Source organism: Zalophus californianus, chromosome 10, assembly GCF_009762305.2.
Source record: "Zalophus californianus isolate mZalCal1 chromosome 10, mZalCal1.pri.v2, whole genome shotgun sequence".
Classification (NCBI taxonomy): domain Eukaryota; kingdom Metazoa; phylum Chordata; class Mammalia; order Carnivora; family Otariidae; genus Zalophus; species Zalophus californianus.
This window is the reverse complement of record NC_045604.1, coordinates 7,412,116-7,484,204: the sequence shown is the minus strand read 5'-3', so window position 1 is coordinate 7,484,204 and position 72,089 is coordinate 7,412,116. Positions and strand designations below refer to the sequence as shown.

General features: G+C 40.6%; 1 protein-coding gene across 3 annotated transcripts; it reads left to right on the top strand.

Annotated features, from left to right (window-relative positions):
* The first annotated feature begins 15,137 nt into the window (after positions 1–15,137).
* Positions 15,138–63,922, top strand: RGS5 (regulator of G protein signaling 5). Of its 3 annotated transcripts, none has more exons than XM_027612427.1 (6): positions 15,138–15,316; positions 40,282–40,392; positions 47,095–47,156; positions 55,079–55,245; positions 58,777–58,967; positions 63,332–63,922. In XM_027612427.1, exons 1-5 carry the CDS (start codon positions 15,273–15,275, stop codon positions 58,936–58,938), a joined length of 546 nt encoding a protein of 181 aa, XP_027468228.1. In that variant the 5' UTR covers positions 15,138–15,272; the 3' UTR covers positions 58,939–58,967; positions 63,332–63,922. The 3 variants fall into 3 exon arrangements, with proteins under 3 accessions (XP_027468228.1, XP_027468227.1, XP_027468226.1); XM_027612426.1 differs by having other exon boundaries at positions 15,141–15,316; positions 63,329–63,922; XM_027612425.2 differs by having other exon boundaries at positions 15,146–15,316; positions 58,777–63,922.
* The last annotated feature ends 8,167 nt before the right edge of the window (positions 63,923–72,089 follow it).

Below are 72,089 nucleotides of genomic sequence, written 5' to 3'. Positions count from 1 at the left end.
AGACTCAAAATGATTGAAAGACCTCAGTGTGAGACAGGAGACCATCAAAATCCTAAAGGAGAAGACAGACAGCAACCTCTTCGCCCTCAGCTGCAGCAACTTCTTCCTAAAAACATTGCCAAAGGCAAGGGAAGCAAGGGCAAAAATGATCTATTGGGACCTCATTAAGATAAAGAGCTTTTGCACAGCAAAAGACAGTCAACAAAACTAAAAGACAACCGACAGAATGGGAGAAGATATTTGCAAATCACATATCAGATAAAGGGCTAGTATCCAAAATCTATAAAGATCTTCTTAATCTCAACACCCAAAGAACAAATCATCCAATCAAGAAATGGGCAGAAGACATGAACAGACATTTTTCCAAAGAAGACATGCAATTGGCCAACAGACACATGAAAAAGTGCTCAATATTGCTTGGCATCAGGGAAATCCAAATCAAAACCTCAAGGAGATATCACGTCACACCAGTCAGAACGGCTAAAATTAACAAGTCAGGAAACTACAGATGTTGGTGGGGATACGGAGAAAGGCGAACCATCCTACACTGTTGGTGGGAATACAAGGTGGTGCAGCCACTCTGGAAAACAGTATGGAGGTTCCTCAAAAAGTTGAAAATATAGCTGCCCTACCACCCAGCAATTGCACTACTGGGTATTTACCCCAAAGATACAAATGTAGGGATCCAAAGGGGTATGTTCACCCTGATGTTTATAGCAGCAATGTCCATAAGAGCCAAACTGTGGAAAGAGCCAAGATGTCCATTGACAGATGAATCTGTCCATGACAGATCCATTCATCTGGGTAAAGAAGAGGTGGTCTATATATACAATGGAATATTATGCAGCCATCAAAAAGAATGAAATCTTGCCATTTGCAATGAGGTGGATGGAACTGGAGGGTATTATGCTGAGCAAAATAAGTCAATCAGAGAAAGACATGTATCATATGACCTCACTGATAATGAGGAATTCTTAATCTCAGGAAACAAACAGGGTTGCTGGAGTGGTGAGGGGTGTGGGAGGGATGGGGTTGCTGGGTGATAGACATTGGGGAGGGTATGTGCTATGGTAGCGCTGTGAAGTGTGCAAGACTGTTGAATCACAGATCTGTACCTCTGAAGCAAATAATACATTATATGTTAAAAAGAAGAAGAAGAAGAAGAAGAAGAAGAAGAAGAAGAAGAAGATAGCAGGAGGGGAAGAATGAAGGGGGGAAATCGGAGGGGGAGATGAATCATGAGAATCTATGGACTCTGAAAAACAATCTGAGGGTTCTAGAGGGGAGGGGGGTGAGGATGGGTTAGCCTGGTGATGGTTATTAAAGAGGGCACGTTCTGCATGGAGCACTAGGTGTTATACGCAAACAATGAATCCTAGAACACTACATCAAAAACTAATGATGTAATGTATGGGATCAACATAACATAATAAAAAAAAAAGAATGAAACTGGATTATTTGTAACACCATACACAAAAATCAACTCAAATTGGATTAAGGACTCAAACATGAGACCTGAAACCCTAAAAATCCTAGAAGAGAACATAGGCATTAATTTCTCTGACATCAGCAATGCAACATTTTTCTAGCTATATCTCCTAAGGAGACAAAGTTTATCTCCACCATTCTTTCACTGGCCACATAGATAGAGAAGTAAGTTAAGAAGAAAGAATTGGAGTTTTGAAAGTTTTATCTACACAGATACATAGCAGAGAGGAAAGAACAGAAGGGAAGCAGCCAGGGGGGAGTCCTGAGGGGTCCATGTACCGTGAGGTCAGATAATGAAGGAGAGAGGAAGAGGAGGATTCGAGGGAAGGCTGTAGGGCAGAAAGAAATTTTCCTCCACCTTCTTAGGGTAGGTCTGAGAATTTAACTGACAAAAACAAATTAACAAGAGAAAAGCATGAATGTTTATTTGATACACATTTTATGTGACACAGGAGTCTTCCCAAGGAAATGAAGGCCTAAAGAAACAGTGAGGCCTGAGTGTTTTGATGCCAGGTTTGCTGAAGCATGGAAAGCCGTGGACAGATGTGATCAAACAATGAGCAAAGTGTGGTAAATGGGAGAGCCTGGCAAAACTTGTTCCTTCCGATTCTTTTGGGTTCCGCAATCTTGGAGAGAAGGATGCTCCCTTCCTCCAGGTTTAGGGAGGGCACCTCTCATGTGAGGGTCTTATAACCTGCTTCAGGGGAACGGGCAGGGGGACGGTCAGAGAGACTTTCCTCCCTCTGCCATTTTCTCCAATCCTTCAGCATAAGGTATTCAATATGCCCATCTGCTATAGTTTGGGATAGTGTGTCCTGAATCCCACCCGGAAGGGGGGATATGAGAGGAAACAAGAAGAGAAGAGAGAGGAAGACCAAAAAGAAGAGAAGGAAGAGAAGAGAAGAGAAGAGAAGAGAAGAGAAGAGAAGAGAAGAGAAGAGAAGAGAAGAGAAGAGAAGAGAAGAGAAGAGAGAGAAGAGAAGAGAAGAGAAGAGAAAAGGAAGTAAGAGGAGCCTCAGTCCTATAAGGGGCCCTGATTCCATACCCCTTGCACACAGGCCTGAGGTCAAGAAGAGAAGAGAGATGAAGATCAGCACACACTAAAAGACCACGTCTTGTTTCAGTCAGCTTACCACAGGAAGGCAGGCCACACACGAGATCCCCTGACCACTGGCTCTCATACTGATCCACACCTCAGAGCCTAGCCAGTCAGATTAAAATTTTCTCCTCCACTGAAGGATAAGCTAAAGGACGGAAAAGGAAGAAGTTGGGCCTAAGTACAGAGAGAAGGGACCTTACTTTATGCCGTTTTAAAGGTTATTTACATTTCTTTTGGTCAGATGATACAAATGGTATAATCCATCAGTTGTTTCTTTTTTAAAATTTGTCTAGGAAGAGTTTACAGTTCAAATGAATATAGAAGATGAGATGGCATTTTTGAGCATGCACTTTGAAGGACAGCTAACCCTGGACAACTCAGGTTTGAACTGCGTGGCTCCACTTACACGCAGATTTGTTTCAACAAATACAGTACAGTGCTATTTTCTCTTGCTTATGATTTTCTTTTTCTTTCTTTCTTTCTTTCTTTCTTTCTTTCTTTCTTTCTTTCTTTCTTTCTTTCTTTCTTTCTTTCTTTCTTTCTTTCTTTCTTTCTCCCTTTCTTTCTTTCTTTCTTTCTTTCTTTCTTTCTTTCTTTCTTTCTTTCTTTCTTTCTTTCTTTCTTTCTGAGAGAGAGAGAGAGCATGTATGTGGGGGGCGGGCACAAAGGGAAAGGAAGAGAGAGAATCTTAAGCAGGCTCCATGCCCAGCACAAAACTCAGGGTCCGATCTCACAACCCTGAGATTGAGACCTGAGCCAAAATCAAGAATCAGCTGCCTAACCGACTGAGCTACCCAGGCACACCCCACCTTATGATTTTCTTAATAACATTTTCTTTTCTCTAGTTCACTTTTTTGTAAGAATACAGGGTATAATACATACAACATGCCAAATATGTGTTACCCTACTATTTATGTTATCAGTAAGGCCTCCAGTCGACAGTAGGCTATTAGTACTTATGTTTGGAGGGAATCAAAAGTTATACATGAGTTTTTGACGGCATGGGGTGTCAGCATCCCAATCGCCACATAGTTCAAGGGTCAGTTGTATTTCCAATGATTTATTTGTTTCCTAATGACACATCTATTTTTGTTCTGGCCTAGGAGTAGGAACAGCTTCCTCTATCCCCTGCTGCATGGGTAACTGTCTTATTCTTTATGGTTTACCTATACTTTACCTACGCTTTTGTAGTTAATCCTTTTATAAGTAAACCCTCTTCCAGTTATCCTAATTTGAATGTGCCATCTGCTTTCCTACTGACACACTAGTATTGTGTGCTTGTTATAGGCCAGGAAGCTCTTAGGTGCTTCACATAGGTAAACTTGCTTAATCCTCACTTAATCCAACAACTAGCTACATTTATTAGCTACATCTCATAGATGAAGTAACTGATGCCAGAGAGTTTAAATAACTTGCCTGAAGTCACACAGCCAGTAAGTGACAGGTGTTTGCATTAAACCCAAGTAGCCTAGCTCCGGAGACCCTGCCCTTAGTCACCATACAATGCCACCTCTCAGGTAAATGATTTTGAATACAATGCAGCATTTACAATGAATGCCATAGATAAATATGAATCATCATGAGAAATCTCAAAAGTCTAAAGTTGAAGAAAAAAGAAAGTTTCAGAATTATTCCATTTTATGTAGGTTTTAAAATAAATATACAAAACCCTAGATTTAGACTGTGTATGGATATATATGTATAGATATAGATACATATTTATATATGGTAAAGTATATGACTTAAAAATGAAAAAAATGTATATTTATATGCAGCAAAACATAAAAAAAAATGATTTAGATACAAACTAAATCTATCATAATGATTTTCTCAGTAATGGAAGGGAATGTGTCTAAGGAAGAAAACAAAGGGAATTTCAAGTTTACCTGTGATGATTTATTTGTTTAAAACAACAAAACATTAAAGAATCTGAAAAAATTAGACAAAATATTAGCAAATTTTGATTCTAGGTCACGAGTAGATGAGTGTTTGCTAAGTTATCCATCACACTAAAACAAACATTTATAAAAGCCCAATTTCAAAAAGCAAACAGCAGCAATAAGAATATTATAGGAATACAACATGAATAGAAAATAGGAGGTGAAGGTATGGAGATTGAATGTGGAAAAAATTCTTTAAAGAATTTTGATCACAAGGGGAGGAGAGATAGAGGTGGCTCTGGGCAGGGAGTTGAGATCAAGGGTAGGTTCTTGAAGATGAGCGATGCTAGAGCAGGTAGAATGATAATGGAGAGTGAGTCATAGAAAATAAGAGATGGATAATGGAGAAGACAAGGGGTGATCATCCAAGGGAGAAAGGCCCCTGGTAGCTTCAAGGGAGGATGTAATTATTTGGTGATGGAAATATGAAGGAGTTCATTTCTGAAGGTTTCAAGTTCTATTTTTTTCTCCAATAAAATATGATGCAAGACTTTGAGGAGGTGGTGTCAGACAGGACCACAGTTATTTCAGCAAGTGGGAAATGAGCTTACTAGAACAACCTAGAATTTCTGGGGAGATCTGAGTACCATTAGAAGATGCAGATCACAACATGAACATGAAACCTGTCTCCCATGTGAAAACTTGTATAACTCTCAAGAATGTTTGAATGCTTCTTGAAACTGGACTTGGGTTTTTCCATATGAATAAAATGGAGGGAGCAGGTGTCAAAGGTGTGGACAGTGTTTGCCAAAGAGAGGTCATACTATAGTTTCATGAGGTCTTACCTGGGAGGGGAGGAAAGTAGAGGAGGGATTTCAGGGCTAGTGATGAAGTAGTATCCATTAGATGCATGATCAGAAGAGGTCAAAAGATGGGGTTGCCCATTAATCTTGTAGAACAGGAGGTGGTGTCAGAAAATGGAAGGTTTGGATTTGAGATTTTGGAGGTGCAGTTTCTGGTTATGACAAAATCCTGAGTGAGTCCTTGGTGGAGTGAGACAAAGCTAATTAGAAATGAGTTGAAAAAAAAACCTTTATGTGTAAATGTTGATTGGCCCCCACCTGGATACTGACATCACAGTGAAGGATGGCAAGAATCAAGGTACCATGCTCTAGAAGAAGGTCATGTCCCCACAGTCACAGTCCTTGGAGAATAAGGAAGATAAACCTGGAGAGAGGAGTTAATTGTCTGATTTAGCTTCAAACATGGGTTAAATAAATGAATTCTTTTTTTTTTTTGCATCACAAGAAGTCGGGATGTAGGCTCTCTAGGCTAATATCAAGAGGCTTCTTCTTTCTCTCCTCTAAACCATCTTTAGCTTGTGTCTTTTCCCTCAGGCTTGTTGCCTCGTGACTGCTAAGATGTCATAACAACTTAATGCTACACATGGCAACAAGGTGTCATTATAGTGAGAGAGAAGGGGAAGGGACAAAAGCAGAGAGCCAGCTAGCTCAGTGGGCCTGCTTTTCAATGAGTTCCTACAAATTCTATCCAGTGATTTCTGTTTCACCCCATTAGATAAAACCCTGTGACTTGGCTAAACTTAACTGCAAGGGAATTTTAATTTTAATTTTTTTAAAAGCTGGGAATATTGCTGCTCCAAACGAACTCATGGGTCTGCTCATGGATCTGCTGTGCATTCTATTCAGGGGGTGCCAATCTTAGAGGATAACTGGATCTTGTGAGGGCAAGGAGATCTGTGAAGTGATGATGTATAGCAAGAGAGAAAACGAAATTACCTCCTAATCCTCAGGATTAGGAGGTACAAATGTGAAGGAACAAAACAAAACAAAAACAGCAAAAAAAAAAAAAAAAATCGTCTAATCTGAGAAGTTCAATTTCAGTTAAGTCCAGGAAGTGGTGGGAATGATAAGAGAGGAAGCTAAAGATAAAGAAAGTAAGCTAATTTAAAAAGTGTGATGGAAGGGCCAGCCCTATGAACCTGAGAGAAAAAGAGGCCAAGTAGAAGAGGCTTAATAGTTGGTGAACAAGGGAGGCTTTACTTCTGGAGGTGCCCGAGGTCAAGAAGGATGTGAAACATCACGATGTTGATCCCTAATAGGATCTAAGATGAGGAGGTATGGTTTTCGTGGCTGTGTTCCAGGTGCTTAGGTTGGTGGCATGCTGGTTCCCAGGACAGCTGTCCCCTCAGGTCACATGCAGACCTTTGGGTGAGTTATGAGGACCCGCTATTCAGACTTCACAGGACGTCTGATGTATGGCAGCAGAAGGACCACCTAGTACGGCTGCTGGTGTTGCACACCGCACAAGAGCATATGACCAAGAAAGGAGGCTGGGGGTGAAATTCAGCCAGAGCCTCACTAATGAAGCCATGCAGTTAGGTATTTCCGCCACCTGGAATGGCCACTCTTTTCTAATCCTCATGAAGGTGCTAGCCCCAGGCAATGCTATAATATTTGGAGGTATTACCATTTATTTAATTAAATCATTTTATATTTTCAGTCACAGATACTTACTGATATAAGCAGTCTATCCTACATGCTTTGCGGAAGCCAAAGACAACACATGTTCCCTATTTAGCCTCAAGGCACTGACCCCCTGCTGTGGACCTAAGGCACAAATGGCTGTGAACTTCCAGATTCAGAGCCCCAGCATGTTAGGAACAGAAGAGAACACGGAGGCCATCTATCGAAATCCCTGTTTCAGATGTGGGAACCAAAACTAAAACAAAACAAAATTAAAATTTAAATAAAAAAAAAAAACACTTGCAAGGAAAATGGAGATGAAAGATTAGAAGACTTATCCTTCATCCAAAAGATCCTGCTTATTTAATGGAAAGGGAATGAAGTCCAAGACATTTTGACTCAGAAAGTTCAAGAAAGCCCTTTGTTTTTAAAATGTCCTCCAGTGCTAAGTTGGATAATATCTGTAGTGAGAACATGGACTTACAGAATGTTCTTCCAGCAGAAATTATTTGTCTGGGGAGGATGCTGTTCTCCAGGGAAAGGACAGCCTTTTTAACAGCTACTACTGACCTTGAGGATAAATACTACATTAGGGTAATTATACCAGAAAAGCAGCTCTCACAGAATTATGTTGGCTGTCTGTGCCCTTTAGAGACAGAGTAGGACTCCTTGTTTTCAACATCTTCTAGAGGAAAAAAAAGCATGGAGTCTGGACCCAACTTCATCTTCCTTCCGATTTAACATATGTAGTGAGAGACTCCTGGAGTTTCCGTGGGAATCATCTTGTTCTGCAGCTGAGTGGTGTTCAGATACAGTGAGGCCATCCCTCCTAGACAATCCCATCCATCAACATGTTTAATAATTTAACAAAACATGGCGTTTCCAATTGCAATTGTTCCGTGAACCAAATGGAAAGAGTGAATGAGAATCTTTCCAAAGTATCTATATCTTCACCTCCTCCTTAATTGAGAAGATTGGGGCTACCAGAGACACCTGCTCACCTTCTGTTCCCTTCACCATACATTTTCCTAGAATTATCATCCTTTCATTTTCCTATCCCTCCATCTCAGATAGATCTACCTCCTTTCTAAGCTTCAGCCTGTCCACCCTATTCACCCTGTAGAGATGCTCATATTTCATTCACCCTTTTAAAGATAATTCTTACCCTTAGCCAAAAAGCAACACAGCCAAAAAAAAAAAAAAAATCAATGTAATATGAGGATAAGCTTCCAGTAATGAATTAGGAAAAAAAATACCCAATAACTTGCTATTTCATGTTTTTTTCCCTTTATCTAGAAAATAATATAATAACAAGAGAGAAGGAGGTATCATACTCAAACTAAGGTTTTTATTTGGAGGGAGGAGTGAGATATTAAGTGATGTTTAGACTGTTAAAATTAATTTACTATTTATATTAAAAATCAATGGGTAGCCATTAAAATAATAGAACATGTAACTACCAAATGAGCAAAGCATAATAGAAAGGAATAAATAAACTTTGTCTCAAACAAAAGGTTAGAAAAAAGGAAAGTGTTAACATAGGATTAAAATAGGATTGTAAAAACACATCTAAATATATTATTGATCACAGCAAATGGAAAAAAACTATACTTACCAATTATTAAGGGACATAGATTATCAGATTTGAAACATATAGAGATACGCTATTTAATTTTTAAAAAAGTAATAAAGACCCAGAAATAGTGAACATCGGCAAGCAATAGCCAAATCAAAGGTGAGGTAGAAATGCTAATCGCAAACAATATAGATTTTAGAGCAAAATTAATTGAGACAATGATAGATATTATATATTTGAATAAAAAAGTATAGTGATCATGACCTTGTAGGCATTTAACAATATAGTTTCATAATATACAAAGCAAATAATGTCTCCATTACTAGAAGAAATTGAGCTCTCTTTCTCTCCTCTCTCTAAAATAAATAAATAAATCTTAAAAATAAAATGAAATAAAAATTTGTTCATCTTGATCAGTCTTTTCAGAAGTCTATTCTGTTAGTCTTTTCAACCAATTAATTTTTGTTAGTGGTGATCTTATCTTTTGTTCTACTTCTTACTTTTTTGCTTTGTGTTTGTATCTTTACTGTTTCTTATCTTCTATTTTTTAATGTTTATTCTTTTTTCTAAATTTATTTAAATTCAATTTAGTTAACATATAGTGTATTATTAATTTCAGTGATAGAATTTAGTAATTCATCAGTTGCATATAACACCAGTGCTAGAAAAAATTGAAAAATCCATGTTAAGTTGGGAGTAGTGAAAGACCTCCATCAGGACCTGGTAAACAGACATAGTGAATAAGCATGGAGAAGGTATGAATAAAATGGATAATTACAATAAAGATGTGTAGACCCTTGTGTATGCCCAACAAAAAGAACACATACATTTTTCCAAGTGTTTGCAGAATATTTACCAAAAATTAGCTAATAGACAAAAAAATTCAACAGAATTTAAAATCAAAGACCACAGTTTTGCAACTGCAATGCAATTGAAGTCCGTAATAAAAACTACCTTAGAAACTGTACTTTTAGAAAGTAAAATATAAAAACTAAGAACCCACACTTTTGTTAGTAATCATAGGTTAAAGATACATTATAATAAAAATTATAAAATACTTGGACTAAATAATAGGTCAACACATACAGTGCAGATGAAATAGTATTAAAAATAAGACTATTTATGCCTTTAAGTAGAATAAAAACTGAATATGCACTAGCCAAGTGTATAAATTATAAACCAATTTTTAAAATGCACATGATAGTGGCGCCTGGGTGGCTCAGTCGTTGAGCGTCTGCCTTCAGCTCAGGTCATGATCCCAGGGTCCTGGGATGGAGCCCCGCATTGGGCTCCCTGCTCAGTAGGGAGTCTGCTTCTCCCTCTCCCAGTCCCCCTGCTTGTGTTCCCTCTCTCGCTGTGTCTCTCTCTGTCAAATAAATTAAATCTTTAAAAAAAATTAAAAAATAAAATGCACATGATAGAATAAACACTACAGTTTATAACAGCAATGTCCCCACTAGCCAAACTATGGAAAAAACCCAGATGTCCATTGACAGATGGATGGATAAAGAAGATGTGGTGTATATATATATATATATATACAATGGAATATTACTCAGCCATCAGAAAGAATGAAGTCTTGCCTTTTGCAACAACGTGGATGGAACTAGATGGTATTATGCTGAGCGAAATAAGTCAATCAGAGAAAGACAAATATCCTATGACTTCACTCATATGTGGAATTTAAGAAACAAAACAGATGAACATAGGGGAAGGGAAGGAAAAATAAGATGAAAACATAGAGGGAGACAAATCATAAGAGATGATGAACTCTAGGAAACAAACTGAGGGTTGCAGGAGGGGAAGGGGTGGGGGGATGAGGTAACTGGGTGAAGGGCATTAAGGAGGGCACATGATGTAATGAGCACTGGGTGTTATATGCAACTGATGAATCACTAAATTCTACCACTGAAATTAATAATCCACTATATGTTAACTAAATAGAATTTAAATAAATTTAGTAAAAAGAATAAACATTAAAAAAATAGAAGATAAGAAACAGTAAAGATACAAACACAAAGCAATAAAGTAAGAAACAGAACAAAAGATAAGATCACCACTAACAAAAATTAGTTGTTTGCAAAGACTAACAGAATAAACTTCTGAAAAGACTGATCAAGGTGAACAAATTTTTATTTCATTTTTAAGATTTATTTATTTATTTTAGAGAGAGGAGAGAAAGAGAGCATGTGAGCTGAGGCAGGGGCAGAGGGAGAGGGAGAGAGAGTCTCAAGCAAATGCCCCACTGATTGTGGAGCTGACGTGAGGCTTGATCTCAGGATCCTAAGATCATGACCTGAGCCAAAACCAAGAGGTAGGCACTTAACGAACTGAGGAGCTCAGGTGCCCCCAAAACGAACAAAATTTTTTTTTAAGATTTTATTTATTTATTTGTCAGAGAGAGAAAGAGCACAAGCAGGGGGAGCAACAGATAGAGGGAGAAGGAAAAGCAGACTCCCCACTGAGCAGGGAGCCCAATATGGGACTTGATCCCAAGGATGCAGAACTCAGTCCCAGGACTCTGGGATGATGACCTGAGCAAAGGCAGACACTTAACTAACTGAACCACCCAGGCGTCTCAGCTTCATCTTCATTTAAAAGATCAGAATGTTCCCTCGTTTAAAAAATGACATTAGGGGCGCCTGGGTGGCTCAGTTGGCTAAGTGTCCAACACTTGTTTCAACTCAGGTCATGATTGCAGGGTTGTGAGATCGAGCCCCCCATCGGGCTCCTGGTGGAGTCTGCTTGAGATTCTCTCTCTCCCTCTTCCTCTGCCCCAACCGCCTCTCACGCTCTCTCTCTAAATAGATAAACAAACGAATAAACAAATAAATGAATAAATAAAATATTTTTAAAAATGATATTAGAGCACTTATTTCATGGGTTTTATTGTGACAAATAAATATGGAAATGAGTGAAAAGTGTTTTTAATATCCCTGGAACATAGAAAATGTTCTGTAAGTGTCAGTGTAATCTAAAAACAAAAAAATTCATAATTCTGAACAAAAAAGTGGGGTGGAGATTATATTACTATATATACAAGTAGAACATACATAAATGATTACCTTATAGTATTAATGAATCTAGTATAGGTGAAGAAATTTTTAAAAGATCTGGAAGACTACATTGTGGATCACGACATCAAAAACTAATGATGTATTGTATGGTGACTAACATAACATAATAAAATTAAATTAAATTAAAAAAAAAAAGATCTGGAAGAAAACCACATACCAAAATCTGAATAAGGGATTGTGCTTGCTGAAAGATGGGAGAAGAATGGAAATAGGAATGAGTATTTAAAAGGATTTTAGTTCTATCTATTGCCTCTTTATTTTAAAAAACTGTAGAAGCAGACATAACAACTCGTTGACAGTGTATATACTTCTGGGTGGCAGAATTATAAATTGAACTAATACATAGTTTTAAAAAAATTATCAGAAAAAAAGAAATCAAGCACCATGTAAGGTGAACATTCCACCTTATTTATTGCGTGTGCTCTTGGCTGGCCTTGGGGTGGAACTCTGAAGCATTAAGAGAGATTAAACAGTGGGTGGATGCCTGTTCACCATCGACCACATGGTCCCAGATGTCCCCAGATCAAAGGTTCTCCCCATGATGTGCCATCATTGGTTATAAGAGGCATCTCAATAAATGTGTTGTTAACAATAATTAGACTGATGCATGATTTAGCTAAGAAAATGAATTAGAAATGAATCATAGGAATTCTGTGGGGCAGGCAGGAGACCTTTCCATCAGAAAAAAACCTCAATTATCCCCACGACTGCCAGCTCCGTAGCTAATTCCTGCTTCTGTAGTATCTAGCACTTTGGGGTCTGCACCCCTGTGGCATCCTGCAAACATATGGATACCTCTTTGGTTTGTTCTCTGAATTCTAACACTGCTTCTTTAGTAACCACTCTTAACCACCCTTTTCCACCTTTTATAAAGAGATTGAAACCACTCCTAATATGACGGCCTATGTCCCTTTCTCTGTGTTATTATAGCTTTCTACATTTTTCATACATTTACTATCATTTTGAGGGATGTTCAGGAGGGCAAGGAGAAAAAAAATAGTTCAATTTATTTTAAAAAGAATTTCAAATTTATTTTTCATGAGTGCAATGGTTAATTTTGTGCCCAGGTATTTGGCTAAACATGATTCTGGGTGTGTCTGTGAGGGTGGTTTTGGATGAGATTAACCTTTGAACCAATAGACGAGTCAACCCCTTGCCCTCCCCAGTGTGGGTGGGTCTCATCCAATCCACTAATGGCCTGACTAGGACAAAAAGGCTGAGGAGGGAGAATTCATTCTCTCTTTCTGACTATCTTCACTGGGCCATAGGTCTTCTTCCGCCCTCAGTCTTGGATTCAGACTGGAACCTGTACCATGGGTTCTGCTTCTCAGGCCTTTGACTGGGACCGCATGCCATTGGCTCTCCTGGACCCTCAGCTTGCCGACCACAGATCTTGGGACTGCTCAGCCTCCACAATCACATGAGCCAATTCTTTATAATAAATCTCTCTTTATATACACGTAGATACCAGCTATGTTTCTCTGGAGAACCCTGCCTCAAACAATGAGCAGGCTCTTTTACATGCTCTCAGGCTATTCCATCCTTATGAAGGTTTTAAAAATAAACAGATGCTGGATTCATATTTATTTCCACTGCATTTTGCATTTTTTGCATGTTGGGTTCTAGCCCACCTTTTAGTACGATTGAGATAGTTTTGATTCTTGAATAGTCCATCCATGCATCTCACACTCTTCTGGATTGGTCAGAAACCTGCTTTGATGCTTTGACCTTCAGCCCTGGCCAAGACATCACCCTCCATAGTGCTACATTAATTTTTTTTTCCACTTTATTCTCTCCTCAAAGATCCTTAAATATCAAACCGTAATTTAGGCTCTTGGAGTAATTTAGGCCCAAGGAGTCTCCTCGGCTAGTTTTATATTCCCAATCTGAGACTCAGCGGCCAACAACAGTGTTTGTATCTCTATGAACATTAAGTGTCCATCACTCAGATGAGCTGATTTCCTGGTGTTTATGCAGCCGGCAAACAGTAGAACTTGAACAGTTGTATTTAGCTCAAGCACTATTTGTAAATGTTGACATGCTGACCTTGTGCTAAGTGCTGGGGTTGCAAAGATGAGTAAGAGAGGGTTCCTTGTGAATAAAATACATGGTAGACAGCTGTGGTCTTCAAACCTTTTTAATTATAAACTATAGTAAGAAATACAGTTTATCGGGGCGCCTGGGTGGCTCAGTCATTAAGTGTCTGCCTTTGGCTCAGGTCATGATCCCAGGGTCCTGGGATCAAGCCCTGCATCGGGCTCCCTGCTCCGCGGGAAGCCTGCTTCTCCCTCTTCCACTCCCCCTGCTTGTGTTCCCTCTCTCGCTGTGTCTCTCTCTGTCAAATAATAAATAAAATCTTAAATTTTTTATCTAATGACCTTGTTCACACAGCCATACTGATAATGAAAGCAAAAACTTCAGAAAACAATATTTAACTTTCTTCATGCAATGCACTTGCATGTATGTCTATTATAACCTATTTATTTAATTTAAAACATCACATCATAATACAGTATATTGACTTTACAAGCCAGTAACAGGCCCCAATCAACAGTTTAAAACAATTTCAGACAATGGGGAACATTATGAGAATCATCTTTAATTCTAAATTTAGAGCTTTTCTTACAGATGATGTGGTTGCTGTTTTAGTTTGGACTCATGCCTACTCCTCAGGCATCTGCATTTACATATTAATTTATTAACCCCTTGGGTCGTGATAGGATGAACCACAAATAAGGTCACTTTTGGTGGGAATAATCCTGGAGTGATCAAAGACAGGGCAAGGTTGAAGAGCCAGCCAGGCAAGACAAGCCCGACCAAGGATGGATGGCGGAGGCAGGGTCCAAGGAATTACCTGATGTCATTATCAAAGTAGAGAAATAATCACAAGACCAGTTATAAAATTAAGGGAACTTGGAGGCAATATGTAGTGAAGAGAATGCTGTAGGATATTTTGCCTCTTATATCACTAAGCTCAGGGCTTATTTCCTCCCCCAAATCTTCTCTGGTGGCCCTTGAAAGCTCACACATCCTGGGCCTGCCTCCATCACTCACTTATATGGTATTGATAGGATGTTTTGGGGTCTTGAGAACAGGCAGTGCCTTTCTTTGAATTCCTAGCATCACACCAAGTGCCTGGCAGCCTGGCACCCATAGATGCTCCATACACATCCCCTGGCCTTTTCTAAATCTCACCTCCTCCACTGTGACACCGAATTGGGATAAGAGATCTCTGGGGCTCTTGCCCTCCTAACAGGCTGTGATTTTGACAGATCTGGGGCAGCCCAAGGCACTCTGCTCTGTGGCTGGCTCACGTTTACACGTTAAAACATGAATGACCCAGGCAGGATGGAGAGCCCTGCCCTGCCCTGGCAGAATGAGTATCCTCTGAGGAGCAGCCGGAAGCCTAATGCTGCGGAGAGAGGATTCCAGCCTCCAGCTCCCACAACAGGATTCCAGCCTCCAGCTCCCACAACTGCAGCTGCGTCCCAGCCAGTGATTTCCTCTAAGGTCTGGATTGGTCCAGGGAGCAGTAGAGGGCTGGCAAAGAGCCTCTATATATTCCTCAGAGGGAGAGGCAGTCCCAGACAGTTGTGAAGTTTTCAAAGTCTCGCTCTGCTGTGCGGAATTTGTGCTCAAAACTGAGGAGCTAAGCCACTTGCCAAAATGTGCAAAGGACTTGCGGCTTTGCCCCATTCATGCCTAGAAAGGTGAGAACCAAGTTATTTTGGCTTAAGAGATAGAGATACGCAGAATCTTTGCTCAGGGGGAGGGGTATCCAGGGGCAATAGAGAGCTGTTGTTGTTTGTGCTGAAACAGGTGTGTGATTGTAGACTGGGGCTTGTCTCCTCTCTGCCAACAGCACTGATGCTTGTAGGACCTGAGCTGTAGGAGGCAGATTCAACATGAGGTATCTCATGAACCATTTCGTCGTATCCAGAACTTCATTTCCTCCAAGGAGATGCCTAGTCCATGGGTGCTTGGTCAGAGTCAAAAGTGCATGGTTAAGAGAATGGATTCCAACATAAAACTGCCTGCCTTTGAATCCTGGTTCCACTACTTACTATTTTGTGGGGTTGGGCGATTTATTTACTCTCTCTGTATTTCAGTTTCCTTCTCTGTGAAATGGAGATGCAAGGAGCATCTACCTCAGGGGCTGCTTATTAGGGCTGAATGAATTACTGGATATTAAACTCCCAGCACACAGTCTGGCACATATTAGAACTGTGTAAATGTTAGCCTTTATTACTTGATGTATGTGGACTGAGAGAGGGAGGCAGGTTTGCAGTGAGGAAGAGGGGATTTCTCATTGTTCTTTGTATCTTGATCCCATTAGATAAAAGTAGCTGGATTGCTGGAGAGAAGAAAGCCACTGGGACGCAGAGATTATTTATTGGCTAGTATTCTCTTTTAAGATACGTGGGAGAACACCTTTGAGGTCCTCTGGTTATCCTTAAGCAGGACAATATTCTGGAGGGAATCCTAAGCATCGAGGCTAACAACCCAACAGCCCTACCTGATGGAGAGAAGTAGGGGTGTTTATCCTCCTCTTATTTCTCAAGAATGAATTTGATTACATTTGGTTTGAGTTTTCATTATTTAAAGAAAATAAAGGTGACCCTTGTGCAATCCAACTCCATCCCTAAAGGCACTGGAAGTGTTTGCTTAAGAAGGTTGTGTTCAATGGACTATTTATGCTCTCTCCTGTCTCTCACAAGCTCAGGTCTGACGCCTATTACTGTTCTATACCTGATTCAGGATCAGCCTTAATATTGAATCACTTCTCGTATCTTTCAGTGCACAGTGAAATCTTATGCTCTACAATATAACTAATGTTCATGTGGGATCCTTTAGGTTGGCCAAGGAGCAAGCATTTTTTCCTAGATTGCCTGAACCTTTTAATTTACTGGCAGGTGGTATAATCTTGCAATTTTTGTTTCCTATTAATTTTTTTTCATGTTCTATTTCCATTGCAAATAGAATCCTATTTCCAGTTACAATGCTGCCTGAGAGGCGTATTTTGGAGAAATGGGATTGTGGAACTGTTAGCACACATTCATGGAAAAATCTGAGATTATCTATCCTGAGGGAAGCATGATGCTTGAATGAATGCATCGAAACCCACCTTCCCTGCTCTCCTCTCTGTCTCTCATCTCCCTCATCGCCAGAGGCTCCCCTCCCCACTTCTCTCCACACTACAAGAGGAACAAAGGTGGACCTCAATGCTTAGATAAAGATGTTTGAAGACTCATAGAATAAATGAGGACAACATATATGCTTACAAAACGAATCTGTTTATAATGGAAAGCTTTACCAAAGAGTTACATTGCACCTTTCAGTTTCATTGGAAATAAAATTCAGTTTACAAAAACCAGATTAACATGTTGTGATTGATTGTAGTGGAAAGAGAACTGGCAAAGGAGTAAGAAGCAGACTCAGTTTTGTCATTATCTAAATTTGCACCCATGAGCAAGTTCTTTCACTTCCCCAGGATTCTATGTTCTCATTTAATCAATGAGAGTTGGATTGACTGTCCTTTCACATTCTTTTCCATGCTGCCATTACTTAAATACGTTTAAAACATAGTTTAAGTCAGTGGCTAGCAAGAGATGGAATTAAAGGGAAATTTATCCTAATGAATTTCTCTCTAAAATTTGGGAGCAGAAAAGAGTCAATTAATGAAAATTCATCCAGAACCCAACCCTGTGCTGAAATCATGGCAGTGGCAGAAGCAACCTACTCAGGGATTCTAATTCTGATTTTCAAGAAAGGGAAATTTACTCCACGTGCCAGGAGATTTAATCCTAGAAAATATTCCTTGTTCAATGTGTAGGGAAGCATTAAGCCAGAGTCAATTTTGACATATTCATAGAAACTGTTCTTTGTTTCTTTACATCTTTAAGACTATTGCTTATAAAAACCCAGAGCTGACCTCACACATTTTTATATATTCAGAGAGACCAGTAATCCAAACATATGAGCAACAAATGGCCACCACCCCAAATTTCTGCCTCGTGGCATATTGAAACCAGTGCTATGTGGGTGGCAATGTGACAGACAGTGGAAAAATGAAAAAGTTGAGTCAATTCAAGTTCTTATTTTTCACCCACGATTTTCAACTTTGAATTTTAGGCTTATTTTGAAGGTTCATTTTATTTCTAGAGTCTCTTGAATTTCTCTGAACGAGCTTAAGTTTTAAAGTAAACATCGCTCTTCAGAAAAAGACAAAGATATTTTAAAATAAAAAGTGTTATTATGATGATTCCCCCAAAAATTGGTAGCATAATATAAGACAGTCAGTGTGATTATTATAATTGTTCTCCTTCAGTGCTGACTAGTCCTGTCACCAAGTTCACAGTCTCTACTAACCTAAAAAGGAGAGTAAGCTAGTAATGAAAACTTATCTTCTGACAGAGAGTTTTCCCTGGGATATTAATAAAGTGTTGCAAACCCCGTACCTCTGTCGATGTCTGCTGTAGCTCTGATTTCTATTTAAGATTATAAAGGCTGCTGGTGGTGAAGTTTTCAATCCACGGTTCACCCGGGAGCCTCTGGTCATCTCAAGTTTGTGGCAATGCTGAGAATTTCAGGAACTGTAGAAAGTTAACGAGGAAGGTGATGTTTTGGTTCTTTCAATTTATTATTATTTTTACTGAACATTCCATTTTTTCTCCTTTTCTGATTTATATATGGGTCTAAGTGTGGATAATTTAGAGTAGAAAGTCACCTAATAAGCAGGACCATTAATCAACTAATTATTTAAGGTCGTTAAGCCAAATGGAAGCACCTTGCTGAGTGGGCCAAGGCTCCTAGGTCTGCAGGATTAAGTAAATACTACTTTTTCAAAGGTATGAACACATCCTTGGGCCAACTGTGGAGAAAAATGTGGCAATGAACTTGAACAAGTCTCAGCTCATTCAGAATAGGTAAAAGATCATCAAAGAAGTCTACAGAGATAGTGGCAGTGCTTCTAGCTGACTTTAGGATCATGCTTTTGGGAATAAGTATTTATTTATTTATTTTATTATGTTATGTTACTCTCCATACATTACATCATTAGTTTTTGATGTAGTGTTCCATGATTCATTGTTTGCGTATAACACCCAGTGCTCCATGCAGAATGTGCCCTCTTAAATACCCATCCCCAGGCTAACCCATCCCCCCACCCCCTCCCCTCTAGAACCCTCAGTTTGTTTCTCAGAGTCCATAGTCTCTCATGGTTCGTCTCCCCCTCCGATTCCCGCCCCCCTTCATTTTTCCCTTCCTGCTATCTTCTTCTTCTTCTTCTTCTTCTTCTTCTTCTTCTTCTTCTTCTTCTTTTTGAACATATAATGTATTTGTTTCAGGGGTACAGATCTGTGATTCAGCAGTCTTACACAAGTCACAGCGCTCACCATAGCACATACCCTCCCCAATGTCTATCACTCAGCCACCCCATCCCTCCCACCCCCCACCACTCCTGCAACCCTCAGTTTGTTTCCTGAGATTAAGAATTCCTCATTATCAGTGAGGTCACATGATACATGTCTTTCTCTGATTGACTTATTTCTCTCAGCCTAATACCCTCCAATTCCATCCACGTCATTGCAAATGGCAAGATTTCATTCCTTTTGATGGCTGCATAATATGGGAATAAGTATTTAAAGCTTGCTGTAGTTCAGTCTTCTGATATAATTGCCAATATTCCAATGAAACTTTATTATGTTAAGAAAGTAAACGAACTATTCAATAAAACTGAGGGCTGGTGAGTTACTCAGAAAGACTTTGTTTTGTTTCTTACTGATGACACAATATTGTTCACTTCTCTGGATTGTCTTTCAAACCTCCATACTTGCCTTAGGCATAGGGATGAAAGACCTGGACCCTGCTCTCAAGGAAATTGCAGCCCCATTAGGGAGATAACAAACAAGAAATGAGTCCACAGTGTTGAGATCCACTATGAAGGAATAAATGCATGGAGTGCAAAGAAGCACGAGAGTGGGAGTCGTTGGGGGTGGGGGGCTCAGAGAGCTCTTGGTGGTCAGGGAAACTTTGCAAGAAGTTACAAGAAATGATACTTAACCCAAGCTCACGAATGAAGTCTCAGGAAGGAGAGTTAGCCAGGTCTCGCGGAGAAGAGCTGAGAGAAAGAAGGCATTCCAAGGCCAGCTCCCCAGCCAGCCTGTGCAGAGTCAAGGAAAAGAGAGGGCCCAGTGAGCTTGGCTGCTGTTAGGACATCTTTGTCCTATCAGCATTATCTCTCAGAGGCAAGCAAGGAGGGAACTTTGAATTTCTCATCAGTTAACCTCCCATGCAACACATCCTGTATATTGTTTCCTTGGGACTTGCCGAATTCCCTTTCCACTCCTGTCTGTGAAGATGGAAGAGATCTGCTCAGGGGAAAGATACTCCCCCCACCCCACCACCCCTTCGCCTAAAGAATGTATTTACTAAATAACAATCTGTACTTGGCACATACTAGGCACTTAATAAATATTTTGTCAGGAGAATGCACAAATAAATTTATAACGAGTGGAGAAGACAGGGTTGCTCCCAGTTTGGCCTGGTGCTTCTTCTGCTTACAAAGGGATGGGGAGAACATCAGCGGTATATTAGAGGCTACAACAGGGAGAGAGTGTCTGCTCCAAAACAAAGAGGGATTCCTACCTCGGGGAGTGGGAGCTGGGTTAGGAGACGGGAAAGTGGAGAGGAGCCTCCATTCAGTCTGGGCCATGTTGAAACACCAGATCTCAATTCCAAAATACTTTTGGATCCCAGAATCTTAAGTTTGGGAAGATCCTTGAAAGGTTATCTAATTTTTCCTTCTTTAGCAAAGACTAGCCACTATCACAGGATAGCTGATATCTAGGGACGGGGTTAATGTTTCTGCGGCTCATGGTTATGACTTTTGTCTGTCCTGCTGGCCAGAAAGCAAAGGAACTAAACTTTAATTAGTTCAGTCAGGATCAATCCTTAGTAACAGGAACCAGACTATGGCTGGAGGCCAGAAGATAGCAGGTTCCTATCTCTTTCTTCCTTTAAAGCCCCAATCAGTTCCCAGATAAGGTTGAGCCTGCACTATATTTTAGACTGAGTCACCCAGAGGAGAAAGACAGTGAAAGCCTGTTTTTGACTGCCTGAGGAAGTAACTCCCTAAGACTACACATTTTAAGAATACTAAAGAAAACACAGAGTAAGGAAGGGGGCAATGTCGCAGTCTGTCCCCTGCCTTAACATCAGCAAGGGGTTGGAGCAGAAAGAACATGGTGCTTGTAACTCTATCTCGATTACTTCCTAGCTGTGTGAACTGGAGAAAGTCACTAAGCCTCTCTGAGCTTCATTTCCTCAGCTGTAAATGAGGATATTTTTCTTGTTGGGGAGAGACGCTATAACCCCTATTAAAGAATTAATTTCCTTCCATCCTTCTTTCCTTCTTCGTGGGTAGTCAGGAAATCATTTAAAGCTCAATTATGTGCCAAGGCCTTTGATAAAACTTATTTATTTTCATCTTTCCTCATCATAACCTTATCTTTTTAAATAAAGATAGATGTGTCAGATAGTACAGTATTTTTACCATTTCATCCATAATTCTTTCAGCAGGTAGGTATCTCCTTTAAAAATATGCCACTTTTTTAAGCGACTGCCTTCGGCTCAGGTCATGATCCTGGAGTCCTGGGATCGAGTCCCTCATCAGGCTCCCTGCTCAGCAGGGAGTCTGCTTCTCCCTCTGACCCTCCCCCTTCTCATGTGCTCTGTCTCTCTCTCATTCTCTCTCTCAAATAAATAAATAAAATCTTTAAAAATAAATAAATAAATAAATAAAAATATGCCATTTTTTCCAAAACATTAAAAGACATTAAAAACCATGATCATACTTAAAAATGAATAATTCTTTAATATTAGTAAATATCAGGTGAGGATCCAAATATCCCCAATGGTCTTTTTGCAGTTGGATTGTTTGAATCAGGATCAAAACAAGGTCACACTTTTTTAATTGTTATTACTGAATTTTATTATTATTGAATAGATAAGCACTACCCATCGATCTAGTGCTCTTTCTACAATTAATTGGGCTCCGTTACATAAAAGCCCTTCTTAAAAATGGACTTAAGGATACCTAGAGACTGCTTTTATCTGGTGGGGAGACATTAGCAACCTTAATATGAAGGATTTGACAGAGCAGGTGTGGTGAGGCGGGGTGCACTGACAACGCTGACCCGAGGGGTTTGTCTCCAGTGACCTTTCTCCCACTCTTCCTGTCCCTTCACTGATTGCAGAAAGCCTCGCACAGAGTCTGCGGGACTTCTCTATATCAAATCCTCTTAACTACGCCCCTACTGCATGCGGCGCACCCTGCCAGGAGCTGGAAGCTTGCTGGGGTGCAGATCCTTTTTCTGCCTTTTTACTTCTCATGGTGAGGGAACTGAGCCCTCCTCCCTGCTGAGCTAGCTCACATGCAGTCACCCTGCCCTCCACGCCCCCCCCCGACCCGCCCCGGACTGAAGGATATCCCCAAATCTCCACCAGGTACAGATAACACATAAACCCCAGGCTCACATGTTGGGATTGGTTCAGAGACCCTTAAATTTCTTCCTAGTCAGTAGGCTTCCTGTCTTTTATTTCTCTTTTCCTTGCAAGTATTTGTAGAACACAGACTTTTTACTTTTTTGTTTTTTTAAGAGAGAGAGAGCATGAGTGCGCATGGGGTGGGGGAGTGGCAGAGGGAGAGAGAGAATCTTAGGAACCCAACACAGGGCTCGATCTCAGGACCCTGAAATCATGACCTGAGCCGATATCAAGAGTTGGACGCTTAACCGACTGAGCCCCCCCTCCAGGCGCCCCTGTAGAACACAGAACTTTTAGATGCAAGCATAAAAGGCTATAACACGTGGAAAGAGTCCTGCATGGGGAATACAGGTATCCTGAGCTGTAACCTTGGCCTCTGCCAAGCAGCAGAGGGTGAGTCGAGAGTCAGGTGCCTCTCCTGACCTCATCACTGTACTTGTAATGGTGATGAGTCAGTTCTATGACCCTCTCCCCTCCTTCCAGCTTCACTACTTTATTGTCCTTAATTTGGACACCAAGTATTTTGAGGAAAGATTGTACTTTTATTCTAATTTTGCATCTCATCCCAATCCCACAGGAAGGCCAGGGAACTAACTTCTGGATGTAGCTTGAAAGCAGCAATCATTTAAAAATGTGCAATTTTCTTCCAGCCACTTTGATTCTCAAAAGACTAAATTAAGAACCCCACATTTCTTAAAAAAAATACTTGTGACACATTCAGAATAAACTTTCAGTTTGTGAAAAATATATATTTATGGGCAGTGGAATGGGACTCTTTTATTTTGGTGAATTCCATGAAAGGAAAAGATGGTTTCAGTTTCTTGTAAAATTTGAGGGTAATTTAGGATCAAAGATCATGGATTCTAACAACCTATGATTTTTGTACTTTGTTTACAGTTAATCTCAAGAGTGTAAACTCCTGGAGGGCAGGCAGGGAAACGAGATATAAGGACACAGACATGCCTGCCTTGGGGGTGGGTTTCCAATTACTGCTTTCATACTAGGTCACGCTTTTCCCCAGTAAATGGGAAGAGTCGCCCACTCATGCCCTTCCCAATGCTGCCCAGAACGAGACTCATCCTTTGCCATAATAGTGAAAGGGTTTTCATCCTTGAGGCTGGAATGAGAGGGGTGAATCAGGATTTCTAGGCCTTTATATTTTTAAACAATCTTCATCTACCAGCTGAGTAGATCCTGGAGTTCCAGCAGTTCTCAAATCAATGTGGGGACTGCTTTGGGGACTGGATGAATCCATGCCAGGCATGTAGTGCACAGTGACTGCAATTTCCACCTATATGAGGACATGGAGTTTGCCTCTACCCCAGGCGTTAGAAACTGGGTCTTTCCTGGAAAATCTGAAGGTGCAGCCAACCTAATCACAGGACGCATGTGTCATCAACACAGCTCATGCACATGTGTCTGGGTTTATTCACTCTGACCAGAGTGGTCCTGGAAAGTTCAGACAGGGCATTTCTTCGCAAAGCATTCTATTCCGTTGCCACGTTGAGATACAATAACTTGGCCTGACACTGTTTCTCCTTCAAAGAGGAAATACTGCAGGGTTGAAAGGATTCGCCTAGGCAGTCTTTAAATGCTTTGGGCAGTGGGTATCTGATCATCACAATGGCTCCATGAACAGCAAATTAGGCTAAGGTCATGTGTCTATAGTCTACACGTTCTTCCTTCTCCTATCTGACTGCTTCCCCAGACACTTCTCAAGCAACACCTAGCCCATCTGGACAGAATCTCACTCAGATCCTCACAACTCTACATTTCAGAAAGATGTTGGAACTATCTTCTTAAAGTCAGAGGAGGAGATGCAGCATGCAGTAAAATACTTGAAAAATGTAAAGTGCTCAGCTCTGTAAGTGCTTATTATTGGTAGTGAAGTGTGTGGAGCTGTTTTGGTCAAGCTACTACTTTTTGACATTTTCTTGTGCAGAACATCTGTTTCTGGATGAGGCACTTGTCTATGGGGATTCGGGAAGTTTAGAAAGAATCGAGATGTTCCACTGACAAAGTAGTTTGTTGTGTTTGGCAGCGTATTTGAAGTGATGGTTTACGAGAGATACCTGAGTTCAAGACTATGGGACCGAATGACCTGTGCACTTTGGGACGAGGTCAACAGTGCAGGTCACACTTAAGACTTTCTCAGAAGAGCCTATTGTCTAAGGTCTGGTGCTGGTGCTTTCTGGATGACAAGCTTCCAGAATCTTAGACTCTTGTTTCTGAATCCCCCAAATCTGAAAACATGTATGTCACTTGAACACGGACACACACACCTGTGTGTATATGCACACACGTGCACACACACCCCTGATATTTTTATAACTTGGAAAAAAAGATTGTTGAAATCAGGGATCCCTGCAGACAAATTGAAAGTGAAGCTGTTCACAGAATTGAATGTAGATCAATGGGGATTTTTTTCCTTCTTCAACAAATAGGTCTCCTACCCTCATGGTTAGCATTTACACTTTCTACTTTAGCTGGCAACATCGAGGGAAAAACCCTCTGTAAGTTGTGATTTTCTCAAAATTCTCAGCTGAGGTTTCAAAAACCTTTAGATTTTTTTTTTAATTGCCCTCTAACTTTTATCTTCCGATTCAATAAGAATAGCTTAATCTTTGTCTCCCATGCTGGTCCACACAACGCCCTGAGGTTTGTAATTAAGCCAAAATGGGTGGCAGAGGCCGGCCTGCAGTGAAGGAAGGAATATGAAACTTTCATCAGCCACTCATAGAACACATTTTACTAAATGGATCCTGGCTTGCGAGCAAGAAAAGGGCAAAAAGAGCTAAGATAGCTGATGATTATGACAGTCTAGAAGTGAGTGCCTAGCACACTCTTGATTGCCCAGATGCACGCAGTCAAGTCAAATGCCTGAAATGGATGGATTCTGCTCCTTGAGAGAGGATGTGATTTTTTTTTCTCTCTTCTCTCACACCACCAACTCAGAATCCCAGACTGAGAATAGGATCAGGGCCCCAGACAAATTCCTTCTTTCGTAGGTGAGAAAACATGTCCCAACCTGTTTGGGTGACTTGTCCAAGATCACATAGCTGGTTAGAGTTGGAGCTAATTCAAGGTCTGCAGATTGACTTTTCACTTTTATTTTATTTTATCTGATGGACTTTAATTTATGAATTTTGTGTGTCTTTGCTTTTAAAATACTTATTCTTCCATAGACACCATCTTTCAAAAAGTTTTGGTTACCAAATACACTGTAGTCTTTAGGGAAAATAATTTTTCCCCATTTCTACTTACCAGATGCATAGAGCTGCCAATAACAATAACTGAACAGCAGGAGACAGGCTTATTGCATAGTAATTAAGAGCCCAGGGGCTGAAATGAGATTGAGTTTGACTCCTACTGTTGTCATTTATCAGATGATTTTGGGCAAATGCCCAAACTGCTCTGTAACTAAGTTTTCTCATCTGCAAGGTGGCAGTGATATTTATACTTCCTTCACGGGATTGTTATGTGCACTAAATAAAGTTATGCACTAGATGTATTGAGTAAACCAGTTAGTTAGCTGGATATGCGTGACTCCTCTTCGTGCATGATTTTTCTTAACCATCTTCAGTTGAGGAAAACCTGGCAGCCAAATCTCGGAATGTGGCTAAAACAGGGAACTGCAAAGAACCCAAAATCAAATGAGACAAGTCCCCCTCCCAGCTCCCCTTCTTGTCTATGCCCGTTTTGATGTCTTGTAAGTTGTTCTTCTGTCATCCTGAGTGAACATTTCTCGGGGGAAGGCCATGTCTCAAGGGTTTAACAAGATCTTTTATACCATTTAGAAGACATCGTTCTTCCCATCTATGTTCTGTGGCATGTCCCTAGCACCTCTCTGGCCCTCAGGTCTTTTTCCCTTGTTGTGTTTTATATCTGATGGTCTCCTAGCAGCTGTGACTTGCATTTGCAAGACATAAAATTACACATACATTTGTCTCAGATCCCTTGTGCCTTCAGTCTAGAGGAGGGTGCTCAGCCCAGCAACTCCTGCTTTGTATCTTTCTAGTGGCACCTGGGTGACCATCTGCTTGGTTCCTGGACTTTGTTTCTATCCTGAGCCCAGATCTCTAACTTAGCAGCTCCCATCTTATCCCAGCAACCACACAATTTAGGGCGTCCACCTTCTTTAGTTCCTGCTGTGTGAGGGCCACAAGGCGGACTTCATTGCTCCCCAGGAGGAAAGTGAGGGAACGCTATAAGCATGCTGGAGAGAAGTTTTCAGGATTATGACCATGCAACATACTCACGAACTTTGAAAGCTTCTTTGGAAGTCTTAGGAAGATGCGGACCTCTATATTAAACGTTGGGAAGGATCCTTGGGGAGCTGGAAGAGATGCAGGAAGCCAACACCTCTGTCGGGGTGCAAACTAAGTCCCTGTCCTCCCTTGTCACTCAGGGTTCCAGCCAGATCATCCATCCCCAAGCTTCAACCCCTGGGGGAGACTTTCTCTGTTTCTCCCTTGGGGAGAAGCTAGCCCTCCATCCTCTAAGCTCTCACTCACAGAACTTTTTCATCTTCCTTCTAGTTCATACCACTTCTTTCCCTACTTTTCTCAGATTCAACTTGGGTTGGGTATTTGACAGTACCTGATTTAATTCTTATCCGAACCCTGCAAGGTAGATATTATTAACATCCCTGTTTTACTAAAGAAGAAGCACAGATAGTTTTTTTTAAAGATTTTATTTATTTATTTGAGAGGGAGTGTGTGTACAAGCAGGGGGAGGGGCAGAGGGTGAGGGAGAAAGAGAATCCTAAGCAGACTCCATGCTGAGCACAGAGCCCAACGGGGGGCTCAATCCCAGGACCCTGAGATCATGACCTGAGCTGAATTCAAAAGTCAGATGATTAACCCACTGAGCCACCCAGGAGGCCCAGAAGCACAGACAATTTAAATGTCTGACCCAAGGTCAGGAAGTACACTAGGTGTGCATGAGTTCCAAAGTGCTAATTTCAAATCTAGGGTGTATTCCACCACATCATAGCTGCATTCCAATAAAACTATGTAGACATATCTTCTTTGTAAAATGAAAGCTACTTAGGTGAGGAACAATCTCTTCTTAATTTTGTAAAACACTCCCTTACGTTCTAGTACAGTGCCTGAAAGACAGGGGTTCCTCTATTCAAGTCTGATAAGTGAATAAACATGGAAATGAACGTATGAATCAATAACTGGATAGTTCTTGAAAATATAAATCTTGAGAATAATAAGGGGTTGTTACAATATTTTGGCGGAGGGAGAAAAGAAATGGTATGAAATCAAATTCTGTGCTTCAGACAAGAAATAATCCTCTTCTTCCTCACACTGAGGTCGTTATTTTGCTCAACAAACCTTTTTGGTCAGTTGGCAAAATAAATGTTAACCAACTGTTTCTGATTATTTGAGGTAATGAATTTGTATCTGTTACAAAAAGTCACAGTGAGGGGACACATTGCATCCTGGGAACCATAGTTTTTATTAAGTGATGTAGCACATGTTACCATTGAGTAAAGTCCAGCAAATTTTATTCTGCTCCTCTTTCCTTTCTTCCTTCTTCAATACTCTATTGCCCACTTTATGTCCTTCTTTTGTAATATATAAAATACATTAAATAAGGTAGGGACCATGTACAACTAGAAACTTTCAGTCTGTGAAGTCCCTCTTTATAATTTAAAGCAGAATGACATGGAGATGTTCAAAGGTTATGGGTCACACCAGTGTTGAGAGAGGCTCTCATGGGAATGCCTCTGACCCTTCTACTTTGGGAACTCAAAATAAACCATAAATTGCTGTCTTCCTTAACTTGAAGTTGATGTTCCCACTATTCATTATCTGGCTTCCAAACCGAATTACCAAAAGTCCAGAAATCTTGCCAACAATATTTTGAATAAAACAGGGAATTGAAGGTCAAAGGGAAATAATCTGCTTCTATCCTGTCTGTCTTGTCCCCCATGGCCTCTTTCATCACCCCCAATAACCTACTCTGAGTGATGAATGTGTTAGAGACAGGCCATGAAAGCATGGGAAATATCTCCATTTCTACGGGAACCCATGGGTAGGGAGTAGCCAATGCCTGGGAAAAACAATACTCTTTTTTATTTTTCATTTTTAAATAGCAGCACAAAGGCAGTGATATTACAGTGAAGCTCTGAGCTGTACCAGGCAGCAACAGACATCTCCAGATTGGCTTTCTGTGTCTCTCCATTAAAGTGTTCTCCAGCAATGTACCTTCTCTATGCCCTCAGAATTAGTTGCATTAATCCAAGGTGGAGGCCTTGAAAGGAGCTGATCTTGTATGTTAGTCAAATAGATACTTGTTGAACATATTCTATTCTGTTCTATTCCATTTCATTCCATTCCAGTCTATTCTATTCTATTCTATTCTGTTCATCCAATGAACATTTAGTAACCAACACCCATGTGCAAGATGCTGTGCTAGAGATAGTAGGGCAAATATAATTAAACGATAATAAGAATAGGTAACACTTATAGAATATTTACTGTGCTCCAGGTGCTATTCTAAACATTTCACTGCATTAATTTATTTAGCCTCAGAACATACATATAAGGTAAAAACTATATTATCACCATTTTACATAGAAAAATGGAGGCTCAGAATTTAAGTAACTTGCCCAAAGTCACCCAGTTGGTAAGTAGAGTTGGAATGTAAGCCCAAGCAGTGTGGACCTGTGCTCTTAGGAGTTAAAGCAACTTTAATGTACCGAGTTAATTTCAAGATGCTCTGGGAGACCAAGGAAGTAAGATATGGTACTCACCTCCAAGCAGATTGCTATCTCACTGGAAGTACATACATCTGGAACTCTTAGATGTACACTCATGAGGGGTGAGAGTAATTGCATGAAAATGTGCTGCCCACAACTTTGCAGAAAAAATGGGTTCTATCCCTTGTTCTGTAACTTCTTAGAAATCTTGGGATAAGATCTTGTGAGATCTTGTAAAAAACCTTTTAGTTTTTACAAACCTCAGTTTTTCCTCTTTTAAAGTAAGGGGAAGGGCAAATTAAAAGCCTTCTAAGATCCCTTGAGCGTGACTCTATTTTGTGATTTTATACTAGAGAAGACAGAAAGCAGTCTAGGCTGGAGTAGTTACACAGGTTTCAGGAAAAGGGCGAAATTTGTTTGGGGCCCAGAGTATTAGAACAGGTTTAAATTGCCATGCAGACAGCAGTAGAGGGAGACTGTGTGCTTGGGAGATAATGGGGAGACCAGCAGGAATAAAATAGACGTTTTCCTTCATTGGCACAGGATTTTTAGTAAATCATCATCATCATCATCATCATCATCAATCATTAATATAAGTGCTTCTTATGTAGTAACTCCTTTTATCATCATAAGAAATTTATGAGGTAGGTGCTATTATTATCTCCATTTTACAGATTAGAGAATTGGGGAAAGGTTTAAGTTTTTAAACCTTAACAAAACCCTTTTAAGGTAAGGTTTTTTAAAAACTTGCCAAAAGTCACATATGTAGTAAGATAAATCTGGATGGTTTGGCTCCAACATCCGTGCCCTTAACCACTATGCTATTCCGTCTCTCGCCTTTTAGTTTTGGTATTGATTTGATTTGATGGGTAAGAGCCCAATACTCCACTTTATTGTCCCTCTAGGAACAGCCTAGTTGCTTTACAAACTCTTCCAGTTATATAACCTGGGACAGGATTTTGCCATAGTTGGGAGGTGGGCATTTTCTTTACCAAGTGCAGGGAAGAGATTGAACACAACTCAACATGTTAGTTGTCACTGTAATAATGGAACTGAGATGTGGAAAGTGTCATATGAGATCATCTGGACAGATCCAGGTGGTTATATATGATTTACGTTATCCAAAACAGCTGGTTGCTTGTCTTTTCTTGATGACTTTTTTTCAGCAATGGAAATTTTGCCACATATAGTTCACTATTCCCATGATTTCATCACCATATGGTGACTGAGTTCTCCTAAACACTTACTGTTTTAATTTAAGCAATCTTGTATTTGTGTGGGGGTTGCTTTTTCACATGTATAGGTGACTGGTTTTGAATAATTTAAAATGGATGCATCATTATTTATGTTTCTTGTTTGAAGCTTCACCATGCCCTGAAGCCACTCCTCAGCCCCTTGCTTGGGTCTGGGGATCATTTTGGGTGAAGCTGGGAGCTCTGGTGCTAAAGGTCAGGTCTCATGGGCACCTTCTATCTTTTCCCCTCTGTGGTCCTACCACCTCCCTGGAGTCCTGCAAAAGTATGTGGTAGATGAGGGTGGCAGTTTGATGAGTTGTAGAACACTGAACTGTAGTCCTCTGACTTTGTCTCGGGAATGCTCTCTTGTCCTTCTCTGTTTTCCTGCTTCTTCCTTCACCACTCATGAAAAGCGGTCCTCTTTTTAGGAACAAGCCAGTGTATCTCCCCAGTGAGTTTAGGGTCTTGGAAAACAAGGGCCAGACATGGAACACTACCTTCAATTAACACCTGCTTTCAGCCTCACCACACAGCTCCCTCAGAGTTAAGAAAGCACAAAGGTCTAGTTACCTCACATGTCTCAGAATTGCAATTCAGGGAATATAGATTCTTGAAAGTAAGAGGAAAAACTCTACGAAGAGGAAAACATGAATTAACACCTCAATAAATTAATATTGTATGCAAGGTATTGTTTCCATAAACATATTGTTACCTTTAAGAGTTGCTGCAGATCACCGGCTTTCTGCCTGTTTGCTGTGAGGAGGAGTGACTGATGTAGGAAAGACGTTAGGGTTCAAAGCCGACAGCCAAGGAAGAATTCTTGAGATGTCTTTGGTGCAAAAAGGTGATTTTATTGGAGCACAGAGACAGGACCCTTGGGCAGAAAGGACCGCACTGGGGTCATGAGGAGTGGTGCATTACATACTTTCAAGTTAGGAGGGGGTTAGGGAGAGTGGAAGCCTCCCAGGTATTTTGGAAGCGAGGTTTCCGGGATCCTGAGGAGGCTAGCTATTGTTAGGAAAAGGTCATTTATTACTGTTTAGTAAAAATTCAATCATGAGACTCTCAGATGTGTATCAGTGGGCCATTTGTGTGGGGGATGATTGCGAACATGTACCTTGGGGGGAGGGTAGAGATAAAGGAAGTTTCCAAAGGAATTTTCTTATGTTAAAGTAGACCCACAGCATCCTGAGGGTTGGACCTAAGATTGTCCTTTGCCCTTAGCAAAGTATTACCATCAAGGCAGCTGAGTTCCTAGAAAAATGTCACTCTGCCTGTTTCAAGGACTTGTCAAGGGGCTGTAGGCAGTAAGGAAATTTAATAATTTTTCTTCTGCCTCTGTTTCCCACATCATGATCTCTTGACCAGGTGGAGAGCTTGCACCTAGACACAGGGATTGTGTGATTGAAATGAAAGGCCGGTGACCTCACATGGTTTTCCACACATGGATATACCAGGGATCTGGGGAGACAGAGTCTTTCTTCCCCAGATGACTGAGGAAGAGGATGCATCATCAACTAGGACTGGGCTCTATCAACCTGCCCACATCCGGTCTGCTTTTGACCAATAGGGAACAAACAGGGTGCCACAAGATAGACCTTTCCACACCACCTATAGGCGAGCCAGTCCCTCACTTTTGTTTTTGGTCACTGACTGCTAAGACCCTCTTGGCTTTTCACACCTAGCTTTCCTCCTGTCTTCCCCAGAGTAGGGTCACCAGGAATTGCTTCTGACTTTTCCTCATTCTCTCACTTTGGTATCTTTGTCATTTCACCAAGAAAGTAATGTTGAAGGCATTGTCAACAGAGAAAAGAGGCAGAGCTAAAATAAAACAAAAGCTTTTATTTGGGGTCTCAGAATTGCCACTCAGAAAGTATAGGTTCAGGTAGCAACTCAAATTGCATTTTTTCCACCCCATCCCCTCCCCACCAGGGAACAAAAGTCAGGGACTTTTAAAGACAAAAGGAAATGCTTGTATATGTTGTTTACAAATAATTTCTATTGGTGTTGGTAGCAGGAAACAAATCTTGGTTGAACATAATTGGTTGCTAAGGCTATCACTAAGCAAAAGCTCTTACTATAGCAAGTCGCAGGTGTTCAGGCTGAGTCCTTGGAATATTTGCAGTTTGGCCCAGTTGAAGGTTCATGATTTCGTCCTATGAGAATGTGTATAAGGCCCAATTCTTTAATGGCTTCCTGGCTCCATTTTAAAATCCATGACATAAGTAATTCCTTTTCATTTCACCTTTCACAGCATGGAGTTCATTCATCCAACCAAAAGAAAATGAGTTTAATGTGATCAAATACTAATATCCCCAAGGTTAAAGGAAACTGCTACAAACTGTAATGCTAAGTAGTATAAGATGAAGTTTCATAAGTGGGTAATGAAGACCATGGTGATGACAGTGATGCTGATGATGGTGATGCTGATGATTATGGTAATGGTGGTGGTGATGATGGTGATGGTGGTGGTGATGATGATGGTGACGGTTGTGGTGATGATGATGATGATGGTGGTGATGATGATGATTATGGTAATGGTGGTGGTGATGATGGTAATGGTGGTGGTGATGATGATGTTGGTGATGGTGATGATGTTGATGACCACCACCATATATTGCATGCCATTTATGTTCCAGGCAATGTGCTAATTTTTACATACTTTATCTCACGCACGCCTCACAGAAATTTTTTTGCCGAAGGCACTAACGTTATCCTTTTTAACAAATGATGCAGCCAAGGCCAAGAGATATTATATAACTTGTATAAGGTCACACAGATTATAAGTGGCTGTTGAAAACTAACCTAAGTCAATTTATTCATATACAACTATCCAGTTCTTTTTGGTAGATAAATGTAGCTGTTAATGGCTAGGTATAGATGCTGGTTGCTTCTTTCTCCACAACTTTGCTACTGGTTTATGAAAACAAGACCACCGTACATATAGTGAAACCCAAATGGCCTGTACTTATTTAGGCAAATAAGTATCAAAAGCTGGTGCAAAATATTTATACAACTTGTCCTCCAATCTCAGCAAAGTCCTCATTCTTTGTGCTCTGACCACAACTTGTAGGAAAGATTCAGTCAGACAATAATATCCTGAGGTAGGATTCTGATACCCTTGTAGGTCGTATCAGGCAACAAGGAATCTCAGAATCAAGGCTTGAATGTAGGACTATTTTAGCGATCAAGCTACAGGTTCCATCTCTAAGGATGCAGAGATAATTACCTTTGTATAACCTTTCTATGAAACAGATGGGGGTTTCCACAACAAGCCACCAGTCCACATGACTTGAATATCGTTATTGTGACTGGAGAGAGCCCTTTATCTAATGAACAAACCTACATGTAAAAACTCATTTCTTACATATTCTGCTAACTGGCAAAGCATCTGATGTTGATCCCAATCAGTAAGGACAGCTGAGACAGCTACAGCAATCACCTCTGGAGCATGATCTTTCTAAAAGGCTTGCTGACCACCAGTGCAATGTGAATTCCTTATTAGGGCATGTGGCTGAAGCTAATTCCTATATACATAAGGTCACACTGTAGTGATTACAACGAGCTGACATTTTTCATTTCATTGTTTTGGTTCCTTGTTTTGTGTTTGTCTTATTCAACTAAAATATAAACTCCATGAGAGGATCTTGGTTTTTTGTTCCACTGGGGATTTCAAAACCTATAATAGAGTATGGCACATGACAAGCATTCAATAATTTATTGAATAAATAAGTGAGCAAAAGGAAAACTCTACTGAGGCCAGTCTTTTCTGTCTGTACTAAGATCCTAGGAAATAAAGTCAGTTTATTTAAATGAGTGCCCTGGTCAACTCCATAGTTTTTACTGTGGGTTGCCTTGAAGGACCTGAAGATAACAAGTTAATCTGGGGTAGTCAAGGTAGGAGCTTGAACATAAGTGATGAGTGAATTGTCTATAGTTCATATTGAAGTAGGTTAATTCAGGAAAAAGGTAGATGCCAAACTGATAACATTCTCTCTCTACCATCATGACCCAGCACAGCTTTCTCCCTACACTTGAGAACTGATCTTGATTTATGAGGCCATGTTCCGAGGATCCTGGAGAGTTGAGAATTTTAGTTCCTGAGCTGACCTGATTGTCCACTGATACTTCTTTATATTCTGCTAAAGGTTTTCAAGGTCACTCACTAACCCCTGCCTCTCATGAGCCCTCAATGAGTAACAAACTCCATTCATCTCTAGCTTTAAAAGAGCCACCAACAAGAAGGTTTTTCCAGTCTTCCACCAAATGAATCTTTCCAGATGGGTCCTGCCCGGTGAACACACACCCTCTGGGCTCCCTTTTCTCTGTTAGCCTCGGCTTGGCTTCTGTCTACAGGATTCACACCTCGACCACACGAACTCAGAGGAGCTAATTTTTTCCTTTGTGTCTCAGATCAGGGGACTCTGGTGGATGCAGTACTCTCCAGCCATGGAGACTGGTTGCTAACAAGTGTTTTAGAAACTGTTGTTTATCTTTTCTGGGTATTTATTACACTTTTAGGAGCCAAGAAGGGGCATGTCCTTTTTTGTCTTGTGGTATTTCTTCAGAAGGCAGCAGCCCGGAACACACAGGTCTACTCTCTAGGTTAATTCTCCGCTGACGCGCACACTTTCCCATGACCAGCAGGGGGCATCTGCGACACAGATTAAAGCTGAATTGACTTTAAACTGGATTGTCCTTGAGACGCCGCTGGTTGCGACACCTCTTTTGGAAATATAAAATCCCGGTTCTATACTTCCGGAAGGTCCTCCATCTTGTCTCGTCTTGACTCTTCCCAAGATATGTCTGGAGTCTAGAATGAAACCTGCCTGTGATGACCGACAGTCTTCCAACCACAGGACTGGTCTACGCCTCCCGGCTACTTCTGTTTCTTTTAAGTCCTGATAAATTACGGTCTCACAGTAGCTTCTGATCAGACTGTTAGTGGTTGTCATTGCCCTCCCCGCCCCTTCCCATCAGAGTATTGCCTGGTCTGACCTGAGGGACTGAATGAGCATGCTCAGTTTGAGCCTTACTTGCCTCTCCACCTCTTTAATGGATCGCAATTAAATTCAGTTTCTTTAGAGTCCATGTAGTCATTCAGTGGATTTTTACCTCTCCCACCCAGTGAACCAAATTAAAAACAGCCCAGTTCTCAATGACTTCTTCTGTGCCACACCCCAGTATTTCACTTAACCCAAAATGTAGTTTTACGTTTAGCTAGAAATTCAATTCACTCACTCGTTTTTTTGATTCGTCGATTTACATAGCAGATCTTTTTTGAGCACCTAGTTAAGTGCCAGGCCCTGAGCTATGTGCTGAGACTGGAATTGTGAACAAAACAGATATTGTTGGAGACCTGCCACTCTAATGAGAGAGAGAGAGAGACAAGACCCAAATAAATATACAGAGAAAAATGTGCAGGTTGATAAGGACCATGAAAGAAAAATACAGAAGACTCTGTGAATATCATAGAGGCAGCTGTTGGAGCTGTGTCTCCCATTGCACTGCCTGCCTGTTATCACATCGGCACACACGTGAGCTCCTTGAGGTTAGGGCCTATATTCTTCAATTGTTATATCCCATCCACTGTGGTCAATGACTAGAAAAATACCTAGCATATAGTTTGCATGTACGTGTCCTACATTCTGCTGTTCCAAATGTCTCCAAGGCAAGGAAAAATCTCTGTAATCCTTGAAGCACCTAGCACAGGACTTTATATGTAGCCGGCTATCCTATATTCTACTTGAATAGAATTGTATTTTTTAAAAATTCAGCTACATTTCTGTTTTGATTGATTGCTTGTACTGTTTCCCATACTTGTGCACGTTAAGGTAATAACTTGGATTCAGGTTCACTCATTAGAAGGAAGGACCCAGGTGGCCCAGGGCCTTTTGAAATTTGATTTCCTGGCCAGTGTACCCACAGAAGGCACAGATTTAAAACCGCAAACCCCAGAATTACTCAAACCCTTTCCAGTTTGAAATCACTAATGTGAGTCATCTACAGAAGGAATTATCTTCCTCTGAGCCTTTAATTAAAACTTCACCCAGGCATTTCAATTGATTTTATTTCAAAACAAGGTTTTCTTTATAAAACCAAAGGATGCCAAGATGGGGATGGGATGGGAGGAGATACAAATTGTTTCTTGTTCACCAGCCTTAATGTAATGTAGCCAGGAAAAATGCCTCGTGTATGGTCAAACAGAGCCCGAGACGGAGTTGAAATCATCAACGTGTCAGAAAGTTTTCTTCTCTGGACGGGGTTGTTTTTGACAGTAAATTCATGTCACATACATACAAGTTGATTTTTAAGGGGGAAAATAAAATGATAGGTTTGAGTTTTCATTTTGTTTGATTTTTCCACTCGATTTATTTTGTTCCCGTGTGTGTGTGGGGAGGGGTGGGGAGGAAAAGGCAAGGGGGGGATGTTTCCCACTTGTTCCAGGAACTCCTGAGGAGAAAAACAAATGTCATAACCCTGTTTATCCTTGCAAAAAGAATAAAAGGTTTCAAGTGGTTTCAACCCTAGCATCTGACAACTCTTCATCCTGTAAACTTTTAGTGTTTTAGAAGAAGAGATGCGATCATATTATTCATTCTCTGTATTCCTGTAAACTCCTAATTAAACCAAATGGACTTCTGCCTTATAGACTCTCTTTAATGTCTGATATTTGAACATATACAAAGCCAGGAGTTGAAGCCATTAGAGGAAGTTTTAACAAAGCCCTGAATTTCCTTTCTTCTTTATAATCCCCAGGGCAAGTATGAGGAAAAGAGTAATCTGATATACTGGTATGTTTGTCTACCCTGAGGAAATGGAATATAATTTTCTATAGGCAATGTTATAAATGGCCATTGATTTCTAGGTCATCCCATGAAAAACTTACTTAAGCAGTGATACTGATGAAACCTTAGTGGGTTCTGATTCATTCTGGTTTTCAAAGCTTTTGTGGGATGTCTTAACAATTTAACCACCATTGATAGACAGTGTTTTCATGGGAAAATACATCCTGAAAGAGTTAACAAAAGAAAAACTTGAAACATACTGACTGAGTTTGTAAGAAAAGATGCCACCTGTTTACACAGACACCGTCTTTGAAGTCACCTTTCAGTCATTTTACCCCCCCCCTTTTTTTTTGTCTTCCTACCAAAATTGCTCTAGGCTGAGTGCTGTATGGAGACTCCTCTGTCATCCTTCTGTTCACCAGGAAGGATAGGCAGAGTGAGCCTGTGTCATGGAACATGGCTTTCTGCTCTCCCTGATCACACTTTACACTCAAGCAATACAGAGCCACTTCCGCATCCTTTCGAACAATAGGCACATTCCCCTTTTTTTGCCTGGAAGGTCTGTCCTTTTCTTGTCCACCCGGCCCCTGGTGTACCTCCTGTGAGAAGCCCCCCTGACTTGCCTAGGTGGGCCGGAGCTCTGCGCTCTCCAGACATCCTCCCCTTGAACAGCTGCTTGTGATAGCTTACAAGTTTGAGGCCCCAGTGGGCTATCAGTACCTTGAAGGCAAGGACCAAACGTTGTGTTTTTCTGTTTACTGCCTACTGCTGACACAGTAAGCACGATCAAGGAGTCACGGATAAATGAAATTTAAAAACACTCCGCTCCTTCGTTCTAATTACCCCTTCATGTCCACCCTATTCTTTCACAAGGCAATCATATACAAATATCTCTCTGCCTTTTACAAAAGCAAATAGCTCAAATGGAGCTAAAGATATAAGGAGAAAAAAAAAAAGAAAGAAACAGAAGTTGAAAGGAAAACAAAAAAAACACAAAACACCAAAAACCTAAAGAACCAACCAAACAAAAAACCAAGCATCTGAGACACATTCCATAGATAATCCTTATCTAAACATTGGTGAGTGAACTACTGAGTCAAGGTTGAGGCTGAAAACAGTTGCTGCATGCCGCACTAACCTTAAGGGCCAGAAGTGAGGGGCACCTAGGGCCAGGAGGAGAGTGTTATGTATGAAGGTCCTCAAGAGCTGGGTGGGCTATTATGACCTGACTGCAAAGATGGACCTGGTGTTTCTGGTCATCCTACTGGACACTAGCCAGCAGAGGGTAGCCACAAATATTGCATGCATTCCCCCCACTCCCCCTTTCCTTACTCTTGTAATGTTTTCCTTCTATTCCAGATAAATATGAAATTGGTGATTCTTGTCGCCAGAGCTAGAATATGGCAGGTGGTGGGTGTAGTAATTCTTAGTAACCTGTGGGAATCTTTTTGGATGTTTTAATTTGGTACTTGAAGCTAGGGAACATGGGTTGAGCTCAGTTGGAAAAATGATTATGCACTTAGAACTAACTTTGAAGAAGCAGTATTATATGCCAAATGCTCTGCTAAGTGATTCACATGCATTAGCATATTTAATCATCACGAAAAAAGAGGATGTACTATTTTATCAGTCCTGTTTTCTAGGCAAAAAATCCAAAACATTAGTTAATTTAAGCAACCTGCAGAGCTGGGAATCAAAATGACACTTATTCTTATTCTCATGTGTTATATAAGCTCCCCCGCGGAACTTGCCCAGTTTCAAGCAAAGTGCCGTGCTTGGGTGAGCTTGATCTGTTGGGGTGTGGGATCCAACCTGGCTTCAACCAGAGAGAGGGTCCTAGGGAAAGAATGGGCACAGAAAGAAATGGAAAGGAAAAAACACTGTAGAAGTGGCAATCTAAATCATAGTTTGAAAATTATATTTATGATACTAAAAGAAACTATGATACAACTCAATATTTATAGGTTTTTTGGGTAAGCAATACAGTCCATTTCCTTAACTTTTCCTCTCTGATATCCATGATTGTTAATCTCACACGTTTGATTTACTTAAATTGTCTCATCACTGTCTCCATGTGAATGGATGGAGAAAGTCTATTTATAGCAGCAAAGCCCTATCTAGCCACAAGATGAATCCCACCATAACTCTTGAAGATTTTGGTTCAGATTGGCATGGACTGGGAGATAAATGTTAGGAGATTTGTGAGGAACAAATTCAAGATATTTTTAGTTGACTCTGGGGAATGCTTCTGAGTGTTGACAGTGCCACCATGCCTTGTGCTGCCACAGGAGGTAAAGGTATTTAGGACTCGATGCCCCCCCTCACAGGGCTCTCACACCCAGCTTGGAAAACAGACGTGAATCAACCACCATGGTGCAATATGATACATCCTATCTGAAGAGCTTCTGTAAAGTACTGAGGACATAGTGAAAAACAGCTTTTTGGGTCTCTCCATATACAATGGCTTGCCTTATGGATTAATGCTTAAGATTTGCCTGGTGTTCTTTTGAGTTCAGACTCACCATGAAATAATGGATAACTTAGATGGTTAGTTTTGAAATGAGGTATGAAAACAGTTGCATCCTTTGGTAGAGGAAGATGCAGAATTCTACTCACTAAATGTTGAGGGTAGAAAGCAGTGACATAATGCTGCTATCATTGGTCCGTTGGCAATGAATACTCATCTCCTGAAGGCTTACTGCATAGGATACCCCGGTAGCCATTATGGAACAATAGGTAAGCAGTTGGGAAAAAAAATCAAATCCATCTATTCCATTATAGGGAATACATCTTCAGGCAGAATACTTTAATTTTATAGCTAGAGATAGCTGAAGAAAACATCTAGATTAACTCTGTCACTTTATAGATGAGGGAACTGAGGCCTAGTGGTAAAACATGATGACTTTTTTTCGAATAGTCTACATCTAATTAATGGCAGATCTGGGACCAAAGCTCACAGAAGACAGGTAGGCAACACAGTGAGTAGCTCACCTGTGAACACTGGAGTCAGACGGTGTGGGCTCCAGTCCCATCTCCACCACAGACTTGCTGGGTTGTCTTAAGTAAGTTATTTAAACACTCTGACTTTCAGGGTCTTCATCTGTAAAGTGGGAATAGTACTACAGTATCTGTCATATATAAAGTGAAAGAATACATGCAAAACAGTAATTAAGATGAAATGAGATAATGCATATTAACCAGGGACATAAGAAGAGCTTGATAAATGTTCATTATTAGAACTCATGTGTCCCCATTTCTACATTAGTATGCTTCCTGCCCCAACAGTAAAAATAGAGTTTTGTTCATTTTTGTTTCTTTAACACAGAAAGAAGTCTGTGTTTCAGATCCGTATGCTCATATGGTGTTCCCATCCTGCCTTACATCTTTTCTTTCAGGGCCAAGGAGATTAAGATCAAGTTGGGAATTCTCCTCCAGAAGCCAGACTCAGCAGTCGACCTTGTCATTCCATACAATGAGAAGCCGGAGAAACCAGCCAAGACCCAGAAGTGAGTCATGAGTATGGATTCCACTCTTTTTCTTCCAGAGGATGGCTATTTCTGAAGTGTATGGTACCATCCCTCATCTGGAGAGCTCTCCACTCTCGATTACTCATTGAAGATCATAAGATCCCTCAGAGACTTGGTTTGTAAATGAGCATTTTTTACTCTCCTATGTCTGGAACATAATATGGGATACCGTCAGGTTACTTAAAAAATAAAGAGAAGGCCCTGCCTTGGGACCTCATCTGAGAGACAGACCATACCTCATAAAATGGCACCAGCCTCCTCCTCAATTATTTACCACACAAAGTATGACAAAAAATACCTATTCACCTGCTGCCTAGGTGTCAGGAAACTGCTCCTGACCCGGTTACTTAAGATCACTGGATGCTCACCTGCTAAGGAAGGAGCCAAGGCTGCTTCCTCAGCAGGAGGATAGAAATGGAAACATTTCCCTCAGGAAGATGCTAAGACCAAGGCAGACAATTTAAGCCTAATTTAGCTTCTTCTCCAAAATGTGATTCCTTCAGGGTCCAATAGAGGAACAGAAGACTGTTCCTTGACAGAGGAATGAATTCTTGCCCGACCAACTCTATTTAATGTATATGAAGCATTTTTAACCCCAATCCATAAATTAGTATTCCTGACTGGACTTCCGTAGTTCTCTCTCCCTTCTCCCCTACCTTCGCACACGTATTTCCATCAATTTAGGCATGGAGCAAAACTGTAATTCTACAGAGTCAAGCTGTTCCAGCAGGGAGTGCACCTCCCCGTTTGCACAGACTCTGCTGTGACTTGGTAACACTCCCCACAGCTCCCACACAGCTTCTCACTGTTGCCCCAGCTACGTGGCCAGTCCTTGCCCACCCCCCCAGACACCCTCCATCTTCCCCTTCAAGCATTTTCTTGGGCATGAAAATCAAGAAAGGAGAGTGGGAAGAAGAAAAGCCAAATGTACTGGAATTCCTTCATTCTGCTATCTGAAAGCTTCGAGGAGATGACAGAAGGGCGGTAAAAACACAGGAATCCCTTTTAACCTCCGTTTCTTTTTTAAATTTGACATCTGTATAAACTGGCCAATCTTCTCTTGGTCCAAATGACCTTCAGCTTAATATAGCTGGATTGGTTGGGAGATAAAAAGACGGATTCTTCTTTTTAAATCTTTTTCCATCAACCTAAGTGGATAGTTCAATTCTCCTCTTATTACTTCAAAGTGATTCCCCAACTGGAAGTGGGGCATAATTGAGTTTGGTGCATTTAGAAAAAAGAAGCTAATTCAGTGGGGAGAGGCAGGCAACAGGCACTGGTGGGGAATAAGAACCACATTTCATAGCAGTAACAGATCAAAAAAATCTATTTTGAAGTAAACAATGTGGTGGTTATGGATCTGTAGGAATTCACTTTAAAAAATAGGGTACTACATTTCCTCCTTTGATTCTCTGCTTTAATGTTCCACACAGACACTTGAGCGATTTGGCTTAAAGGGATTCGGACAGAAGCAGTTTGGAAGGAAAGCTGAGGTTGATATTTATTGGATGATTTTCTTCTCTTGCCTTCTATCTCCTTTCTTCTTCCAAGAGTTAGTTTGAATTGTTTTGGAAAAAAAAAATCCTTCATATCCGTAGAGAACGTGTTTCTCTACTGCATTTGTCAGTGACCACTACAAGCCTTTCCCACCCTCTTCCAAGCCCCTAAACCCGTTCCATCTCCTCGGGTTTAGCAAATGTCCACGTCTTTTAACTAACAGGAAAAGACTGTGTTCTGTATGAGCTCAATCAATCTCTCTTCTCCCCACTTAAAATTTCTCTGTATTTTTGTACCCATGTTCTTCTCTCAGAGAAGAAAATAAACCTTCTCCAGACTGAAGGTATTTTTAACCCTCTCATCCCTTAAAAAAAAAGCAATTCCTTTTTTAAAAAGCATTTTGTGAGGCACCTGGGTGGCTCAGTCAGTTATGATTCCGACTCTTATTTTCGGCTCAGGTCATGATCTCAGGGTCAGGAGATCAAGCCCCATGTCAGGCTCTGTGTCAGGCTCTGTTGCTGGGCATGGAACCTGCCTAAGATTCTCTCCCTCCCTCTCCCTCCACCCCTCCAGTCCCCCTCTCAAAAAAAGCATTTTCTATTTTTTAAATGGTTTTATTTTTCTCATTAGAAAAACAGAAGTCAAAAAAAAAAAAAAAAAAAAAAAAACAGAAAAGAGTTGCCTATATCCCTACCACCCATAGCCAGGATCTGTTACCATCTTAGTATTCTTAATTGCTCTTCTCCCTCTGAGCCCATGTTCCACTCTGAAAAAAACTCTCTCGGCTCCGCCCTCCTACTCCTCTCCCTTTCTCTTGCTTTCATCAGGGAGTTCTAGACATAGAACGTGTCAATCAAGAAGAGACTGTAAAACAACCAAAGCATCTATTTGGGGTCTTAGAGATGGCAATCTAGGAGACACAGAGTCGACCAAAATAAAAAATGGGTTCCCAATAGCCAGCGTGAAGTGCAGGCTTATAAAGGCAAAACCCACAAGGTTACATAACATGCTTTGGAAGAATTCTGATTGATGCAGGCAGACTTCTAACTGTCTAATGCACGGTTGGCTGCTCAGCTGACAGGTATTACATTATCTCTATCTCAGTCCGGAGCAGAAGGATTGCTCCAGGAAGTGGTCCAGGTGTTACTGGCAAGAGTCAGTTTGGAGATGGGCCCCGCTTCCTCAACATCTGCTCAACTCTATTCTGAGTGACTCTCAGTGATGTTTGCTTGTTTTTGAATCTTCTTTCACAAAAGCTGCTGCTTCCAGGATCTTCTCTTCACTCTTGCTTATCCGGTTTAGACCTTACTACCCATACGACCCTCTCTAAAGCCTCACTTTGACCCATTGCCAGAGTTTGTCGGCTCAACGGTTGGCCTCCTGAAAACTATCTTCCTTCACTTCTAACCCTGCCTTCTCCTCTCTCTCTCAGGATTCCCACTTTTGCCTACCCTCTCCATGTGTGAGCATTCCCCAAGGCTGTGCTCTAGGTCCTCATAATGAGTAATAAACAAATCAGCACACCACATAAATTTAGTTTGCAAAAACTGTTACCATGGCTTGTCATAGAATCAGTTGAGAAATGCTTAGGAGCTGATATAGATAGTTTAGTTTATATAGTTTAGTTCTTATAGTCTATTTTATATCCTAGAGGTTCCTTTGCCCCCTGCCTATGCCACTAATTTTTAACCACATTTTGTTGGTGGTGTTTTAACTTTTTAACTCTAGAATGACCTCCACACATAAGCAGAACCCAGCCATACACAGGGAGAACAGTTACCAAGCGTTCCCACACCCGTACTCTCACCGGGTGAACAGCTGAGCGAGCCTGACTGCCGGGATTACAGTTGTATGTACAATGTTTGGCCCACACAGAGACAATGAAAAGTGGCAGGTTTTTTTATCTGCATCCCCATCCTCGGCGCCCAGGTCACTGTTGGCCATGGGGTAAGGGCTTAACAAATGTCCATGAATGGACTTGAGCGGAGTCATGACCATATTGCCCTGTGGGAAAGGAAGGGAGAGCAGAGCGGGCACATAAGTACCAATAAATAACTGGGATTTCATTTTCCTTGTCAAGAAGAAAAGCATGTGAAAACATTACCAGAAGTGTTTAAACGTGTGCCAGGGACTGTGTAGATTTAAAAACAAAAACAAAACAAAACAAAACAAGGAAAGGAAACCACTGGTGTTTCGAGAGGTTAAAATACTTTCTCATGGTTACAGTTTAGGAAGTGTCAGAGTTGCCAACAGTTGGAGTAATGGTTCATGGGGCTAACATATTCGAAATGGAAGTTTCAGGTCATTTATGGTTTTCATCAACCAGACTAACTATGGGCACACGGAATCATCATGAGTGTTTGCATTTGACGCATGCTTATTGCAGTACAGATTAGTGCTGCAGGGGGTGCGCCATCGGACAGGTGGAAGGAGAGAAATTCTCCATGACCGACAAACTCTACCTTTAGGCAGTGAGCTCATTGTTGCCATGTAAGAGATTCGACAAGTACATTGGTAAGAGTATAGTAAAGAGAGAGAACACGTCCAGTCAAGATGGTCACTTCCTGGACCAGCTGGCATTTACACCGGGCATTATAAAACACACAGTTAATCATCTCTATAAATGTTTATTTTGTCTTTCACGTGAACTGGCTTCCTCCCCTTCTCCCCACACCCACACAGAGAGTCCGTGCCCACTCTCTGTGGTCAGCGATGACCTTGCAAACCAGGGCACTTATTGGCCATTTAGATCTGCATCTATCTTGTTTCCAAAGAAGTCAGACTTAATGAGGGCTGGCAAATTCTGAGAATCAGGACAGGATGAACCTCTGCTACCTCCTAGGCTGGTAATCGGAACACTGGGCTTTGTGCTGTGGGGCATGCGTCCTGCTCAACTGTGTCCTTGAATCAATTTGGACTAATTTAACCCCCAGGCGGACTCTGCACATGTCCTTTTCAGGAATTTAATCTTGGCTGTGATGTACTGCTGCTATTGATCATTAGTCTGGTTCTAACAAGACCATTTGGGACAAATCGGGTCTGGTAGAATGCTTAAGTTGGGTGCAACTGCTTATGTCATTTCTTCTTCCTGTGCTCCTCTATACCAACCAGAAGAAAAGAGGGGGAAAGAAGGTGATTTCATTTTATGAGAATATTTATAAAATCAGAAAGAGATTTGGTGAGTGAGCCAGGCCTTCCCCTTGCTCTGTTTCTTTTGTCCAATTATTTAATGTCTTACTGTTTCTGTCAACAATCGATAGAGCCTTGGTGCGTGTCTATTATATGCAGAACACTGAACCTGCTGTAGTGAAGAAATTAAGATGTGTAAGCCCTGAATGCTAAAAATGTAGATATGAAATAATATATACATAGGAAGAGTTCTCAGTATGAGGTAATAAAGAAGAGCCAAAAGGAGTTACGACCTCTAGAAAACAAGTCCTTTTCTGGTTAGACATAAAATGAGGCAGAAAAATATAAGGACATACTTGCAATCCCTTCCTCATGTCATTTCTCATTCCTGTGCTCCTTTATACTAACCAGAAGAAAATGGGGGGAGTGAAGGTTGTTCACTTATTAAAAATAAATTTCCGAGGAATTGGTGTGGAGCACTTGATCAATGACACCTGTGTTTCCAGCCAAGAAAACAGAAACTATGTGAGATTTTTTTCACCATGTTTAGTCTTCAAATAGTAAAAACATAAAGCTTTATGAAAAGCCAAATAATTAAGACTCCAAATCTGTACATATTCTGCAATGAAGAACATGGAAGTGAAGGCAATATTCATAGCACTTAAGCCAAAAAAAAATCGACTGCCATTTTGGACTCCTTACATAAAATAAAAGACAGCACAGTGAAAAGTGAAATCAGCAATTGTCTTACCAACCCCAGCTGCTAACCTGAATGCTTAAAGCCCCAATATATTATTTAAACACACACACACACACACACAGAAGCAGGAACGTTCCTGGACTGTCTGAAGAGAAGATAAAAAAAAAAAAGTGAAGAGCTAAGGAAGTTCCAATTTAGGAAAAACACCTTCATTGGCCTTAATATTCTAATACATGCCTTGTTAGTCTCTTTTGATTTGACAAGGAAGAACTCATATCACAATGCAAGAGTTAGAGCAGGGGAGCCCCAGGAGAGCACAATCAGCCATTTTTCCCAGACAACAGCAGCCTGCCTTGACACAATCCTGCTGTGAGAGAAGAATTGGTGGTTATAACGAGATAACAGCAGGGTTTATGTATATATAAATGTTAAAACAAAGACAACCTAAGGGTAATTATGTGTTGGCTATTACCTTCTCCTTTTGAGTCAGCATCTAGAGCATTTATGTACAACATTCTCATTCATGATGTATAACCACTTTTCTTCTCAGAAAGAGAAAACCTTTTAAAAATCAGTATCCTATCCTAACTGGGCAGGAAAAATGCACCCAGATTTTTAAAAATGTAGATGTACCATGATCACATTTCCACCATGAGGCAGCATCTCACATTCCATCTTCCACCAGCCTTAATGATGGCAATAGGATGTGGAATCAAATGCCCTTTGCTGATTAAATTGGGCAGCTAAAGGGGAGCACTGGTGAGACAGAGAACATGAGTTCAATCCCTATAATGGGGCAACTGGATTTCACTTAGTTACATTTGGGAAAAAAGATCACAATTGGAGATACTGTCATGAGATATACAAGAATGTCAAGACACAGCTTCATGACAAATAGACTTTACTTCTAAAAAGAGAGAGACACAAACAGATTGTTCAAAAGGAGATGAAAATACACAATATTGAGGCGACTGCGTGGTTCAGTTTGGTTAGGTGTCTGCCTTTGGCTCAGTTCACAATCCCAGTGTCCTGGGATCGAGCCCCACAGGGAGCCTGTTTCTCCCTCTCCCTCTGACTTTCCCCTCCACTCGTGCTCTTGCTCTCTTGCTCTCTCTCTCAAATAAATAAATAAATCTTAAAAAAAAGAAAATAAACAATATTGGTGTGTGAAAGCAAATCCAGCACACCAAACCTGATTGTCAGAAAGAAAATAAGTCAAACTCCCTTGTCCTGAGGATGGGTCATTGGGTATATCATTTCTAAGAAAAGCAGGTCCAAGACATTGTCAGTGAATGTGGTTAATCCCCTTCTCATGGCTGTTGCCTTTTTTTTTTTTTCCTGAATTCTTGATTTAGACCCACCCTGGATGAGGCCCTGCAGTGGCGTGACTCCTTGGACAAGCTCCTGCAGAACAACTGTAAGTTGGAATTGTCTTTTGTAAAAGGTCAGGGGAGGGAGAGAGGCAAAAAATCACCTTTGTATTACCTGTGTCCTTCTTCTCCAATTTTGACATTTCTTCAGTTTTTCAAAGTGATCTCAACAAGGGAAGAATGCCAAGGGGGGGGTGGTTATCCAGCTCACAAAAAGAGGAAGGTCTACTACACTGGAAGAGAATGTGAAAATAAACTGTCCTGAGGACTCAGGATTGCACATTGTTTTCCCATCTGTCCTACTTACTCATGTGGCTTGACCTGGGTGCTTCTTAATGTTTTCATCAGTAAAAGAGAGATATTGCCTTTTCCAGCTTAGCCTCCTAATGGCTTGACAAGGATTGGCTAGAGCCATGTGCAGATCACTGGATTAGGAAGCACAGTGGGGTAGTATGTCCCAGTCCAAGCTGCTATTAACTGTTTTTGTGGCCCGACATGGGTTGTTCTCTCCCCCAGCCTTGGTTTCCTCTTCTGGTGCTTGACTTTATATCTTTATTCAAGACACAACAAAAGTGCCAGAAAGAACCCATTTCCAAGCTAATACCAATACACCTGAGCACTACTTACCTGTCCCCTAATGCAAATCCTTACCGATTCCCAAGGCCTACAGTTTCAAGTTCAAGTTTCCAATGTTTAAGATGCTCCACAATAACTAGATGGTTGGTCTGCAGTCACACTGAAGCATTCTCCCCTCCCTTGGGAATTTCTGCATGCAATCCCTTTGGTTGGAATACTTTGTATTCATATCTCTATCTGTTGAAATTCTTCCTCTCCTATAAAAGTGAATCTAAATACTAAATGCCTAGTCTTCCTTGGCCATCCAGAATGATCTCCCTCTGAGCTTCCAGAGCCTTTGTCTGCACAACTTTTCTCCTGCTTAATACTTGCTACCATGTACTTTTTCATAGGTGTCTTCCTCCTATGATAGATTATAAACTCAGTGACTCAATCTTTTGATCTGAATAATATCCCAATAAGAAGTACACAATATAGGGAGAATAAATTTGTCGAATAGTTCATTTTAAGAATATGATTCAATTTAAGATACTCAACCCACATTTTTCCATCTTCACCCCAAGAATGGCATATGAAACTTTGTTAGATACTTTGCAAAAATAAGGATTTAAAAAATATTTATCACAGGAGAATCATGATCAGTAGGCCCAGAGTAGATAACAAAGAACATATGTTGAATTGCATATGAAAGTTTTTTTATTTGTCTTGTTTTTGGTAGGGAAGCTTCTGTTTAGAATCATTATTTTATATTTGGAGGCAGAACAGCCAAACCTCGACTTCATAACTTTCTTAATCTTATCTACTTTTGATTCTCTTTTTATTGTTTGTGCTAAACAAAATACCCTGCCCTGACACATGCAAGGTGTTCAGTAAATGTTTGTTGACTTAATGTGTGAATGAATGAATTCATTCATTCATTTGCTGGACCCAGAAATCCCATGAGCTCAACCAAGAGAAAAAAATATATGTTTATCAATTGACTTATTTCTTGTCTTACACAATGGTTTTGGGGCCAATTGCAACCTGACAGATGGTATATTGATACATTATGAATCCTAAGTCTCCTGGGTATAGGTATATCTTGCTATGGTCAAGAAATCCTGAGAATTAGCAGAATTATTTTCATGTTTGCAAAACCGCTAAGGAGAAGGATATATATTTGTGTGCCCATATACAATCCTTTTCAGTCACACTAATCCTTTGGGCCACATGTTTATATGTTTCAGGCTTGTAGAAGACAGGGAGCTATTGGTATAAGAAAGATAGGGGTAGAAGTTAAGTCAGAGGCAGTTAGTGTTAACACCTTAGCATTTGTTGAGGGACTGAAGTCTTTCAGGTTGCAAATAAATGATTACCATGACCTTAAGGCCTGAGACTCTCACAGTAATGTTTTCTACTTCTCAGTGTGGAAAATATATATTCACGTGTGTGTTTGTGTAAATATCTGTATGTAATATTCACATTTCACTTAATCATATATATTTAAAAATTACATATGCATAGATATGTGTGTTATATAGTATGTATCTGTGTATATGTGTGTGTCCATAAAATCTTTTCATTAAAGATTTATTTATTTATTTTAGAGACTGAGAGAGTGTCCATATAATCTTAAGTTCTACATAATTTTCCTACTAAGTAATTAACATTTTTAAGACTTGGGCAATTGATTTCCCCGAGTGATAAGTGGAAAAGAATTTGATAATCATTCAGGTCAAAATTCTTCCTTTGAAAGGGTATCTCTATATTCAAACTAGCTCAAGTGAAAAAGAGGGGTTCTGGTATGAATAGAGAAATCTCACGGAAACAAAAGAGAGCCACACCCTAAGAGAGGGGATGCCATTAGTGAATAAGATAGCCTCTTTCTCTCCAAGTCTAGTCCTCTGCTCTTACTATCTCTCTGTCTCTCTCTTCCTCTTTATTTTCCCACTTCCCTCTCTGCCTCTGCTTCTCTCTATGACTCCCTCTCTTGTTCTGTGTCTCTCTCTTACCACGTTGTCTTTGCTCTCTGCTTCTCTCTGTCTAGCTATCCCTAGAGAGGGACTAATGGAATGATTGTCACGCCCACATAATTCTACCCCGGCACCATCAACCTTCAGAAACAACGTTTGACTTATTCTCCCAAACACCAGCTATTGTGCCTCATGAATAAATTTAAGCCAAACTTCAGCAACTTGGTTCTCATGAGATGTTTTTATTTGACTCTGCTAAAACTAATGGTCTATAATCAGAAATCTCTAACATTAGCTATGATTGATGCAAAATAGGTAACAAAGAAAGATACATTTGAGAAGTCTATGCATTTGAAACACCACAATCTCTTCTTCATGTTTGATTGGATAAACGAAGTCACTTAACCTTGAGGAGTGGCAACTTAGTTAATTTATAAGGAATATTTGTAGGATATTGACTCACAATTGATAGATTTCCCAAATATTCCTTAAATCCACATTTTTCTTGAGTGGAAATGAAATCAATTGGTACCTAACCTCTTAAAAATAGGACAATTAAGGGGCTACTCAATCTTTTCTTTTCCAGCTAACAAGATTTCTCTTATCTTTCCTCATTTAAAAAATCATTTTTAATCCTCCAGTGTATTTGACTCTGTTTTGAAAGTACGTCAATTTCTTACATTTTGTGTTCAATTCTGTAGGTGAGGCCATCTGTTTTCATTAGGTCCATGGGACAAATAACCAGTTTGTTGTTCATTAAATATAAAAACTGATCGCACATGTGAGCTTAAATAAGACAGTGACATTAAATTTCTCCACGTGACTGTCTTTAAGGGCAGAAGAGGAATGAAACACAATCTAATAGCAGCAAAGATTTTATGTGAATTCTTTTTTTCCCAGGAGCTCCAAAAGGTCAGAATATTTCCTGAGATACCCTTGAGATTTGAACTCTTCCATGGAGGATGGAAGAGCCTGGATCTAGCCTTCTCTCTCTCTCTTTTTTTCCTATCTTTGCATTCGCCTTCTGCTTCTCACTCTTTGGTTTCCAATATTCTCCCTTCTCTTTTCTGGCTCATCTTTGTTCCTCATCTTCCTGGCAGCCACAAATTTCTTTAAAGCAATAATGATAATAATATAAACAAGAGTTTCTGTGTATTATTCACCATGTACCAGGCACTGTCCAAAGCACTTTGCATGTATTGGTTTATTTAATGAGTATAATAATTTTAGGACGTGGGTACAATAACAATTTCCATTTTTCAGAAAAGCAAACAGAGGTTAGGTAACTTGCTTAGGAAACAAAACATTAGAGTGGTAGCAGAAAATTTATTTTTCTTCTAAGTTTGTGTTCTTTGGTTCTGTGACTTGGAAGCAAATGCTTCCCTTAATGGGCCTTATTTAGTTCATCACGGATCTATTAAATGTTAAGCACAGGGGTACCTGGGTGGCTCAGTTGGTTAAACGTCCGACTCTTGATTTCAGTTCAGGTCATGATCTCAGGGTCATGAGCCCCACATTGGGCTCCACGCTGAGCGTGGAGCCTGTTTGAAATTCTGTCTCTCTCTCTCCCTCTCCCCCTCCCATTGCCCCCCTCTACCCACTCATACTCACTCTCTTTCTCTCTTAAAAAAAAAAAACATTAGGACAGATTTAGACTAGGAGGTGGGATATGAAAGAGAGGCAAAAGTAAATGAAACTCAAACCTTGAACTCAAAGAATTCACAGCCTCTTGGAGAAGACCAGCATGTAAGCAAGAGTTGTAACAAAAGAACAAAGTGAGCTCTTCCCTCATGATAATAAAAATCTTCAAGAGCAAGTGGAGGGTAGTATACCTCCCATATGAGGCAACATTTGAGTTGGGTTTTAGATGGTGATAAAGATTAATTTTAAATTAGGCATGAAGAGTAACGATGAAAGCCAGTACTTACTGAGTGAGCTATCATGTTCAATACCATACAAGAGCTTTACATGAATTACTGAATCCTTACAACAACCTTATCAGGTGGGTTCCATGATTATATCCATTCAACGAATGAAGCAACAGAGGTTCAGAAAGGGTGAGAAACTTGCCCGAGTTACTGTAGTTATGTGTTGTGCCAAGATCCACCCCAGGCAGCCTTGACTCCAGAGCCCATGCTCTGAACCAGTAAGTTATGTCCATTCATTAAATTTTACTATCTTTCCTCTAGGAGAAGGGATTTATTCTAATCCCGTTTTCAATATTTTTATTATACCAAACTGACCTGGCTTTGTCTAACACTTTTTTTATTTTCATAGGAAAATATAGCTGGCTTCATTTTGTTCTTTGGTAGGACTGCTACGCTATTTTGCTTGGATGTCAAAAGTGACACCATTCATTAGAGCCAGCTCTGGGACTATAATTTGGGCCACAACCCAGACTACTGCCACAAGACCAGAGGTCAGGTGGGCTTCCTCTGCTGCCTCGGTAGTATACACCTGGAGAGATGTGTTGACAAGTATCCTGAGGCTCTGCCGAGGCTCTGCCCAGGTTCAGCAGGGAAGAATGAGGGGATTTATAGGGATGTGTGCTGGGGGCTCAACTGGGGAGTGGAGTGGGATGGCAGTGGTGTGGGCCAGAGAAGATGTGTGTGTTCTTTGCAGAATAAAGACCTTCCTCCTGGAGTCGATTTGGCTGTGACCCAAGAGCACTTCCTCAGGGGTTATGGGAATTGAACAGCGAGTATTGGGGAATGGACCAATAGAAACTCAGAGGCTAAGGAGGAGAAGGTATCTGGAGAGTGACTTGTGAGTCCTACTAAGGGGCCATCCAGCGAATTCTCAAAAGCCAGTTGAGAGAGAGAATAGCTTTAAGCATCTCCTAGACCAATAGAGTATAAAGCCATTATATGAGTCTCCGTTCAAAATGTGTGCACTGATAAAAAATCTTGAAATAATATTGTGGAATTCAACGAGAGTGATAAAGCCAGTACCCAGGAAATGGACTTACTTCACTGTAAAGTTATTTTCCAAGCTCCCCCCCCCCCGCCCCCACCCACCCCAGATGCCTGGTAAATGTTAACATTGTTCTGGAGTCCTGGCATGTGTCCTCAGGTCATAAATAACAATGCTTGGGAGGACTGGGATTTTATCTGTACCTTTAGATGTGGAATGGGTGATTCAGAGTGACTGATGGGTTGTGGGGACGTGGGCCAGATGAGAGTAAATTGGCCACAGACTTATTCTGTGAAGTTATAGTTTCCTCCATGGTTTTGTGTGGATTCTCATAAGCCTTCATTCCTGCTGTTATTTTCAGGCAGCAAAAAGTGCCTGGGCATCTTTCCATTGCCACAGAGACAATCTGACTCCTTTTGTTTAAGACACTGAAAACTTTGACCATGACAGAGATCTAGGCCTTCTTTTAGCATATATATTGACTCCCGTGTCACTAAATTGTAACAAATGGTGCTAGAAATATAGTAAAATCCTTAGTTAAAAAAAAAAAAATATATATATATATATATATGGGCAGGGAGAGAGGGAAAACACACCTGATTTTATCCAGGCACATGTTATCAAACAGTTTTATAGTAATTCTGCTAGCTAGGTTTCTAGAGCAAATTGTTTATCATGCCTACCATTGCCCCCAGATGTATTTTTAGATGTTAATCAATAAAAAAAAATTTTTTTAGGTGAAGTACAAAAAGAGGGGATTAAAATGCAAAGTGTTTTGTTGGCAGCCAGAAATTGCTGGTGATCTAACCCAAGTTAATTATCACCTACCCATTCTGTTTCTTTAGAATTGAATGTGGTTGCAGGGGACTGTGAGGGGCAAGCAGACAATAAAAATGTATTGAAGGTAAACCGAAAAAAAAAAAAAAAAAGACAACCCTAGATGCTGTATGTGCACCATATGAAATCCATGCGTCCGGTGAGGATGAATGAATGGAAGCTGAGAGTCTTTTAAAAGCAGTACAGAGAAATAGTTGAGGGAAAGGCCAGTTGACTGAAATGAGGTCAAAGGAAATGAATTCAGTTCATGTATGTATTCCCCAAAGAGAATGAATGGCAAACAAGTGCTTCCTGATGGGGATCAAGTTAGAGCGACCCTGGACCCTGATGTACTTACTGGTGACAGTCATCCTGGTTCTGCCCCGGGAGGCAAAGTGACATGGAGAGCGGACCAGTGGTTGTAACAGTCTGCAAAACTGGAATTCTTCTCCCCTCCCTTCAGAAATCTACTTTCCTTAGATAGTAAGTGGACATGGGCTCTCTCAACAGATAGGCATTTGTTGGACTTTGGGCTTAAAAAACATATATACCTAGTTTTAAAAACAAGGAGAACATTGAACATACAGAGTGATTTTTCCTTTATTCCTGTCCAGTGCCTTCCTAGATCTTTACCTTGCCCTTCTACTCATCTCTCACTGTGGAGATTAAGAAAGACAAAGAAACGCAGGGATCAGACCCAAGAACCCCTAATACACATATTTCTGTATAGACTTATGTATAATATATATTACATGTATGTAAACATATTTTAAAGTAAGCTGAAGTCTACATGAGCCACAGCACACTGAAAACACAATCACAATCGTTGTGATTGTGTTAAACTTAGTATGTTTTAAAAACTGACCTATGATTGATGGGCAGAGTAAACTCCTCGGCCGCCTGGTAACTTCATTGGGTCCTCTCCCACCCATCCTCACATCTCAAACTGAATGTCCCTTTCTCACGGGGCCTTCCTTAAACTTGAAATGAGCTTAAGACCCTTCTGTTACACTGTGACTATCTTTCATATGGTTTTTCTTTTGTTGTGTCAATGTTTTTTGTGTTTCTTCGTCTTCTTTCTACCTTCCCTGGAATCCATAAGCTCCATTAGGGCAGGAACCATGATGACTTTACTTACCATACTATCATAGTGCCTGGAACATAATATCTGCTCGAAAATCATCTGTAGGAGAAAAAAAAGAAAAGGGTTGTGAGTCATTTGCATGTGATAATCAACATCAGTATTACACTGCCAAACCAAGTTTCAAGTGTATTTTTCTCTTTTTGGTAACTGATAAGTATCCAGATGGTATTCACGTTCATAGTATTCTTTGATGCTGTATACAGGTAACACTTCCATCCCCAAATACATACTGCCTGGATTTGAATTCCAGCCCTGCCACTTTTACCAGCTGGTTAACTAAGGGCATAGTACTTGACTTCTCTTATCTCCTTTGTAAAATAGGACATTAATAGCACCTGTCTCATAGGTCTATAATGAGAGTAAATAAGCTAACACTTGTAAGGTTCTTATGTAAGTGACAGAAATACATAATAAACGAGCGGAGGCTATACAACAAGATACAGTTTTGTAAACAAGCAAGCAAATGCATAATAAGTGTATGATATATTTTAGATAAATTCTTAATACATGTATGTATGTATGCAGGACGTATGTTTTTATCCATCCAACCAAACTTTCCCCTCGCTAGATGGACTTGCCAGCTTCAAAAGTTTCCTGAAGTCTGAATTCAGTGAAGAAAACCTTGAGTTCTGGCTTGCCTGTGAGGACTACAAGAAGATCAAGTCCCCTGCCAAGATGGTTGAGAAGGCAAAGAAAATTTATGAAGAATTCATCCAAACAGAGGCTCCTAAAGAGGTAGGTGTTGATGGGTAGGTGGGTGAGTGTGGCCACCGTTCTCTGAGCTGGGCAGCAGAGAGGAAAGGACCTGGGCTCCTGGCACATCATAAGCAGTCAGGTGAATGGACACAGACATCCCGATCCCAGGCCTTCCTCCACGTGTGACTTCGGACGGGTCCCTAATTAAAATTCTCCCATCCTCGGTCCCCTTCGCTGAAAACATCTCACATACATACATGTGTGTGTACCCAGAGCATTTTAAAACTGCAGCTGTTGGGCAGCTTGCCAGAGCCCTTCTCAGCCGCCTCCTTCTCGTTCAGCTGGGGCAGGGACATGGCGTTCTTCACGAACAGAGCCGAGTCCCACAGGGAGCCCAGCATGTACGGGGTGGGTGTCCGTGCATGTCTGTCCCTCCTCCCACCCCATAGCTACTAACAATTGAAGGCAGCCGGTGTAGAAAATTTCTGGAAAATGATTTTTTTTTAAAAATAATATATCATTCCTATGGAGGGATAAAAAGCTTTTTTGACTGGATTACTCCCCCCCCAATACACACACACACACACACACACACACACACACACACACACCACTTCCTCTTCCTTCAGGCCTTTTCTGCCAGCAGGACCCCCTCCCCCACTTCTGAGGGCCCCCGAGGGTAGAGTTGCCAGATTTAGCAACAGAACAAAACTAGAATGCTGAGATAAATTAGAATGTCAGGCATACAGGGGATAATTTTTTAGTATAAGTAGGCCCTGTGCCACGTTTGGAACATACTTAACACTAAAAAAAAGTGATTGTTTTTTTTTTGAAATTCGAATTTCACTCTGGCCCTTATAACCCTGCCCCAGGGGATGGAGCGGGAGCTTGGGTGTGTGGCCCAGGGTTAACGGATGATGATTTTCCTGTCCTGGAATAAGCTAACCCACCTTCTCCTGCCCCCTTGTAGCCAGTGTGGGGAGGGGACAGACAGAAGTACCACAGGAGACCCAGGCCGGGGCCGGCCGGCGGGCGTAGCCGCTCTAGTCGGCCATGTTCTGTCAGAACCTGATCCAGACGCTAACTTAGCTCCTGATTCCGGTGCCCCATCTGTGCTGTTTGTCGTAGCGCGGCTCCCACTAGGGGAGGAATGAGAAGGGGCCGTGCAGTGCAGCCCCAGCCAGCTACTCTTGAAACCCATGCACCCCAGTGGTCAGTTCCAGATTCTAAACCGTATATTTTTTTCATGGTATTGTTAAAAGTGAGGAAACATTAAAAAAAAAAAAAACCTGCAGCTGTTATTACTTTAAAAATTCTCCAAGTCTTGCATTTTGACCGAAAAATTTACCAGTTCAGGTTGACGCGTAGCAGATGGACCCACATGACACAGTTGCCCAGGCAAGTAGCAATCTCAATTTTCTCTGTCTGAACATTCACCTCAGCCTCTTCACAGCAGGAACTGGTAGAGAAACACAGTGGCAAAAACTGGAACTAAGATTTTGAAAAGAGAAATGGCCATGCATAGTTCAATACACAGATAATTTGCACACTGCAAATTGTCATTTGATCATATCTAAAAGTAATGCAATAATATTTTCCTGGCTCAGTAAACAGAAGAATATTTATCAGAATGATTCATTAGAAGAGGTCTATGCACATAAAAGTAATAGATAAATAGCAGTTATTAGTTGCTGGATACAATGTGTTAGAGTTTTTAAAGACATCCCTTCCTTTTTATTTTAAGACTTATTTATTTATTTGAGGGGGCAGGACAGGCAGAGGGAGAAGGAGAGAGGACCTCAAGCAGACTCCCAACTGAGTGTGGAGCCAGACATGGGGCTCAGTCTCATGACCCTGACATCATGACCTGAGCCAAAACCAAAAGTCGGTTGCTCGGAGCCACCCAGGTGCCCCAAGACATCCCCTCTTTTAAACATTAAGATTAAGAAAGAGCTTTATACTTCTATGATGTTCAACCATTCTGAGTAGAATTGCCTACCTAGCTCAGTATATACTCAGTGTAAGAGAAGGAAGCAGCATTGCTTTAGTGTGGCAGGAAGAAGAGCAGAATGGGAACAGAGAAACGTACATCACGGCCTGTCCCTCCTGAGTGTTAGTGGGCATGTAACTTGACCTCATTAGGCTCAGAGTCTCCACATGCAGAGGCAGGCCCTGGATGTCACCTCTGAGGCTGTTCTGTGTCGTCTTCCCCCATGCCTGCAGAAAGCACTCCAGCCCCTCTCACCATGGAAAATCTCACCACAGTCTGAACTCCTCCATCCCGGACCCTGGAGCACAGCTCATGCCCCCTATCCAGCCCATTCTGGCCTGGCACTCCCCCATCAGGCTTTTGTCCCTGACTCTGCCTACAACCACACCAACATCCTCTGAGCCAAGATGGTTTTTCTCAGCACCAAGGACCTCTAGAAGCCCAGGAGAGACCTGGAACATTCTCCAGTGTTCCAATTCAGAACCACAGGCCAATTTGGATTCTGTTTCTTTCTCTTTTACAGCCAGATAGCTTAAGGGTCCTTAAAGCATACAAGATGATAAACAGTGATTTCTCTCAAATCACACTCAGGCACACCCATGGAGGCTGTACACTGCACAACTCCAAGGGACCATTCACATAGACCCTAAAATGAACAGTGTCCCCAGGACTTGTGCAGTGTGTCTGCACTGCACTCAGGACATAAAACCCACAATGACTTCCAACACTGCAGTCTACTGGTTAAAAGCTACATTGCTAAGTTTCTGAATCCTCTCTCTAATACTTCCGACCTTGAGCAAATCACATAACATTCTGCTCCTCGGTTGTAAGACATAGATGTCAGAGCTATGAGGTTAAATGGGTTCACCAGCATGGAGCCTGTTAAAGTAACATTCCCAGCAAGGAGCCTGCACAGACGAAGCACTCAATAAACATTAACTGCCATTCTTATTGCTATTCTGTCAAAAGCACAGTTTCCTGGTTTGTTTCAGGAAAGACCAAGTTTCCTTGCTTCTCTGGAGTCATGCACAAGATCCTCGGTCCCAGACAGGATTCCTTTCTCCTCTTCACTCTCTCCATCAGGCATGAAAGCAAACGCTGGGGAAGGAAAGTTGAGAGATTAGGCATCAGGACACTGGATCCAAATTCTGAGTCTTGGATGCAAATAAACGTCTTAACTCTGTGACCTTGAGAAAGCCGCTGAAGCTATACACACACACACACACACACACACACACACATGCACGCACACACGCACACACGCACACACACACACATATGTATTCATAGGGTTGTCGTGAGGATTAGGTACAGTATGCACATATGCATGTACTAGCTGCCGGTGGAGGGTCTCACACCTGGTGAGTGTCTAACACCGCTTGGATCTTCATCTGATTCGTGCATGTATTAAAGTGTCACTTGCCTTACCCCATTGCCTGTAAAACAGAAATGATGTTTCTCACTTTTTATTACCCTCTGCCCCTCATGTGTTTTATTGGCAACAAATTCTACTTCCCTCCCCACCCGTCATCAAATCCTGCAACCTGAGCTGACTCATGACCCTGTTTCTTGGCCCACAGGTGAATATTGATCACTTCACAAAGGACATCACCATGAAGAACCTGGTGGAACCTTCCCTGAGCAGCTTTGATGTGGCCCAGAAGAGAATTTATGCCCTGATGGAAAAGGATTCACTGCCTCGCTTTGTGCGCTCTGAGTTTTACCAGGAATTAATCAAGTAGTAATTCAGTTGGGCTATGAGAATCACCCTGTGAGTTACTTCTTTAATAATGCTACATTTTCCAGCAACCTGCATACTTTCCCATAGCAGCTTCGTTCAAAGATACCCAAACAGGGAAAAATCCCAGGGAGTGTTGCTTACTTCTTGTGCAGCACTTTGTTTTGGATGTTTATATGGTCTGAATGCCTTCCTTTCCCGGGGTTCTTCTTCATGTCCCATTCTTAATTAAGTTCTATTCAGTGTATTCTTGTCAAAGCTAATCAGAATCACAGAAAAATTCTGCTGAAGGCAAGCAAATATAAGACAAGAATATGATATCATTGAATGTGGGTCCATTTGGTTTGGGTAATGAATCTCCACCTAAACTGGTCTGAAAAGAATGTGGACGTAGAAAGACCAATTTCAAGTGAGATTAATTGATCTCATTTGTTGTTTTAATTCTGATCCAGGGGCAATCACCCCTCTATTTCTGACTCTGGTTAGTAAAAGATAAAATGAATTTTATGAGGCAGCCATTATTTGATTTTTTAAAGCAAATACATTATGTAAAATATCAATTTTCCCTCTAGAGCGTCTTTGTGTTGGCTGGAGATCATTAACAAGAGATATAACCATGAATGTTACAAAATAGATCTGAACACAATCCATATTGATTCTTTCCTTATACCTCTCTCATATTCCCCTCTACCCAGTTACCATATTCTGTATTAAATCAATGACCTGGCAATGGAGTATTTAATAAATGTATATATGCCTCTAGTGTTTAGGCCCAATGTTTCAATTTTCAAATAATTTTAAATCCATGTGAGTAGAAAATTCCAAAATTTTCAACTCCAGTCATGTCAAATAAAACAGATGCTGTCCGGCACAACATCCCTTACCTCAATATCAGGAGAACTATACGCTAAAATGGAAAAATTCTGTCAAGTCTAAAATGGTTAATTACCCTATGATGCCATCTGTTTGTTTAGGAAATGTTTATTATCTTCAAAATACCAAATTATCTTTAGAAAAATTAATTTGACTACATGTGGAGGCTTTCTAAGTAAGACAGAGTTACAAAGAACCCCGCATTTTGCAAAATAATGTGACTTTTTTCTTTAGCAACCCCATCTTGCCTCTTTGTTTTGCTCCCTGTGTTAATGGATCGTATTTACCCTCAAAGTGCACATTTATGTCCCAACGTCCCGCGCAAGCAGCTGACTGATAGGCCGTGGTATATTTTAGTAGCTTTAACCTTTTAATTATGTCTCTCATTATTATAAGTCTTGCTAGATTTCTTTTTCTTATCTTTAGTAGATTTGATTAAGTAGTGATTTACATAATTTAGTAATAAGGAGAAGCAAGCTAACCATGTACAAGGCTAACCAAGATGAGGCTGTTGAGTTAATTTTGGAAGAAAGTATCTGTGAAAGGATGAATAAAACTCTGGAATGTTGAAGGAGAAGATCACATTGTTTAGTTTTATATTTCCTTCTTTCACATTCCTTTCTCCTCCACACACTACTAATTTTTCATGTTTATGGCCCATTTATTCAGTTGTTTCTTAAGAATACTGAAAGCGAAGCAACCATGTTACTGTAGTCTTTAGGCGAATGCTGGTTGTGTTGGTTGGCTCTTCTCTGAGTTTGCTCTTTCGAAGGACAGCATGCCCTTCTGAATACTTGGCTATTTCACATTCTGAGACTGGGTTGGAGTGAGTGGGTCCACTGCCAACAGTTGCCAGTGTGTTAAGAGTCCATTCATAGTTGGAAATATTGCTCACTTCAGAGACACTGGTCACCAAGCAGTCGACAGCTAGGCCAAATCAACACCATGAGCATTGAGAAGTCCTCCCCACGTGCATTTGTGTAGGAATGACACACAACTCAGAGCAGAACTTCCTGGCACCACCTTGCTCAGCATATGTCTACACTGCCCAAATCAGTAACAAATCTCCAGCCATTTACTTTCTCATGCAGCTAGAAATGTTAAGAACCCAAGGATCTAGGGGAGTTATTGTTCTTGGATGCCAAATATTTTTTAAGCATAATGTTAATTGAATTGAAAATTCAAAACTTTTTATTCACATGATTTCAAAGAGTCAAATGTTTGAAAATGCCCAGAGAATGTAGTAGATATTATGGAGCTCACCCAGATGGTTGACGTTACACAGACCCAGATCAACTGTATTCACGAACTGACTACACACCCTATGTCAGCAGGTAGGACTTGTGAGTGGAGGGTAAGGAGGACCTTCCCCTTTTCATAGGCTGAACTCAGGAGATAAAGGGCAGGAAAAGCACCACCATGAGGGCTGTGCAGTGAAGGAAAAAAAAAGAATGAATGCTTTCCAGTCAAATGATGCCATGTAATATATATATATCTGTATATATGACTCTAAATTTATAGTTTACACACACATTAGAAACCATTCTAACACATGAACTGATAAAATTAAAAGGGATACAAGCATCACAACCCAAAATGAGAAAGCAAACATATCAAAATTGCCCAAAAAACGTCCTTTCATATCATTTTTAAAGTGTTTTTAAACTTAGGAAAAAAGAAAGAAAGAAAGAAAGAAGAAAACAGTGTTATGGGAAGTTTCCATGGCAACACAAAGAAAATAACATTCTTTTAGTTCTGGGAAATTAGAAAAACTGGGATGGTCTTTCCAGGAAAAAAAGAAATGTGTAACATCTCTTTATCACTCCCTCTTCCTCCCCCACCTCCCTCCCCACTTTGTCTTGAGTAAATTGCTGGGAAAGCAAGAAACTTAATGCAAGAGTCCTGTGGTGCTCAGTGCTTTCATTTCCCTCCCTCCTGGAAATGGAACTACAGTTGTAAGTGATCTGGGATGTAGAGAGGTAGCGGAGCCAAACTGTGGTCAATGGGAAGAGGAGTATACACTTCTCACTCTGGAAAGAAACCCAAGATGAGGCCAGGGAATGGCCCACAACCTAAGATTTTCTGCCTGGGTTTGATACAGTTCGGGGTTGGCGTCAGTTTAGGGTCCAAACTGGACCAGATTAAAGAGTTAGATTGTTGATTCTAGAGGAAATTAAAAGGCTGTGTTTATCTACCAAAGCAGTGCTTGTTCACATGCACACACACACACACACACACACACACACACACACACACACACACACACATTCCTTCTCCCAGATAGACCTTCTGAGATGGAGAACTGAGGCCTTTCAGTCCCTTTGCTTTCGCATCAATAACATCAAATATATGGAAACGTTTTGCTCCCTTTGCCTCAGGAACTCTAATTCTCTATCATATAAATTATACTATCAGTAGAGTTCAGTTTTTATTGCATAATGAGAAAAACTTGGTGAAAGAGATTGTTTTCATTTTTACCCTATACAAATCCATGGGTTTGCTTGGTTGATGGGTTCTCTCTCTAGACTCCATTTCAGTAGTATGGGGTTATTAATTGTCTCCCAAAGAATAATAGCTGTTCAGAAGTTTCAGTAAAAACTTGACCATCACCAAATCAACGGATACACTCAGAAGTATCCCCTGCCAGGGCTTTGTCAAATTATCTGTTCCATCACAGATTTGATCATGAAAATTATTTAAAAGGCTATCTGTATGTTAGCAGCCCATTCTCCCTGTTTCCTGGGACTTTAGCAAGTTTGGGAGATAAAGGCTCAGGGGAAGAAAGAGGAGAGAGGAGGGAAGGGTACTGGTAAAGAAGGGCGTGCCAGACCTATGAAGTTAATCTGCTTACTAGGAAACATTTAAGAACAGCTCCCCTTGACTGAAAATCCAACCACTTCTTGCTGTCATCACTATGATTTGCAAACAAGGCATTCCTTGACTCACAATGCAGCTAGATGAAGAACTTCATTTTCAAATCCTAGAGAGTCTTGATTAGAAGGAAGAAGAGATGTAGAGGATCTGCTTTCCCCACTTGGCTCACCTGTGCAGGGGAGCAGAGAGTGGAGAACTGAGTTTCCAACATCCAAACGTCTAAACCTAAGAGCCAGGGAACTCTATGTAGGTTCTGGACATGAGGTCTTCCTGCATCTCAGTATATCCTGACTGACTTGTCATTAGACCTCTCTGGTTTTCTGGTCTCCATTCTATTAGACAAGTATGTATGTAGCACTTGCTTGGGAGGAGGCTCTTCAGGTAACAATTTAGCAACTGCTGCTTGGGTTCAACATATTTTTGCCCAAATAGGGCATGTGGCAAACCAGAGCAATTGATATCCAAGGAAAGGCTTTCCCCAGTATCAGTGAAACATCGTGGAACTGAAAAGATCAACTCTTCCAACAGAAGACACATTTGCAGCTTTGAATGGAAACTCAGAGCAGAGAGTGAAGGAAAAAAAATGTCTTGGGAATATTATCCTCACCTCACAGTTTAATAATAATCTTCTTATCTCATTTTTCTAGTAGAGAAGCTACACATCAAGCTTATTCAAATCCAGTTTAAGAAGCCTTTTGCAAGGTACTTGTTTTCTCACCTAAGGTATTTTCCCTCCCCACCTCACCCCTATACCTCCCTTCCTCTCTTCCCCCTGCAAGAGGAAACATTTAAAACAGCAGAGTCTAATCACAATTATGTCATAATGGATACGTTAAAAGCATTTAACTTCCTGTCTAAGGAAATGTATAAGCTAAGGCATAGGCAAAACAACGGGAAATGCTGAGAAATTTTCCAATGGAGAGAAGTAATCCAGATCATATTTTGCTAAAAGTTCTTTTTATGTCATATGGTATCAGGATTTGGGAAAACTATTTTTTTTTTAAATGCTGGAAACTGCATCTTCAGGAAATACATCCCAGAGACAGGAGTAGAAATGAAAGGTTGAAAATCCATCTGTCAGCATTTATCCCGGAAGTTTTTCATTTAGAAACAATTGTGTTTATCTTCTGATTTTGCAGTCAATATGTTGTGTACTATGTGACTCATGCTTCTTGGTAAATAAAGCACCAAACATGTATCTGTAACCATGATCATGTATATTGTATTAAATATATATCTGTATCACAACCTCTGTGAGTCCTTCTTAACTCCCGAACGTGCTTGATATGAAACTATGCCTTAAGATAGGCTTTCTTGCTCACTATGCTCCTTACACCATGTGAGCCCTAAATCAATTGGGATGATCCTTATCCAATAAGCATCAATTATACAATAGCCCGACAGCAAAACTCAGAAAGGGAGATACAAAGTGCCCCAGACTCATACACTCTGTTGACTACTTTCCCTTGGATTCAAATGGCAACTTACTGACCTCGCTGTTCACTGTTAGAACTAAACACATTAACACATTATACCATTTGGATCCTGCAATAGTCAGTGACTATAGTCATTCCTTTCTCCCCTTGCACTGGTGAAAGAGCTGAAATCCTGGTGCCATTGCAAGCAGCTCAATTCTATGACCTTAGATTTGGTGCTCAGATAGTTTGAGTAATGGGCTGAAATTAGCCAGCTAGGGTTGGGACTGAGGGATGGGAAAGTTTGTGTACAGAAAGAAGCATAAATGGGAGCAGATCTGTAGGGAGAAACAATAATGAGAAATGTGTGTTGGGGAGAGAGAAGGATAGGGAGAGAAATTGAAGAGAATGTCTGTCCTGGTCATCTGACAGTTTCTTAGATCTCATTCCAAGTCTCTATGAAGCCTAACTGTATTTAACGTAGATGCAATGGTCCTAAATCATTTCAATGCCACCTATTCTCCTCTTTAATTATCTTGGATGAGGGGGTGCCTGAGTGGCTCAGTCGGTTCAGTGTCCTACTCTTGATCTCAGCTCAGGTCTTGATCTCAAGGTTGAGAGTTCAAGCTCCACACTGGGCTCCATGACAGGCATGGAGACTACTAAAAAAAAAAAAAAAAAAAAAAAAAAAATCTATATATCTAAATCTATATCTAAATCTATACCTATATCATCTATATCTATCTTGGATGAGTTTCTGAGAGTTTCCATTCAAGAAGTATTACTAGAACAAAGATCATTGGTACTTTTGTCTTCCCCATGGAGAAGTGATGTTCTCAAGATCACTACGAATTAGTGGCAGAACAGACTTAGAGGTCAGAGAGACTGCCTCTCAGACTCCTGTTTGTTCTACTAGATCAAAGGAACCACATGTGATCCCTCAAAGCAATTACAATTACTCCTAACTTGAGTAAAACAGGGTATGCCAACACTGCCCAAGTGGGAGTCCATGCTATTAACCGTCAGTGATGTAAGCCAAGTTCTCCAAGCTATATGATCTCCAAAGCACATTTTGCTAATTTTGCATTTTCTAAATCAGCAGTGTCTTGAAAAATCATTTTGCTCATAAAATACTTTCCACATACCTTAACTCTTCAGATGGCTTCCCAATGCCTCAGTGCATTTTTCATTTAAATTAGTCTCATCTGGAAAATTCCTGGTCCTGTTTCCATGCTTTTCTGTTTTTTGGTCAAATCCTACCCTCTAAATGTTTTCACTTATTAAAGTGAATGACAATTTTATTAGAAAGCAAAGCCTATGAGGAGGTAATCATTGCTCAATCTTTGGTAGACAATGACTCATGGCCAGACTGCGAGGTCTCTTTGTTATATTTCCAAATGAGTTTCACCATGGGAGAAGGCTGAGCTTGAGGTAGGCAGACCAGGGTGGGCATGCCTTCCTACAGGTGAATTTGAAAGTCTTAGTTATGTCTTGAAGAAGTGGTACCTTGTGACTGCCACTGGAAGAAACTGCTGGGACATACGATACATAGACACCTACCTCAGAGTGTCCTGCCAAATGCCCAAGGCCTCTGTGCTTCCAAGCAGAGTTCTTGGGAAACAGAAAACTTAAGGAGGAATTGGAGCCCAGAGGCCTTAGTGAATAAGGGTAAATGGACATTGATGTTCCTTTATTTCTTTTAACTGAGTATTTACTTTGACTGCTTTTTCATTTAGCAACTAAAGCCATAGCTTTTATATCTCCTTGAGTTTCTCCAATAATTCTATTGACAGTAAGCAGAGAAGTGATAAAGGATGTCAACCCTGGAACAAACATGACAAATGTCCTACATGCAGGATGATAGTGCAGTCTTCCTCTCTCCACAAAGATTTTCTTCAGCTGAGATGCCAGCAGCTGGGGGACAACCCTTGAGAGCAGAGGGGGCACCCTCTTGTCTGTCCGGGGAGATGAGCTGGATTGCCCTGGGTGATCAGTCCAGCTGTCACACACAAAAAATCCACCCTGCCATCCTAAGAAATTATTCTTCCCAATCTTCATTTTAAAGATGAGGAAATTGAGACCCATAGATGTGAAATGATGTGTCCAAAGTTACACATCTGGATAAACAGCATACTCCTTACAGATGAATTGATTCCCAGTCTGGGGTATTTTTCCTACGGAACAAAATTCATGGTATGCCTTACTCACAGATCTATAACCAGTAGTGTTCTCAAAGTTGATATTAAAGAACTCTAAGATACCAGAGAAATGGTAGGGTAGGGCTGGCCCAGAAAAGCTGTGCTTCTCAAAAATACATGCCTCTCCTCTATCTCTATAAGAATTTTCTCAATCAAATGTCCTTTTGGGTTAACAAAGCACTCCTTAAAAGTAAAATATCCTGTTAAAAAGTTATCAGTTACTCGACACTAATGTGAATAAATCCAATAAGATGATACATATCCCTTATTTCTCAAAATCTTCCTGAGGACAGCCAGAGGGAAAGGGTATTTTGATTGAGGGGAAGACAGTTTTGGTGGAGGAAGAGAGGTGTGTCTTTTATAATCTTATTTTCTGAAATCTGGTCTACATGGTCTACATGGTCTACATGGCCCCATTCCCTGACGCACCAGGTTATAAGTAAAGATTTACAGAAACAGAACAGTCTTTTATCCTATATGGTATTCTAGCAACTATTGTGCATTGTTTTACTCTTTACTGGGATTTGAAGAACAGACAAAGTAGTCATGCTAAATTTCTCAACTACCATTTGCAATTTATCCCATTTTGTTAAGCATTGTCCACATTTAAGTGTTCTCCCTTAAATGCAAACTCTCTTAAGAGGAATAACAGAAAATCTTTGTTCTCCCTTAAATGCAAACTCTCCTAAGAAGAATAACACAGAAAATTTATAACAGCTTTAATGACCTGCGAGAACACAGCTTATCTGATCATGTCACTCCTCTTCCAATTTATCCGATCATGTTATTCCTCTGTTTAAAACCTGTCAATGGCTTTTCATGCTCTTCAGCCTCCCAGAGGCTCCGGACCCAGGAGGAGAGTTTGTAAGACTATATGCTCCCTTCACTATCCCTTGATTAACACCACAAATTTCCATGTATTAATTCCAATGCTCAAGTTTTAAAAGCAAAATACAAATTTTACTTAAAAAGATTCCTGATTTTCTATTAGCTTGTTATTTCAAATATTTTAAATTAACAGATAATAACATTACCACTACTCTTATATGGATGCCCTCAAAAATTACTCTTAATCTTAGAAGTTTGTTTTAACTCTAAGATCTTGATTGCCATTATCCCAGAGAATAGCGTCCCAGATCCTCAGCCTAATACAGAAAAATCTTAAACCAGCCAGCCTTCCATGACTTCTCACAGAACTCCAAATGCACCATGTTGTCTCATGCTCTAGGCTCAGTGAGTCAGTTCTTTTTACTATCTTCCCTCTGTCTCACTGAGCTAACACCGATGCATTTTTAAAGACTTAGAGTACAGATACCATCTTCCCCAGGGAGACTCTCTTCATACCCATTAGATCCCACCTAACAAAAGTGGGGGACATTCCTCCAGTCTGGAATGCTTCCACTAAAGACATGTCCCTACCAGTTGGCTAGGGTAATTGTGTGGAATCATCAGGGAATTCTCTTCTTTGAAAAGTGTTGGGAAAGCAAAAAGGTCTGGTATTTTAACTTCTGGAAAACTCTGGACATGAGAATTTCCAGACACCTCTTTCCTCCCAAGTTCCTAGGATAGGCCCAGATTTAAGGAGGTTTAAATTCATGTGTCTTGTAACTATGTCCTCAGGAGACAATATCAACAGAACTTCTTGGCTCTGCGGCTTTGCTCCTTTTCTGTACAGATAAGTCAGACACCTCTCATATGAGTCCTTTATCCCTGCACATCCCCAGCTTACTGACCGTGAAAAAATAGTGAAAAAAAATGAGTTCTTCTTGATTATTTTATGGCAAGTAGCTCTTGTGACTTTTCATCCTAATACCATTTAATGTTAGTATCATTTTTGCTTTACTTTAGAAGCTGGGCAGGTATTGGGGTCTAATCTTATCTCTTTGAAACCGCACTTTATTCCTGTAAAAATGTTTAATGGCATTTGGGCATTGTATGTCTCTCATCTTGACAAATTCTTTCCAGCCAAGTCCTTCCAGAATTACTAAGAATAGATAAAAAAAGAAGAAAAAGGGTATATTTTTAGCTGTGTGAGGCACCTTCTACTTTATTTATCAGCTGTCTATAAAGTATCTGCATCATGAAGATAAAGTCATTTGAAATCCCAATGAGAGCATTTATTCAGATCTTAGCTCCTCAATAGGCAACAGGGTTTTAAGATATTTTGGTAAAAACTAAATCAATGTCTCTTTGAACTATAAGTGCAGACTTCAGAAAATCATGTGTAGATAATATTAGGCTTTAGAGCTGGGAAAAAATGGCTTTTCTGGTTATAATCATCATTTCTCTCTAGTTGGCTCAGTATATGTGGCTTAGAGTCATAAAATTTGAGCTGTAGGCTAGGTTCTTCCTTTATTCCATCTTAAGCAGTGTAAGTAATTCCCTGAGATTCTGGTTGCTCATCTGCAAAAATGGGGCTACCTAGATTTTCCATCACAGAAATGTGATGAGGAGTGAATGAAATAGTATGTATGAAATGATTTTGCAACCTATAAAGTAAAATCTCAGATCCTCTTTTGGGTCAATTTGCCTCCTGTTATATCTTGCTGATGTGAGTCATCAGGAGCCTAATCAGAGAAAGTAGGCACTTTTTTAGGTATGACCAGGAAAGACAGCAATATGTCCTTAATTCTACCCCATTGCCCCTTCCCCCAGCCAATTCCCAACTGTGATATGGAGAAAAGGTGGGGCCATTTTTTCATCTTTGGTGTCCTTATGTCCTGAGAGTCTAGAATGTAATTTAACCAACTGGCAGAATCAGGATTGATTAACTGGTCTACCAGATATCTACTTGAGCTATGTTGGTTTCTTCAGTACCATGGTCTTCTCGATGATCTAATAATAACTAATGTTTGTATAGATTTTTCTTACCTTATTTCACTTAATAGATCATCATAACTCCATGAGGTGGTTAAAGTAGGTAGGATTAAAATGTTCACTTCAGGGGTGTCTGAGTGGCTCAGTCAGTTAAGTGTCTGCCTTTGGCTCAGGTCATGATCTCGGGATCCTGGGATTGAGCCCCACAGTGGGCTCCCTGCTCAGTAGGGAACTTACTTCTCCCTCTCCTTCTGTCGCTCTCTCTCTGCCACACTCTCTTGCTTGTGCGCTCTCTCTCTCTCTCTCTCTCTCTCTCGAATAAATAAAATTTAAAATAAAATAAAATAAAATGTTCACTTCACATATGTTAAGTCTGAGCCTCATGAAATCTAAAGGACATGGCTAGATCACACAGTTAACATCAGCAGAGCTGAGTCTAGACTATGGGTCTTCTGGCTCTGGTTTTGGAGCTCCTTTTTTTATACCAGACTGCAGTATGCTGTTAACTCAGCACTGAAGCATCTTTTCAGGGTTGGCAAAAGAGTGAATGACTGTGAATAATGTCTATGTGCTCTTCATTGAAGATTCATGGATGAGTGTGTATGTATATGCAGAAAAATGTGATCTTTCCTTTTAAATCTTTTTCTTCATTAATACTAATAAAGTCACAGTTTATCTAAGTAGGTAAGAAAAAGAGAAGGATGCGGGAGTGAATACATGAAGATTTTCCTTTAGTCGGTGGTCTGGTTTATTTACAAAGCCTCTGCCTTGTTCCTTGGTTTAAAATGTGTTTGATCTCAGATTACAGCCAGTTGGGCCATCCGGTACCTTTCCTCAAACCTAGAATTCTTGACTGACATCTGAGGTTAGACTTTCATGTCTACTCTGAAAGCCTGAGAGTGGCCCATTCTGCTTATGATTCTATTGCTTTAGTGTTTAGTGACTTCTCACATCTGAAAGTTTCCTTTAAACTTTCAAATCATTTCCCCGCACGTGATTACGTTAGCTTCTCACTTCCAGTTTCTTTTCCCTCAGAGTCTTTATAGCTACTACTCTGCCTCTGGTGTTGCACGATCCTATTTTGGGATTAGGTTATATCATTTATTCTTGGATTTATTCCTTCCTGTCTTTTTTTTTTTTAATTACTCTTTTTCTCTCTCTACTTTGACTCTTCTACTTCTTTCTAATTTGTATAATACAGCTTCCTTCTTCCTCCAAATTTAATTTGCTCCCATTCTTGGTAGATAAACCCATGATTTTATGATACAAGAATTTTTAGTGGATTCTGTTCTTATGAGGAACTAACACTCGAAGAGAGTCAGTGATGAGCTCAAGGTCACGCAGCTAGAATGGGGCCAAGGTAGCTTGGCTCCATTATATAAGGTAGATATATAAGGTATATATATCTGAGTCATATATACCTATATATATCTACCTCCAGATATATAAGGTAGCTGTGGATACTGAACTACGTGTTTTCCTTTTCCTTTCCTCCCTTAATTTTCTTTCTTCTGGTTTTAACTTCAATCCAGGTTGTTTTACCTGGAAGAAGGCCTGGGTTTTCTCTTTTACTTCTTCAAAGGCATGTAATCCCGTGCACAGAGTGCATCTTCCATGTCCTTTCCCCCAGCATATCCAGTCCGTGCTGATAGTCCACACCTCTGTGGAATCCCACTGAACCCTACCCAAACCCAATTCTCCCTTATCAACCACAGACAATCACCTAAGAGTGCCTGAATAATTCATACTTGTTTAAGCACAAGGAAGTAAGAGGCTATGCTAATAGCAACCAGAGGTTATAGAGATTTTCTAAGACAGTTGCCATTCTAAATACCCTATTTTGTCTTTCCCAAAAGTACACTTGTCATATCACGTGTTCTGGTTTGGGGTTTAGAAAATATACATACTCCAGCTAAGCTGTAATTCAGTCTAGACAGACCAGGTTTGTATAACCGTAGTAATGTTAATAAATCAGCAGCTGTAGAAACATCCATTCCTAAGCATCAAAGGACAAACAGCTGAATTTTCTAGATCCTGAAGGATCACTGGAACAAGTCACATAGTGCCTAAGACATTTTCTCTCAGAAAATGGTGGTCTCATAGGATAAACACCAAGATCCTGACCTGATCCTGATGAACATTATTGCTTATGAAGCCTTTGGCTGCACTTCCGGCGAAGTCAGGTGCTCCCTGCTCCTCTGCACATTAACACTTTGTTCTGAACTTGATTATAGCATTCATCACAGCTGTTCAAGATACTTATATTCACTGTGTTTTCTCTGTGCCGATGCTGGTTAGCAATGTGAACATGAATTAAACCGAGTCCCTGTTCTCCAAAAGGTTTGGGATCTAATTGGGGGGATATATTGCATAGACAGGGTTCCAAAAGAAGGAGGTAAGTGGCATGCATCGAGATCATGAATGTGGAATCTTCGAAGGATCCCCAGCTCTGTGTGGCACAGCACAGTGGGAGAGTCTGATCAGGGACTCAAACCACACTAACCTTTATCTTCTACCTGAAAGAGCTCATCAAGCAGAAGCTGCACTACAGACCAACACACCCGTCCTCCTCACTGTCAAGTGCTCCCCCCTCTCCTTATCTGCAGAACCTGCTTCATTCTTACCCAAGTGAGCCTTTCTTTAAGACTTAGCTGGAGGGTCATTTATTCATGGAGATGTTCTAACCATACTCCCTCCAAAGTAAGGTCGATTCTTTTGCTTAGTACTTTCTCTCTAAAATAATAATAACATAAAAATAATAAAATACTTATTTGTACTAGATGCTATACATTTTGCCACATACGTTCTGTCCACAATAACCCCAAGAAATAAACACGAGGTACTTGTTACCATTCCTCTTTGGAAAATGAAAAAAGAGGCTTAGTTACTTGCTCAGGGTTGCAAGGTGTGTTGTATACATCTAGACTATGAACCCGTGTCTTATTTAGTTGTGTAACCCAAGGATATAGGACAAGACA

Excerpts from the sequence above, each read along its gene's own strand:
- RGS5 (XM_027612427.1), top strand. The coding sequence starts at position 15,273 with ATGTGCAAAGGACTTGCGGCTTTGCCCCATTCATGCCTAGAAAG. Across the intron at positions 15,317-40,281 it reads CCCCATTCATGCCTAGAAAG|GGCCAAGGAGATTAAGATCA; the intron begins GTGAGAACCAAG and ends CTTTTCTTTCAG. Across the intron at positions 55,246-58,776 it reads AAACAGAGGCTCCTAAAGAG|GTGAATATTGATCACTTCAC; the intron begins GTAGGTGTTGAT and ends CTTGGCCCACAG.